Here is a 50895-nt window from a genome sequence, read left to right as displayed (position 1 = left end):
CTACAACTCCCTTGTTTTTCAACCAAACAGGATGGGATTTAGAACATAGGTAGATGTAAGGGACTCCTACAAGAAGGTATGATCATATATATTAAAATATATAAATAGTATAGACAAGATGATATGGTCATAACGCACATGCCTTCAAATGCACTTGGGTGCAATGCTAAAAATTTAATATAATTGGTATCCTTCTGGGAAAACGTTGTAAAAGTCAAAAATGCACAGAGTTTGTCTTATTTAATGAAGCTTACAGGGAATATGGCATCGAAAGGGAGTTGGGGAGCGTTTGGGGAACATCTGTAACGGTTCCCGTTACAATTAGCACTAGTTACATTTTGTCAAAACTCCATTCCGTGATGTGGATATATAATTACGTTATGTCAACTCTTTCTTATGTGATTGAAAAATATCTTTATATTGTGTTAACTCGTTATCATGTTGATTCCAAAAGTTCATTAGCTGATGTTAAAAAACATTTACATTGTCTCAAAGCTGTATATCTAGTACATAATGAATGTTGATGACCGTTTTTAATGACTGGTAAGAAGGGGGGGGGGTCCTGATTGATTAGGACAAATTACAGGCACATAATATCAACCCCCCTCTTTTCCCAGACATAACTTTACTATAGAAAATGTAATGTTCATTGAAACTGTACAGCCCCCACCCCCACTGGTTGGTGAAGTATAATCCACTGAGGGTAATGTAATATATCTGGAAAAATATAGGACTGATCGAAGTTGGACCCCTCTCCCCGAAGTAGGATTTTCAGGCTTGGACTTTTTTTTCTTGGCTTGTCAAGTTTTTTCGGGTAAATGATTTTTTTTTCCTGGCTGACCTCCTCTTTCAAAAAAAGATGCTACGTCACTGGAGTTAGTAATTTTTTTTAATCATTCCAGGGCTAGAATTCTATTACAAAAATCTACCAGTCGCTCATCTAAATCAATTGAATATGCCTTAGTGAGCATGCATGGGCACATATCAGTGGCAGATATGGGAATCTTGAACAAGGAAGGGGGACGGTATATGTTGGAGACCAAGGGCGGAAAGCGGAGAAGCTCTCAGGCTTTATAGTTTTATAGAAAAAAGTTTTCAACTTAATTCAGCTAAGCTTATTGTGAAACTAATGCAATGTCCTTCAAAGTTTAAGACTTTCATTTAAAAAAAGATTCAAAATAAACAGAAAAAAAATGATTGCTGCACGACTCATAATATTTGATTCAAGATTGTCAATCATTTGTCGCTTAAAGTTTTCATTTAAAGATGTCATTCCCAAATCGCTGAGAATCTCTTCTATGACAGTTTTCTCTCCCGCCATTTTTAGTGCTTGCGGAACGTGGCAAATACGTTATGCTCATATAAAGGCCGAGGATACCCGTGTTCGCATAACGTAATAGTGAATCGACATAATGTAGAAGAGTGCGCACAGTATGGCATGAGCTTTTCACATCAGTTAATAAAAACTAAGATCTCATGAAAAGTAAACATAACGAAATGCAAGTTGACGAAATATAATTGTAGGATGTGTTAATGTCATAAAGAGTTGACATAATGTAAAGGAAAGTTAACACGATGCAATAGTAGTGTGGGTTAATGTCACAAAGAGTTGACATAATGTAATGGAAGGTTGACACAATGGAATAGTAGTGTGGGTTAATGTCATAAAGAGTTGACATAATGTAATGGAAGGTTGACACAATGGAATAGTAGTGTGGGTTAATGTCATAAAGAGTTGACATAATGCAATGGAAGGTTGACACATTACTATATACCCTCCCGCTTTTCAAGCGGGGGGTATAACAATAATTATAGGCCAGGTACTTTCATTTCCTTAAAAAAGTTAATTAAATATTTAAAATATGTTTAATCCACCAATCGCTTAGTTATATCATCTCCAGCGTTAAGAAAAGACACTGAAAAATGAAAGAACTACGAACTCTAACTCTTGATTCCCGCCTACATTTTGCACCCATGAAATTCAATATTAATGGCAATTTGGCCATTAAATATTTGTTTAATACAAAGAACAGTTCTATAGTAATTGATAAATCATTTTGATTCCAGCGCTGTAGTAAATTATCATTAATTCCAGCTCTTGAAAAAAGGGGGGTAGACGACATCTTTTAGTGAAATCGAACTTTCAAGAATCACCATATTTTGAAATAGTCTTAAATATGATAAAATGTATCTCATATCTTTTCTTATGTTTTACGCAAATAAATAAAGCATATATAAATTAATAAAATACAATTATTCAGTTGTAAATAGTTTTAAAATTGGTGAAAAAACAGGATTTGTTTTCGTTTTTTGTCTATAAAGATATGTTCCCCCCGTGAAACACAAAAAGCTTTGGCATAAATTTGTAAAATGACAGTCCATATTACCTGTAAAAAAGAATTTTTGTTTCACGGGTGGGGGGGGGGAGATGTTTTTAAAATATTTTCCGTTTTTCGTTTATTTCTATAGTAAAAAACACATGTTTAGCCAAAGTTATAGAGTTATCTCTCTTTGGTGTCCGAAATAAGTAACGTTTTATGAAAATTTATATTAATATCTATAAAATTTTGAAAATTCATTCGAATATGTTAACTTTTGAGAATTGACTTAGAGGTAGGCAGGAGAACAAAACTATCGTTCGTGGTTCTTTTTAAAAAATGTTATAAACAGCAAGTGCAATTTAAAAAAAAATAGAAGTGGGATTCATTGCACTCGTTAGAAGGGATTTTTTTTATTCGAGCTTTGTACAAATATTAAAAAGTAATCTATTCTTTCGGTATTCAAAACTTTAAATATTTTCTATATCTTGGTGTTGACATTCGTTTCTTGAATGTTTTCAACCTCAGAAAACACAAAGAAAAGCACAACAAATAGTTGTATTTTAAAGAATTTTACTTTGCTGTAAAAATGTTTATTATAATTTGACATAATCTAAAACCTGCACAATCTGTCAGGCAATATATGTTAGAATTTATCTAAAGAAAGATTTCTATTCTTTGGAAGGTACTCAACTGTAGAAGAAAACATGCTAGAGGTTTGTTTTTGTCAAAGTTTTCATAAATGTTATCGATATGTCCGCGTAGGTGACTTTATGCTACATGCAGGTAAAATGTGTTATTCATACGCCTTTAAATAGTAATTCTAGTCAGTGCACAAGTCAAAGTATGTAGAAATATTATTTCCGTCCTAGTAAAAACGTGAGATGTAATTCGAGAATTACTCAAAATATGATGACACATTTTGGAAAAGTTAACTTCAGTCGTTACTTTTTTGTGTGTAAAGGTTAACGCACAAGATTATAAAGCTCATTTAATTGTTCCATTTCATTTTATTATACTTTCATGTTAAATACTAAAATCTGATAAGTTTAAACGCAGTTAACAATCCGTTCTATTACCCTCAGCCTTAGCAACACACGTGGCAATGGGTAACACAACGGTAATGCCACATGCGTGGAAATTATGCGCGTACGGTTCACCGCAGAATTCTCAATACGTCAGTTGCACGTTTGAAAGAACTGGAATAAACTTGATGTAAATAAAAGCTTGCGTCTGATGTAGCTTACTTTAAAACAACAAACGACGGACAAAACATGCTTGCGAGTGCTAGATAACAAAACTTTAGATGATAAAGGACTCTTAGAGTATCAAATAAACAATAAAGAGGTTAGTAAATCTTTTTCGAAGTAGCGGGGAGTTTGAAAGCTTTCTATAAACGTGAATATAGACAATCGACGATTTTTTTTACAGGCATCTTTTAATCAAAAATGACATTCAGTATACTAAAATAAATGGTGCTTGTTTTGGAGGGTAACAGTTGAAATTGACACCCCTCGGAAAACCATTGTCAACCTCCGCTGACGCGTCGGTTGACAATGGTTTTCCTGGGGGTGTCAATTTCAACTGTTACCCTCCAAAACAGGCACCATTTATATAGTATTATTTAAGGTTACATTTTCTACGCTAAATACAAGGCATTACGCTATAAAGCAAAATGTATTAAGACAAAATATAATCATTGTTTTGCTGCACAGTACTAGTGTTCAACATCAAACATATTTAACTTCAATTTTAGATTAAATCCGAACTCAACTTATCATTAATATTGAAAAATGAAAAGGGTTTGGTAGGAATTTCATGGGAAAGGAAGGGTAGGAAATGTATTTAATGTACTTCATATAAATTTCTTTCTGTATGTACAGATAAGATGATAAACACTCGAAAATAAACTTATAAAGTGTATCTATCAAGTTGTGTTATAAGTTATCTAGTGACCCAAATGCTGCTGTTTTCGTCCGCCGTCATGCGTTTACATTTGAATATTTTCAGCTTCATCCCTGTATCTTCTGTACCAAATCAATTCATTTTGACGTAGAGCATTAATGTTTTAAGGGGAACAAAAATTGAGAATGTCATGGTCCCTACCCATGGGACGTAGGGATATTATTGTTAAGGTAGTATTGCACTATCAACGGAAGTTTGTACATGACAAGAATACATTTGGATCGTTTGTATCATTTTTTCCTACTGAAAGTAGTAATTTACACGTATGTATGCCATTAAACATAAACGTTATCAGATCAAAAAGGATGTTGTCTTTTCATGTTTTTTTATGAAAATAACTTCATAATATGATCTCTTTATTGACTTAGATGATTTCTTCAAGAGTATTTTAAGACATAATAAAAGAGCAAGTTAAGACAGTTTGTGAAATTTATCTCATTTTCTTTTTTATGTTTAGGTCAGTACAATGCAAATAAATGCTATATTGCACATTGTATTCCATGTGTTGCAACATATCCGAGTTGCATAGGAAAAACCGACGGATATTGGCCGAAGTTTGAATACACTACAACTGGCTATTATATAGAATGTCTACAAGAACGTCGTATTGGAACGGGAGCCCTTATTATATGATTTTATACAATATACATTACCCTGGTTTTCAAATAAAAATTATATTAATATTGTGTTTAAATAAATTATATGTTAAGTTAAAAAGATTTCTTTTTTATTGCATAAATGTTATAACATTTTACTTGGCACTTAAAATGTGAAAACATTTCTGCATCGGTTTTGTTAGACTTCGACAAGCAAATACAAATGTTTAAATAGGAGGAGGGGAGACGTCTAACCAACCAATTACAATGATTTAGTCTTGTTTTAAAAAGAGAGAGTGGGGGGGGGGGCAGCGTTTAAATGAACATGTTCAATGGTAAAAAGTTCTGTTTGAACAAAAAAATGGAAGGCCATTTTGAGCTTTCTACCCCTTTCCAATACAACGTCCTTGAAAAACTCTGGTGGTTTCACTATTTGTACGATCAATGTCAATCAATGTAAAATTAATTTGTTCTTTTTGTGGATTTTTTTAGTTTTAAGTTATTGGCATATTTTGTGTGAAGATGAAGTATTTTTTTAATTTCTAAATAAAAAAAAAAACTTTTGAAGATACAGTGTATAAAACAACTCATAATTATGGTCCCTGGAAAAGTAAAATCATTATTTTTATTATGTAGATGCACTTGTACTTATATTTGATTAAAAGTCTCTTCTTTCAAATTTTTTCTGTTATTTTTTTAAACTAATTTTTGAAAACGGCTATTGCACATATTTAAAATAATCATGCCAGAAAATATCCGGTTTTTTCGCCTCAAACTACTTCTCAGTTTCTAAAGCATCGAGTTACACATTTACACATTGTCACCTTTAAGTCTTTTGAAATGTTCATTTAAAGATAATGCATTTGTACATGATTCGTCTTGTAATCTCACAGACAAAACATTAAAGGAGTGACTCCAACAAATAAAACTTTACAGATTTTCCACTGACTTTCAAACGTCGTTTAAAATGGGGAATATTTCAATTGCATTACTTGGTGTTGCAATTAACGTGATTCTATTAAGTATTTTCACACGTTCACAAGTAATTTACATGACCGAGGAACAGACATATCAGGATCTCAATGCTGAAAATAAAATTGTAGCCCTGGAACATGTTTTGGATATTGCCAACGAAAAACTCAGAGAACTGGAATCGAAAGTTGTGAATTTAAAATACTCGTATTCCGATTTACTTAAATTATTTGGATCACAAGTATCGCCGAACGGTAAGAATTGTTTTAAAAAAATTTAATGTATTTAAAGAAATTTTACTGATTGATTGTCTCAATATAAATTATATATTTGAATGTTTTTCTTTAGATGCTACCATAGACGAAATTTGTCGAATTCACAGAGACCTTGTCGTTCCTCACCCAACAATCTGCCGGCTTTATTACAACTGCTCGGGATCGATTCTCTCTGAATGCAGATATCCATTTCTTTTCTCCAAGGAGTCAAGAGAATGTAAAAATTATACCGAAGTTGATTGTGGAAACCGGACTGTTTCAACCTGGGAATGTATGTACATGTATATGTAGAATTTTGTTATTAAGAACAGAAACATCTAAATCTGGTTTCTTATATGCTTCAACATTTTAATAATCACCGACGACATGAATAATGCCTTAATCAGCTAGAGTATTCGTCTTTCATAATTCAAATACCTTCTTTTATTTTACCCCTGTATGGATAATAAAATGCATGTTCTCGTTACATAAGAATGATTCTCGACTCGTATTTATTTGTACAGGGTACATGTATCTCAGTATCTCCGATAGGTATTTGGTGACGCATAGGTTAACAAAAAATTTTTAAGACTCAAACAAAAACATGTTTATTTAAATTCAGAAACATTGTACCACTACGTGCTATATAAATTGTTTTAACAGGAAAGGAAAGAATGTCTACATTCAAGAAATCATGTCAACATGCAAGATAATTGTGTTTATATTAACATGCAAATTACAAATCATTTTATTTTTTGGAAAACTTTATTTTTTAAAGCTAAATTTCATTATAAATATAAAAGGCTCTTTTGATTTTTTTTTTTGAAACACAATTGATTCACATTTTAGTGTAAGTCTTGGTATGTTATACTTTTCTGATATGTTTTTCCTGTTTATTTTTCTTTGTTAAGTTGCATAGCTTGCCCCTCAATAGGTAAAAAATATTAGCGGTAAAATTCGGTCTTATAGACAAATAGGTATGCTCCATTATGAGTGTTTACACCATTACCAATGGAATTCATGCAACAAACAGATCAGGAAGGTGATGTCTATTTTTAAACCGTCAACTGATTATGACTTACTTTTTTACCTAAATAAACAAATATTTACAGGAATAATTAAAAAGAGGGATCCAAATGAGGTCATCCACTCAAATGTGTTTCGTGTCCTCTGATTGGTCAGTAAAAATGCGAGTACATATTAGATAGATAGCACCACGGATTTATCAGAAATCACTTATACTATCACGTTGTAATGACCTCATTTGACCTTCAGTACTAAGTGTTCGTAACATTTTACTTCTATGAGCATGTGACATGCTGGATAGAACAGTCAAGTAATGTAGAAATGCAAGATTATTCGCAGTGCGTGAGGATATCAAAACTAAAACTCTGCCACGGTGTGTAAAGAAAATATTTTAAAAATCCAGCTAAACCCCTCCCTTCACAAATAGGGGATGTAGTAAAATATTTTTTGGCTTGATTAAAGATAGAAAAATTAAATACTCGGTACGTCTTACTTTCAAAAGTCAAAGCTGCTAACGTTTCTCACATTGTTAAATTTAAAGGGGAATGAAGACACAGTTTAAACTGATTTTTTTTTTACAACTCCTAACACTCCTAATGATAATCAAAAATTTGAACATCATAAGTTGATTTACAAAGGAGAAAAAGAACTAAATTTTTTTTTCATAATGTAAACTAGTGCTAATTGTAACGGGAACCGTTACAGATGTTCCCCAAAAGCTCCCCAACTCCATTTCGGTGCCATGTTCCCTGTAAGCTTCATTAAATAAGACAAACTCTGTGCATTTTTGACTTTTACAACGCTTTCCCAGAAGGATACCAATTATATTCAATTTTTAGCATTGCATCCAAGCGCATGTGAATGCATGTGCGTTATGACCATATCATCTTGTCTACAGTATTTATTTATTCTAATATACTATATATTAAAGCATTCAGTCCAAAAGTAATAAAAATCACTCATTCAAGAGTATTTTTAAATATACTCGTTTAAAATGCACGCAAGTGCGTGCATGATGATCATACTTTCTTGTAGGAGTCCCTTACATCTATCTATGTTCTAAATCCCATCCTGTTTGGTTGAAAAACAAGGGAGTTATAGCCATTTAAAGTTTCAGCTAATCAGATTGCAGCACACGTGCATGCACGTTATTTAATGATTTTTTATATCATTTTGTAGGATATCCTAATGCACTTACTATATTTTAAATTTCAAAAAATTTCGTCAAAAACAAAGGAGAAATAGCAATTTAAAGTTTCAGCCAATCAGATTGCAGCACACGTGCATGCGCGTGATTTCATGATTTTTTTTCTATATCATTTCGTAGGATATCCTAATGCATGACTATATTTTAAATTTCAAAGAATTTCGTCAAAAAACAAAGGAGAAATAGCCATTTAAAGTTTCAGCCAATCAGATTGCAGCACACGTGCATGGGCGTGATTTCATGATTTTTTTCTATATCATTTCGTAGGATATCCTAATGCATGACTATATTTTAAATTTCAAAGAATTTCGTCAAAAACAAAGGAGATATTGCCATTTAAAGTTTCAGCCAATCAGCTTGCAGCAAGCGCACATGCGCATGCTTTCATGAAAATTCTTATATATCCTGCGGTAGATCTTCATAATATAGGACTATGTTCAAAATTTCAAAGGATTATGACAAGAAACAAGAAAGTTATTGAGACTTTAGTTTCAGCCAATCAGAGCGAAGTGCACGTGCATGCGCGTGAGATCTTGCTATTTTGACCATGCTATCTTGTTTATACTACTAATGTATCATTACATTATGAGTTTCAAAAAATTTCATCAAAAAACAGAAAAGTTACGGCAATATCCATTATATTGGTAATTTCACCTATTGCACGTGCGCGCTCTTGCAAGCACGTGCGCGCAAAATGACCTTTGTTTGGCAACTCTACATAACATGCCTACTAACCCTAAAAAGGTTTCACCTAAGTCGGATGTGCAGTTTACAAGATCACTCGTGGACAAAATTTTCCCAGGAAGAAGAAAAATAATAATAATAATAATAATAATAACTAGTGCTAATTGTAACGGGGACCGTTACAGATGTTCCCCAAATGCTCCCCATCTCCCTTTTGGTGCCATATTCCCTGTAAGCTTCATTAAATAAGACAAATTTTATGCATTTGAGACTTTAACAACGTTTACCTAGAAGGGTACCAAGTTCATTCAAATTTAGCACTGCACGCGTGCGCATGTGAATGCATGTGCGTAATGACCATATCATCTTTTCTACACAATCTGTATACTTTAATATACTAAATATTAAAGTATTTAATCCAAAAGTATTAAAGAATACGCTCATTCAAGTGTATTTTTGATTTTATTCATTTCATGTGCACGCACGTGCATACATGAGCATGGTGACATACCTTCTTGTAGAAATCCATTACATCTATCTATGTTCTAAATCCCACTCCGTTTGGTTGAAAACCACGGGAGTTATAGCTGATTAAAGTTTCAGCCAATCAGATTGCAGCGTACGTTCACGCATGTGTATTGATGTGCATGGTGATCATACCTTCTTGTAGAAGTCCATTATATCTATCTATGTTCCAAATCTCATCCTGTTTAATTGAAAACTAAGGGAGTTATAGCTATTTAAAGTTTCGGCCAATCAGATTGCAGCGCACGTACACGCACGTGTATGGATGTGCATGGTGACCATACCTTCTTGTAGAAGTATATTATATCTATCTATGTTCCAAATCACATCCTGTTTGGTTGAAAAGCAAGGGAGTTATAGCTATTTAAAGTTTCAGCCAATCAGATTGCAGCGCATGTGCATGCACGTGTTTTCATGATAATTTTTATATATTATTTTGTAGGATATCCTAATGCATGGCTATGTTCAAAATTTCAAAGGATTTCATCAAAAAACAAGAAAGATTTTGAGACTTTAGTTTCAGCCAATCAGAGCGAAGCGCACGTGCATGCGCGTGAGATCTTGCTATTTTGACCATGTCTCATTGTCTATGCTACTAATATATCCTTATATTATCAGTTTCAAAGCATTTCATCAAAAATGTAAAAAGTTACGCCGATGTCAATTAAGTCGTCATTTTTCGTGTTGCACGTGCGCGCTCTTGCAAGCACGTGCGCGCAAAATGACCTTTGTTTGGCAAATCTACATAACATGTCTACTGACCCTAAAAACATTTTACCTTACTCGGATGTGTAGTTTACAAGATCACTCGAGGACAAAATTTTCCCAGGAATAATAATAATAATAATAATAATAATAATAAGAAACAGAGTAAAAACAATATGTTCCCCAACTTCGTTTGGGGAACATAACTAGGGCTAATTGTAACGGGAACCGTTACAGATGTTCCCCAAACGCTCCCCAACTCCCTTTTGGTGCCTTATTTCCTGTAAGCTTCATTAAATAAGACGAACTCTATGCCTTTTAGACTATGACAATCTTTTACTAATAGTTTATTAAGTATATTCAAATTTATGCATTACACGCATGCGCATTTGAATGCATGTGCGTAATGACCATATCATCATGTCTACACTATTTATATACTAGAAATAACAGCGTTTTATCCAAAAGTATTAAAAAATACGTTTTAATCTAGCGTATTTGTAATTCTACTCATTTCACGTGCACGCACGTGCATGCATGTGCATGTCGACCATATCTTCTTGTAGGAGTCTGTTATGTTTGTCTATGTTCTAAATCCCATCCTGTTTGGTTGAAAAACAAGGAAGTTATAGCCATTTTAAGTTTAAGCCAATCAGATTGCCGCGCACGTGTATGCGCATGTTTTCACGAAAACTGTTATATATCATACTGTAGGACATCCTAATGCATGACTATGTTTAAAATTTTAAAGCATTTCGTCACAAATTAAAAAAAGATATTGCGATTTTTGTTTCAGCCAATCACAGCAAAGCACACGTGCACGCACGTGCATGACGACCATACCTCCTTGTGGGAGTCCATTATGTCTGTCTATGTTCTAAATCCCATACTATTTGGTTGAAAAACAAGGGAGTTATAGCCATTTAAAGTTTAAGCCAATCAGATTGCAGTGCACGTGCATGCGCGTGTTTACATGACAATTGTTATATATCATATTGTAGTACATCCTAAAGTATGCCTATATTTTAAATTTCATAGCATTTCGTCAAAAAACAGAAAAGATATTGAGATTTTTGTTTCAGCCAATCAGAGCGAAGCGCACGTGCATGCGCGTGAGTTCGTGCTAATTTGACAGTGTCACATTATCTACACTATTAATATATCCTTATTAAATGAGTTTTAAAGTATTTAATCAAAACATGTTAAAGTTATGGCTATATAAAGTATATCCGTCATTTCACTCATTTCACGCGCCCGCACGTGCATGCGTATGCGCGCAAAATGACCTTCGTTCCGCACACCTACACTACACACCTAATAACCCTAAAAAGGTTTTAGCCCAGTTGGGTGAACAGTTTCTGAGAACACTCGCGGACAAAAAAAGTACCGGAGAACAAAGAAGAAAAAAAAGAATAATAATAATAAAATAATAACTAGTGCTAATTGTAACGGGGACCGTTACAGATGTTCCCCAAACGCTCCCCAACTTCCTTTTGGTGCCATATTCCCTGTAGTCTCTATTAAATAAGAAATACTTTATGGAATTTAGACTTAATCAAGGTCTTCCCAGAAAAATACAAAATATATTTAAAAATACCCATTGCACGCGTGTTCATGTGCGTAACGACCATATTATCTTGACGACACCATCGAAAATTTTAATATACTTAATATCAAAGCATTTAATCCAAAAGTATTAAAAAATACACTCATTCGAGTGTATTTTTAATTTTAGTCATTTCACGTGCACGCACGTGCAAGCACGTGCATAATGACTACACCTTCTTGTAGCAGTCCCTTATATTTATCTATGTTCTAAATCCCATCCTGTTTGGTGGAAAAACAAGGGAGTTATAGCCATTTGAAGTTTCAGCCAATCAGATTGCAGCACACATGCATGCGCGTGATTTCATAAATTTTTATCTCTATGGCATTGAAGGATATCTAAATGAATGACTATATTTTAAAATTCCAAACATTTCGTCAAGAAACAAAGGAGATATAGCCATATAAAGTTTCAGCCAATCAGATCTCAGCACACGTGCATGCGCGTGATTTTATGAATTTTTTTCTATATCATATTTTAGGATATCCTAATTCAAGTCTATCTTTTAAATTTCAAAGCATTTCGTCAAAAAACAAAGGAGATATAGCCATTTAAAGTTTCAGCCAATCAGATTGCAGCACGCGCGCATGCGCATGCTTTCATGAAAATTTTCATATATCATGCTGTAGATCTTTATAATGTAGGACGATGTGCAAAATTTCAAAAGATTATGACAAGAAACAAGAAAGATATTGAGACTTTAGTTTCAGCCAATCAGAGCGAAGCGCACGTGCATGCGCGTGAGATCTTGCTATTTTGACCATGCCATCTTGTCAATACTACTAATGTATACTTACATTATGAGTTTCAAAAAAATTCATCCAAAAAAGAAAAGTTACAGCAATATCCATTATATTGGTCATTTCATGTGTTGCACGTGCGCGCTCTTGCAAGCACGTGCGCGCAAAATGACCTTCGTTCGGCAAATCTGCATAACATGTCTACTGACCCTAAAAACATTTTACCTTAGTCGGATGTGTACTTTACAAGATCATTCGTGGACAAAATTTTCCCAGGAAGAAGAAAAATAATAATAATAATAATAAGAAACAGAGTAAAAACAATATGTTCCCCAACTTCGTTTGGGGAACATAATAATAAGAAACCGAGTAAAAACAATATGTTCCCAAACTCCGTTTGGGGAACATAATAATAAGAAACAGAGTAAAAACAATATGTTCCCAAACTTCGTTTGGGGAACATAATAAGGCAGCAAAATTCTTGTAGGAGTCTGTTATGTTTGTCTATGTTCTAAATCCCATCCTGTTTGGTTGAAAAACAAGGAAGTTATAGCCATTTTAAGTTTAAGCCAATCAGATTGCCGCGCACGTGTATGCGCATGTTTTCACGAAAACTGTTATATATCATACTGTAGGACATCCTAATGCATGACTATGTTTAAAATTTTAAAGCATTTCGTCACAAATTAAAAAAAGATATTGCGATTTTTGTTTCAGCCAATCACAGCAAAGCACACGTGCACGCACGTGCATGACGACCATACCTCCTTGTGGGAGTCCATTATGTCTGTCTATGTTCTAAATCCCATACTATTTGGTTGAAAAACAAGGGAGTTATAGCCATTTAAAGTTTAAGCCAATCAGATTGCAGTGCACGTGCATGCGCGTGTTTACATGACAATTGTTGTATATCATATTGTAGTACATCCTAAAGTATGCCTATATTTTAAATTTCATAGCATTTCGTCAAAAAACAGAAAAGATATTGAGATTTTTGTTTCAGCCAATCAGAGCGAAGCGCACGTGCATGCGCGTGAGTTCGTGCTAATTTGACAGTGTCACATTATCTACACTATTAATATATCCTTATTAAATGAGTTTTAAAGTATTTAATCAAAACATGTTAAAGTTATGGCTATATAAAGTATATCCGTCATTTCACTCATTTCACGCGCCCGCACGTGCATGCGTATGCTCGCAAAATGACCTTCGTTCCGCACACCTACACTACACACCTAATAACCCTAAAAAGGTTTTAGCCCAGTTGGGTGAACAGTTTCTGAGAACACTCGCGGACAAAAAAAGTACCGGAGAACAAAGAAGAAAAAAAAGAATAATAATAATAAAATAATAATAATAAGAAACCGAGTAAAAACAATATGTTCCCAAACTCCGTTTGGGGAACATAATAATAAGAAACAGAGTAAAAACAATATGTTCCCAAACTTCGTTTGGGGAACATAATAAGGCAGCAAAATTCAAATTCTCATTTCTCTACTAAGATTTTTACATCGGGTTCGGAGTTGGTTTTCTTCAGAAAGACAGGACTGGGTTCAAGGCGACTAGGGGTACCACACCGGTAATTGACCAATCAAAATGAACTTAGTCAATTGTAGGTCCATACATTAAGCCGATTTTCCTTTCTTTTGAGAGTTTTTTTAATTTCCTTCCAGGCCAGTTTGACAACTCTGGTACCTGTGCCTAGGAAATTTTATCTACTCTGTAAATAAATAAAGTTTTTTGACAGGAACTATTTCTCCAGGGCATAGGAGGCTACTTCCTGGGGTGCTTTTGTGATGTTTATAAAGACATGGAAAACACGTGGATTTGAGGGTAGCCCTGTTTGCATATGCAAATAAATCAGAAAATGTCGTGTACGTACCCTGGTTTTTTGGTGTCAGCTAATGTGACAGGTATTGTTTAACACCCCCTTATCAATATTTTTTCATGAATTCAAACACGTGAGGTTTTACTGGAAAGAAACGTGTATTGCTTTTTAATATACCGAAACTCGCTATTTCTGGGGATTGTGTAATTCTAAAAAAAATTCAGATAAATTTCAATGGTGAAATAAAAGAAGAATGCTTGGTATTAAAATATTAATTCATATCAGTAGAATTGAATGCTATTAACGACATCTGGAGAAATAGGCTTTAAAAGGTTTATATCATATCTTTGTTCGTCTGCACTTAAATTTCAAACACGACAGAATTTGTCATTTTTGCCGTAAAAATTCATAATTTCTATATACTTTAGAGACTTACCGTAAAACTTTCAGGAAACTTTCTATGAAGTCTTTTCTGCACCTTAAGTGAAATTTTATGTCGATCCCAGGTGTTGATCGAGTTTCAGAGAAATTTTCTACGTTGTTATTGATTTTTCTTTTTTTAAGGAGAAGGGGGGGGGGTTAACTTTTTTATTCTAAGCATTTGTTAAAGTGAGTTTGTAAATACATCTACGAACTTGAGCTGGATTGTGACCTTTGGGTCAAGGGGTCAAAGGTCAAGGTCAAAGGTCAAGGTCATCAAAGCATTTCATAAAGAAATATAAAAGTAACGGCCATATCAAGTATACAAGTCATTTGATCATTGCACGCGCGCGAAGGTGCAATGCATGAAAGCTATATCATCGTGACTACACTTTTAATGTGTTTCTATTCTTTGAATTTTGAAACGTTTCATAAAAAAAATTACGACCATATCAAGTAAATCGGTCATTTAACGCATTGCGCGCGCACACGTGCATGCAAGTCCTTGCATTCAAGTTTGATAGAAGCATAATGTAAGAATCCGTCATATCTATTCATATTCTAAATTTCATCCTGTTTTGTTGAGAATCAAAAAAGTTATAGGCATTTAAAGTTTAAGCCAATCAGATCGCAGCACACGTGCATGGGCGTGGTTTCTTGAAAACTTTTATATATCATAGTTTAGGACGTATTAAGGTATGATTATGTTTTAAAATTCAAAGTATTTTGTCAAAAAACAAGTAAGATATTGAGATTTTTGTTTCAGCTAATCGGAGCAAAGCGCACGTGCATGCGCGTGCATGCATGTGCATGATGACCATAACTTCTTATAGGAGTCTATTGTGTCTGTCTATGTTCTAAATCTTATCGTGGTTGGTTGAAAAACAAGGGAGTTACAGCCATTTGAAGTTTAAGCCAATCAGATTGCAGCGCACGTGCATGCGCATGCTTTCATGACAAATGTTATACATCATGTTGTAGGACATCTTAAAGTATGCTTATATTTTAAATTTCATACCATTTCGTCAAAAAACGGAAAAGATATTGAGATTTTTGTTTCAGCCAATCAGAGCGAAGCGCACGTAAATGCGCGTGAGTTCTTGCTAATTTGACAGTGTCACATTATCTACACTATTAATATATCCTTATATAATGAGTTTCAAAGCATTTCATCGGAAAATGTTAAAGTTATGGCTATATTAAATATATTAGTCATTTCAGTCATTTCACGCGCCCGCACGTGCAGGCGTATGCGCGCAAAATGACCTTCGTTCCGCACACCTACACAACACACCTATTAACCCTAAAAAGGTTTTAGCTCAGTTGGGTGAACAGTTTCTGAGAACACTCGCGGACAAAAAAGTACCGGAGAAGAAATAAGAAGAAAAAAGAATAATAACTAGGGCTAATTGTAACGGGGACCGTTACAGATGTTCCCCAAACGCTCCCCAACTCCCTTTTGGTGCCATATTTCCTTAAACTCTATCAAATAAGACATACTTTGTGCAATTTAGACTTAAACAATGTTTTCCCAGAAGACTACGAAATATATTTAAATTTTAGCATTACATGCGAGCTCATGTGAATGCATGTGGGTAATGATCATATCATCTTTTCTACACTATGTATATATATTCAAATAGACTTAATATCAAAGCATTAAATCCAGAAGTATTAAAAAATACACTTATTCAAGCATATTTTTAATTTACTCATTAGTTACAAGCATGTGCATGATGACTATACCTTCTTGTAGGGGTCCATTATGTCTATCAATATTCTAAATACCATCCTATTTCGTTGAAAACCAAGGGAGTTATAACCATTTAAAGTTTAAGCCAATCAGATTTCAGCGCACGTGCATGCGTGTGATTTAATGACAATTGTTATATATCATATTGTAGGACATCCTATTGTATGCTTATGTTTTAAATTTCGTAGCATTTCGTCAAAGAACGGAAAAGATATTGAGATTTTTGTTTCAGCCAATCAGAGTGAAGAACACGTGCACGCACGTGCATGACGACCATACCATCTTGTTGGAGTCTATTATGACTGTCTATGTTCTAAATCCCATCCTGTTTGGTTGAAAAACAAAGGAGTTATAGCCATTTAAAGTTTAAGCCAATCAGATTGCAGTGCACGTGCATGCGCGTGCTTACATGACAATTGTTATATATCATATTGTAGTACATCCTAAAGTATGCCTATGTTTTAAATTTCATAGCATTTCGTCAAAAAACAGAAAAGATATTGAGGTTTTTGTTTCAGCCAATCAGAGCGAAGCGCACGTGCATGCGCGTGAGTTCGTGCTAATTTGACAGTGTCACATTATCAATAGTATTGATATATCTTTATATAATGAGTTTCAAATCATTTCATCAAAAAATGTAAATGTAATAGCTATATTAAGTATATCAGTCAATTCACTCATTTCACGCGCACGCACGTGCATGCGTATGCGCGCAAAATAACCTTCGTGTTGCACACCTACACTACACACCTAATAACCCTAAAAAGGTTTTAGCCCAGTTGGGTGAACAGTTTCTGAGAACACTCGCGGACAAAAAAAGTACCGGAGAACAAAGAAGAAAAAAAAGAATAATAATAATAAAATAATAATAATAAGAAACCGAGTAAAAACAATATGTTCCCAAACTCCGTTTGGGGAACATAATAATAAGAAACAGAGTAAAAACAATATGTTCCCAAACTTCGTTTGGGGAACATAATAAGGCAGCAAAATTCTTGTAGGAGTCTGTTATGTTTGTCTATGTTCTAAATCCCATCCTGTTTGGTTGAAAAACAAGGAAGTTATAGCCATTTTAAGTTTAAGCCAATCAGATTGCCGCGCACGTGTATGCGCATGTTTTCACGAAAACTGTTATATATCATACTGTAGGACATCCTAATGCATGACTATGTTTAAAATTTTAAAGCATTTCGTCACAAATTAAAAAAAGATATTGCGATTTTTGTTTCAGCCAATCACAGCAAAGCACACGTGCACGCACGTGCATGACGACCATACCTCCTTGTGGGAGTCCATTATGTCTGTCTATGTTCTAAATCCCATACTATTTGGTTGAAAAACAAGGGAGTTATAGCCATTTAAAGTTTAAGCCAATCAGATTGCAGTGCACGTGCATGCGCGTGTTTACATGACAATTGTTGTATATCATATTGTAGTACATCCTAAAGTATGCCTATATTTTAAATTTCATAGCATTTCGTCAAAAAACAGAAAAGATATTGAGATTTTTGTTTCAGCCAATCAGAGCGAAGCGCACGTGCATGCGCGTGAGTTCGTGCTAATTTGACAGTGTCACATTATCTACACTATTAATATATCCTTATTAAATGAGTTTTAAAGTATTTAATCAAAACATGTTAAAGTTATGGCTATATAAAGTATATCCGTCATTTCACTCATTTCACGCGCCCGCACGTGCATGCGTATGCGCGCAAAATGACCTTCGTTCCGCACACCTACACTACACACCTAATAACCCTAAAAAGGTTTTAGCCCAGTTGGGTGAACAGTTTCTGAGAACACTCGCGGACAAAAAAAGTACCGGAGAACAAAGAAGAAAAAAAAGAATAATAATAATAAGAAACCGAGTAAAAACAATATGTTCCCAAACTCCGTTTGGGGAACATAATAATAAGAAACAGAGTAAAAACAATATGTTCCCAAACTTCGTTTGGGGAACATAATAAGGCAGCAAAATTCAAATTCTCATTTCTCTACTAAGATTTTTACATCGGGCGCGGAGTTGGTTTTCTTCAGAAAGACAGGACTGGGTTCAAGGCGACTAGGGGTACCACACCGGTAATTGACCAATCAAAATGAACTTAGTCAATTGTAGGTCCATACATTAAGCCGATTTTCCTTTCTTTTGAGAGTTTTTTTAATTTCCTTCCAGGCCAGTTTGACAACTCTGGTACCTGTGCCTAGGAAATTTTATCTACTCTGTAAATAAATAAAGTTTTTTGACAGGAACTATTTCTCCAGGGCATAGGAGGCTACTTCCTGGGGTGCTTTTGTGATGTTTATAAAGACATGGAAAACACGTGGATTTGAGGGTAGCCCTGTTTGCATATGCAAATAAATCAGAAAATGTCGTGTACGTACCCTGGTTTTTTGGTGTCAGCTAATGTGACAGGTATTGTTTAACACCCCCTTATCAATATTTTTTCATGAATTCAAACACGTGAGGTTTTACTGGAAAGAAACGTGTATTGCTTTTTAATATACCGAAACTCGCTATTTCTGGGGATTGTGTAATTCTAAAAAAAATTCAGATAAATTTCAATGGTGAAATAAAAGAAGAATGCTTGGTATTAAAATATTAATTCATATCAGTAGAATTGAATGCTATTAACGACATCTGGAGAAATAGGCTTTAAAAGGTTTATATCATATCTTTGTTCGTCTGCACTTAAATTTCAAACACGACAGAATTTGTCATTTTTGCCGTAAAAATTCATAATTTCTATATACTTTAGAGACTTACCGTAAAACTTTCAGGAAACTTTCTATGAAGTCTTTTCTGCACCTTAAGTGAAATTTTATGTCGATCCCAGGTGTTGATCGAGTTTCAGAGAAATTTTCTACGTTGTTATTGATTTTTTTTTTTTAAGGAGAAGGGGGGGGGGTTAACTTTTTTATTCTAAGCATTTGTTAAAGTGAGTTTGTAAATACATCTACGAACTTGAGCTGGATTGTGACCTTTGGGTCAAGGGGTCAAAGGTCAAGGTCAAAGGTCAAGGTCATCAAAGCATTTCATAAAGAAATATAAAAGTAACGGCCATATCAAGTATACAAGTCATTTGATCATTGCACGCGCGCGAAGGTGCAATGCATGAAAGCTATATCATCGTGACTACACTTTTAATGTGTTTCTATTCTTTGAATTTTGAAACGTTTCATAAAAAAAATTACGACTATATCAAGTAAATCGGTCATTTAACGCATTGCGCGCGCACACGTGCATGCAAGTCCTTGCATTCAAGTTTGATAGTAGCATAATGTAAGAATCCGTCATATCTATTCATATTCTAAATTTCATCCTGTTTTGTTGAGAATCAAAAAAGTTATAGGCATTTAAAGTTTAAGCCAATCAGATCGCAGCACACGTGCATGGGCGTGGTTTCTTGAAAACTTTTATATATCATAGTTTAGGACGTATTAAGGTATGATTATGTTTTAAAATTCAAAGTATTTTGTCAAAAAACAAGTAAGATATTGAGATTTTTGTTTCAGCTAATCGGAGCAAAGCGCACGTGCATGCGCGTGCATGCATGTGCATGATGACCGTAACTTCTTATAGGAGTCTATTGTGTCTGTCTATGTTCTAAATCTTATCGTGGTTGGTTGAAAAACAAGGGAGTTACAGCCATTTGAAGTTTAAGCCAATCAGATTGCAGCGCACGTGCATGCGCATGCTTTCATGACAAATGTTATACATCATGTTGTAGGACATCTTAAAGTATGCTTATATTTTAAATTTCATACCATTTCGTCAAAAAACGGAAAAGATATTGAGATTTTTGTTTCAGCCAATCAGAGCGAAGCGCACGTAAATGCGCGTGAGTTCTTGCTAATTTGACAGTGTCACATTATCTACACTATTAATATATCCTTATATAATGAGTTTCAAAGCATTTCATCGGAAAATGTTAAAGTTATGGCTATATTAAATATATTAGTCATTTCAGTCATTTCACGCGCCCGCACGTGCAGGCGTATGCGCGCAAAATGACCTTCGTTCCGCACACCTACACAACACACCTATTAACCCTAAAAAGGTTTTAGCTCAGTTGGGTGAACAGTTTCTGAGAACACTCGCGGACAAAAAAGTACCGGAGAAGAAATAAGAAGAAAAAAGAATAATAACTAGGGCTAATTGTAACGGGGACCGTTACAGATGTTCCCCAAACGCTCCCCAACTCCCTTTTGGTGCCATATTTCCTTAAACTCTATCAAATAAGACATACTTTGTGCAATTTAGACTTAAACAATGTTTTCCCAGAAGACTACGAAATATATTTAAATTTTAGCATTACATGCGAGCTCATGTGAATGCATGTGGGTAATGATCATATCATCTTTTCTACACTATGTATATATATTCAAATAGACTTAATATCAAAGCATTAAATCCAGAAGTATTAAAAAATACACTTATTCAAGCATATTTTTAATTTACTCATTAGTTACAAGCATGTGCATGATGACTATACCTTCTTGTAGGGGTCCATTATGTCTATCAATATTCTAAATACCATCCTATTTCGTTGAAAACCAAGGGAGTTATAACCATTTAAAGTTTAAGCCAATCAGATTTCAGCGCACGTGCATGCGTGTGATTTAATGACAATTGTTGTATATCATATTGTAGGACATCCTATTGTATGCTTATGTTTTAAATTTCGTAGCATTTCGTCAAAGAACGGAAAAGATATTGAGATTTTTGTTTCAGCCAATCAGAGTGAAGAACACGTGCACGCACGTGCATGACGACCATACCATCTTGTTGGAGTCTATTATGACTGTCTATGTTCTAAATCCCATCCTGTTTGGTTGAAAAACAAAGGAGTTATAGCCATTTAAAGTTTAAGCCAATCAGATTGCAGTGTACGTGCATGCGCGTGCTTACATGACAATTGTTATATATCATATTGTAGTACATCCTAAAGTATGCCTATGTTTTAAATTTCATAGCATTTCGTCAAAAAACAGAAAAGATATTGAGGTTTTTGTTTCAGCCAATCAGAGCGAAGCGCACGTGCATGCGCGTGAGTTCGTGCTAATTTGACAGTGTCACATTATCAATAGTATTGATATATCTTTATATAATGAGTTTCAAATCATTTCATCAAAAAATGTAAATGTAATAGCTATATTAAGTATATCAGTCAATTCACTCATTTCACGCGCACGCACGTGCATGCGTATGCGCGCAAAATAACCTTCGTGTTGCACACCTACACTACACACCTATTAACCCTAAAAAGGTTTTAGCTCAATTGGGTGAACAGTTTCTGAGAACACTCGTGGACAAAAAAGTACCGGAGAACAAAGAAGAAAAAAAAGAATAATAATAATAATAATAATAATAAGAAGAAGAAACCGAGTAAAAACAATATGTTCCCAAACTCCGTTTGGGGAACATAATAATAACTAGATCTTTTTGTCGTTCAACAAAAACGGAGGGCTTTTCGACCCCTTAAAAATTTAGAGCTTAAAAAACTTACATGATATAAAACTCATCAGGTTCAATTTCAAAGAGGTTCTTTTGAGATCAATACTGAATTGGAAACAGTGACTCTCTATGTCCATTAGCATCTACTCAAAGAGACATAACTCTTTCATAATTATTTAAAACATACGAAAAATACAGTTTTTCAATCAGCTAAAACTCCTATAAGCGGTCAAAAAATGACCCCACGGCCCAAAATTTTTACATTGTACTCTTAAAGCTGTACCCAAAACAGAAAACAATTAAAAAATTGGTTGAGAAATAAAAAAGTTACAGGGAAAAGTATGTTTTCAGGTTTGGCCCCTTAAAATCCCTTAATTTCAAGAATTTTACCTTAAATACCTTATGAGTTTGAAACAAGGTCATAGTTATTCTATACCTCGAATTTCACAAGAATACCTTTGTAACCTTTAGAGAAAAGGTGAAATGCGTGATTTTAAATTTAACATAGAAACTCCCATAGACAATTTTCAAACACTTACATAACCGGAAGTAATTACTCTGTGTGTATCAGAATTGAAACCTTATGCATGTACATACCAACAGTCATGCAAAGGGAGATAACTTGTACTAATGTACTTTATGTGTTTTTCAGCTAATTCAAATTTCATAATTTCAGTCCTCTGAAACTCCTATAAGGGGTCAAAAAGTGACCCACGGCCCATAATTTTTACATTGTACTCTTTAAGCTGAACCCAAAACCGAAAACAATTTAAAAATCGGTTGAGAAATAAAAAAGTTACAGGAAAAAGTATGTTTTCAGGTTTGGCCCCTTAAATTCCCTTAATTTCAAGAATTTTACTTTAGATACCTAATGAGGTCGAAAGAAGGTCACAGTCATTTTATACCTCGAATTTCACAAGAATATCATGATTAATTTTAGAAAAAACATGAAATGGGTGATTTCAGATTTAACATAGAAAGTCCCATAGACATTTTTGAAGACTCATAAAACCGAAAGTACTGCTTTGATTAACATGAAACTTACAAAGTGACTTGTATTAATCACTCTTAAGAATATTCTATGATCATTTTGCCTTTCCGATCATTCTTACTCATTTTTGAATTTTCATCCCCCCTTTTTCAATGTTTGAAGTCTTATATCTCGAAAAGTATCAGTGGTCAAAAATCACCTACGCGCACTTTTTTATAAAACTATGTCTCTAAAATTTATATATTGAATTTGGGAGTCTAGACTTTTGAAATAAAAGAGACTTCAGATTCTTTAGAAATTTCAGTTTTCCTTTCGTAGAAACCGGAAGTGACCTAACCCCAAGTTTCTTTTGTTTCATATGAGACACATTAACACAAGCTATTTACTGGTTATAAAATAAAATACCTATTCTTAAAGGTTCTCCTTAAACGCTGAGCAAAAGAATTGCTAAGAATAATAATAATAACTAGATCTATTTTTGTCGTTCAACAAAAACGGAGGGCTTTTCGACCCCAGAAAAACCAAGAGCTTTAGGAACAATCAAATTTAGATGATAGAAAATTCATTAGATACAAAATCACAAAAGTTCTTTTGAGATCAATACTGAGTTGGGAGGATAACGAGTCTCTATGTCAATCAGTTGCTACTCAAAGAGACATAACTCTTCCATGATTATCAAAAAAACATACAAAAATGAAATGCTCTTTTTTAATCAAATAGAACTCCTAAAAGGGATCAAAAAGTGACCCCATGGACAATTATTCTTAAATTACACTCTTTATGATTGATGCAAAACCAAAATTAGTTTGAAGATTGCTTGAAAAATAAAAAAGTTACAAAGAAAAAACAGTTCTCTGTACTGACCCCTAAAATCCCTTGAATTGAAGGGATTCATATTTCCATGACCCTACTACCTAAAGACAATGCCAGAGTCATCATTAATGTGAAATATCACAAGAATTGCTCTCTTCCCTCTTAAGATAATGGAACTAGCGTTATTTCAAATTTAACATTGAAATCTCCATAGGCAATTTTAAAGGATTCATAAAATCGGAAATACTCCACATGTACATACCAATTTTGAAACGTAGAGAGCATATTGGATTCCAAGGAGATATGCAATGGGAGATTACTCTTACACGATTATTCTTCAAATTACTTAGAAATACGATATTTCAGTTCTTAAAAACTCCTATAAGGGGTCAAAAAGTGACCCGACGGACAATAATATTTAAATTGTCCTTCTTAAGCTTAACTCAAAGCCGAAAGCATTTTAAAGATTGATGCACAATAAAAAAGCTACAGGCAAAAGAACTATTTTCTGTTCTGACCCCTAAAATCCCTTTTATTTGAGGGAACTTTGTTTTCATGATATAATCTCCTAAGAACAATGGAACAGTTATTTTCCATGTGGAATTTAACAAGAATTGCTTGCTTACTTTTTGAGATAGTGGAACTAGCATAATTTCTACTTTAACATTGAAATCTCCATAGGCTGTTTTAACAGACACATAAAACCGGAAGTACTCTTCAGATGAATACCAAAATTGAAACATAGACAGCATATAATGATCCAAACAGGTGGGCAAAAGGAGATAACTCTTGCCTAAATACTTTTTAAAAGACTTAAAAATGCAATATTTCAGGTCTCTAAAACTCCTATAAGGGGTCAAAAAGTGACCCCACGGACCATAATTTTTAGACTGTCCTCTATGTGCTAAACTCAAATCTGAAAACTGTTTGAAAATCCATTGAGAAATAAAAAAGTTACGGAAAAAAGTCTGTTTTGAATGTTGGCCCCTAGAAATCCCTTAACTTTTTGTATTTCATTTTTATAATTTAATCAGTTTGGGACAATATCAGAGTCATTTTACCCTTTCAATTTCATAAAAATATCTTGACCATTTTAAGAGAAAACGTGTGATGCCTGATTTCAATTTAACATAGGAACTCCCGTAGACATATTTCAAAAACCCATAAAACCGGAAGTTCTGCTCTGATTGATATAAAACTTGTAGTATTAGTTCTACTAATTAGTCCTAACATGTTTCTATGCTCAAAATAATTTTTGTAATGTTATTGTGACTTTTAAAAATTTTATCCCCCCTTCTTGAATGTTTGAAGTCTTATATCTCAAAAAGTATCTGTGGTCAAAAATCGTGTACGCGAACTTTTTTATAGTATTGGTTCTTTAGAATTTATATGTTGAATTTGAAAGATTACACACTAAAAATAAAAACGATATAAGGTATTGTAGAAATTTTAGTTTTTCTTCAGTATAAACCGGAAGTGACTTAACCAGAAGTTTATCTTGTTTTAGACGGGAGACATTTACATTTGCTATTTAGTGGTTATAAAATAAAAAGGTATTCTTAAAGACAATCCCTAAACCCTGAGCAAAAAAAGTGCTAAGTATAATAATAATAATAATAAAAAAGACGAAAACAATAGGTCTTTTCGACAAAAGTCGAAAAGCCCTAACTAGATCTTTTTGTAGTTCAACAAAAACGGAGGGCTTTTCGACCTCTTAAAATAATGAATCTTACAAGAAAAATCAATATCTTATAATAAAAAAAATCTTATAATACAATATTGCAAAAGTTCTTTTGAGATCAATATTTAATTGGAAACATAACAATTCTATTTGTACATCAGTGTCTACACAAAGAGACATAACGTGGTTCGTGGTTATTAAACAAAAGCGAAAATGTGCTGTTTTTCAATCTACTAAAACTCCTATAAGGGGTCAGAAAGGACCCCACGGCCCATTATCTTTAAACTGTACACCTTATGCTTGACCTCATACCAAAATTAGTTTAAAGATTGGTTGAGAATTAAAAATGTTACAGAGGAAAAGCCGTTTTCTGTACTGACCCCTAAAATCCTTTCTATTTCAGGGATTTTTATTTTCATGACCTTCCTCCTGGAGACAATGCTGGAGTCAATATTCATATGAAATTTCACGAGAATTGTTTGCCTACCTTTTGAGATAATGGAACAATCATGATTTCGAATTTAACATAGAAATCTCCATAGGCAATTTTAAGGCACTCATAAAACCGGAAGTACTCTTTATGTGCATACCAAAATTAAATCGTAGAGAGCATGTTAGACTCTAAACAGGTCAACAAAGAGAGATAACTCTTACAGCATCATTTTTGAAAAGACTTAAAAATACATTATTTCAGGTCTCTAAAACCCCTATAAGGGGTGAAAAAGTGACCCCACGGATCATATTTTTTAGATTGTTCTCTTTATGCTGAACTCAATTCCGAAAACTGTTTGAAAATTCATTGAGAAATAAAAAAGTTACATGCAAAGGTGTGTTTTCAATGTTGGCCCCTAGAAATCCCTTATTTTCCCAAAGTTTGATTTCATAATCTTATGAAGTCAGAACAGTATCAGAGTCATTCTGTATACATAATATTACAAGAAAATCTTAATTACTTTTAGAGATACTGTTACATAACTGATTTCATTTTAACATAAAAATTAAAAGACCCATAAAACCGGAAGTTCAGGTCTGATTGATATGATACTTACAGGATATGTCCTACTAATTAGTTTAAACATATTTACATCCTCAAAATAATTTTTGTAACGTTATTTTGACTTTCAAAAATTTCCTCCCCCCTTCTTCAATGTTTGAAGTCTTATATCTCGAAAAGTATTTGTGGTCAAAAATCACATACGCGCACTTTTTTATAGGATTAGGTCTCTAGAATTCATATCTTAAATTTGGGAGTCTAGACACTGAAATTAAAAATGTTTTTGGCTTCTTTAGAGATTTCAGTTTTCCCTTTGTAGAAACCGGAAGTGACAAGACCGGAAGTATAAAACATTACAGACAGGACATTTTTATATATGCTATCTAATAGTTATAAAATAAAATACCTACTTTTAAAGGTACTCCTGAAAATCTGAGCAAAAGAATTGCTAAGTATAATAATAATAATAATAATAATAATAATAAACAAGACGAAAACAATAGGTCTTTTCGACAAAAGTCGAAAAGCCCTAATAATAAGAAACAGAGTAAAAACAATATGTTCCCAAACTTCGTTTGGGGAACATAATAATAAGAAACAGAGTAAAAACAATATGTTCCCCAACTTCGTTTGGGGAACATAATAAGGGTCTTGCCTTGTTTTTGTTTACATATAGAATTAATAGCAAAAAAGGTCCAGCAAACCACTAGAAAGAGATTAATTAGAATTTTAATTAATTTTGTCACCAAAAAAATTTGCTTTGATCTAATCTATATTTATTCCCCATATTTAACTTTGTAAATTAAAGCACATACTTTGTTTACATAACAAAGGTAAAGAGTTCTAAATTTGTCTTGTGTCTCCAAAACTGAAATTCAAATTTTTAATGATTTATAAAAATACCGATAACAAGCATCAACGACAGCTGGAAAAGTGATGAAGATATAACCAAAGGACTACGAGAAAACAAATCATTTGAGAGTATTTCATAAGCAATACATATCCCATACCGTGATCCCCATTTCTCATTATAAAATCTTGTATATAAAAAAGTGCCCCCAAAATGGAATTACTTCGGTAATTACAAGCTCATAAATAATTTCTTGGAATTAAGTCGAACTTCCTCAAAAGAAAGACGTGTTTGAATGCCATTAATAAACCATGCATGCTATGATCAGAACATCTCATTTGAATGGTTAAAAAAAAAACAATTTAAAAACAAACTTAGTCTATGGTTTGTCACGTAGTTCGAATAATCTAACAAAACCTGTCTACCAACAATTTCAGTTCATTTTCTTTGCAAAGGTTGCTTAAACTGAAATGAAATTTGGTATACAGATTTATCATAAGAATATTCAGTTAAGTTCTGTTTTGGGTACGAACGAGCAATTCTTGACAGAGTTTTGTCCCTTTGACTTAGAAAAATTCAATGTTTAAGGGGGGGGGGGGGAGGATATCATTCGGCAAACCACACCTGTTAATGATCCATGTAGTTCAAGTTTTGATTTAAAAAAAAAATTGAATCGGACCATCTGTCAAAATGATATAGAGGAAATAAAAAAAAATCCTGACCTTTGTTTGAAAAAAGTCTGTTTAAATTTCTTCTTTCTCCTGCAGGTCAGTATGGCGCATTCAGTTGCCGTCGCCATTGTATTCCATGTTACATTTTATATCCCAGCTGTGTAGGTAAAAAGGACGGATATTGGCCAAATATTGAAGGCTCTACAACTCCCTATTACATTGAATGTCTAAATGAACGTCGTATTGCAACGCAGCAGTGTCAAAAAGACTCTTTATGGGACAGCGCATCTTACTTTTACAATGGAACCTGTCGACCCACATATGCTGTTCCAGAAAGCGAAGGGGGCCTGTTGCCATCCTGTTACAATACACCAAATGGTAATTATAGATATCCTGAAGGCAGATGTGATGCTTACTACAGGTGTGAAGGGGGGGAACTCACTCGCTGTCAAATGTCCAGACACCTATATATTTGATGTCGCTTCTGGTATATGTAAACTGAACGGTATTTGTACATAGTAAAATGTAACTTTGTCGACTTCTGAAACCTTCTTTAGATTAAAGAAAAAAGCCTGTGTGCCCTTTTGAGGTTATTTTTACACAATTGTCTTGAATTTCAAAATATTTTATCGTTTTGTTTTAAAAATGTTTCAACGCTTTTTGATTTTCTTTCATCTTTTACGAATGATACCACGTATCATATTTTACTTGCTTTCTTCCTATAAATACACCACTAAACAAATATTCTGTGATATACATATATAGGAGATATAATGATTCTATATTGTGTGATTTGATATTTGCTTTATCCAACGAGTTGAAATGGAATACACTAGACAAAATTGCTAACGCACCACCAAATAAAAGTACTATTTTACTTTTCAGAACTTGTTACAGATGCAGTTGATATATTATAATTATGATACCTTAGCAAAAAATAAAGCAATTAAATGTCAAAATTGATTAAAAACTACTAGTATAATGTTAATTAATTGAAGCTTGACCATTTCATAGACAAAAATGAAAATCATGTCCATGCTTTTTAGAGGAATAAATTTTTATTTTTTCTTCGCTTTTATGTTCTTTTTGCTACTACTAATATTAAAAATCAGAAAAAAGTACACTGTATGCGGCATTTGAATCTAGAAGAGCTTGCTAACTGCAGGGGGTTATTTTAGAATGATTTGTAAAAAATGAAAACCTTGAGAAAAATGCTCATTCTTGTATTCCCATATTGAAAAATAGTTGCAATTAGATAAGTAAACATAATCAAAGTACTCAGAAGTACAGAGAGTCGGGCTCATTTACAGAGTAGAATGAATTTCTTACATGAATCATACGTTTATATTGTGTTAACAGATCAATAACAAGAATATCAGATTAAAAATTCTGTTGAAAAAATTATTTTAAAACTATCAACATAAATGATAAGACACTGACAGTAAGTTTTTCGATCCTAAAACCACGGTCCGATTTTGTCAGAATCAGAATTAATCTGGTACCGCAGCTGAATGTAAACAAACGAGTCAGTCTGGTTCCCTTTCCTGCTTTAGAAAACTATGATAACACTGCTTATCAAAAATCCTTACGCTAATGAACTTGTTTACTATAGATAGCCAATCCATTAAGTAAACACCACACCACAATTTCAATGTTGTTCTACAAAATTGGAGCAACCGGAAGTTGGGTGGACTGGGTATGGACACCAAGGCACAGGATGACTAGCAGTCGATAAAACAGCCAATCGCTGCATATTATTTGATTTTTAACTGAGAAACTGCTTCTCGTGTAACCCCAGGGTCCACCATCGGTAATAAGCAACTGCATATATCCGGGCAAAAAGGGACGCAATGCATGTCGGGAAATTGGTTTTCGGGCAAGAAGGTCATTTTTGGGTTTTGTCATGACACCAAGACATTTATCAATCCCATTGTGTTGCAAAAGATGGTGTTTTATGTATACTGATACTGATGAGACAAATGTTCAATTCACAAAAAAGAATAATGAGTGGTGCGTTAGCAATTTTGTCTAGTGTATATTTGCGAGGCTGGCCGAAACTTTTTTCTGCATGGCCAAACATTAACGAACTTTTATAATTTTTCATTGTCATTCATTTTCTAAGGCTAGAATTTTCGAAAATCAAAGTTTCGATTAAATTTTAGTCCTGAAGAGAATGATTGTGTCAAAGCCGTAAGTGCAATACGCAAGTTTCGAGATTGTAACTCTCCTACGATGGAGGTGCAAAAAGTATCCATTTCAGCATGCAGATAGGACTGGTTGTTTCTGTATACAAACGTGCATAATTAAATGAACGATATTTATGACTTTTAAAATTTATTAAATGTAAAAATGCATTAATTCTAGTGTGTTTGGCCACACACCCCAGGCCCCAGGTGGGCAGGGTCCATGAAATTCACAATTTTTGTTTCCCTTTACCCATAAATGCTTTTTGCCAAAAATTGGTTGAAATTGGTCGAGTGGTTGCAGAGAAGAATCTGAAAATGTTCAAATGTAAACGCACAACGGAAAGCAGTAGGTCACCTGCGTTTACTCACGTGACCTAAAAACACAAGGAAAGAAAAAAAGTGACATCAACCACACTTTCAAAATCGGCTCCATACTGTAAAGAAAAGCTGAGGTTTTTAAGAGTGCATATACATGTATTATATTGTATTTCATTCGTATATTCACATTTTCCTACGAATAGGGTCCTTTTCTAAGTCCAAAATAATCAATGATTATAGTTCTACGGGATATATTGATCATCTTTTTATGAGCTTATTTGGGTAAGTTCATTTATTTTTGAAGCATGAAATTTTTCAACTGATCAGATTAATGAATGTTTTTAATTTCTTAATTGTGTTTATTAGCTTTTTTAGATATATGTATTTATTTTTTCTGTAATTTTGTGTAAACATGAAACACAACGTTTTAGAACTTAATTTGTCGGACTGCTGACAAAGCATTTAAAGGCTTTCATTTTAGTGTAGAGACAATCGTGATTTGTCCTTGAGAAAAGATCCAAAAAATGCCTTTGATGTTGTAATAATGTATGCTTATAATTAAAGCTTAAAAGTCAACAGGTACATTTTGAACAAAAACTGTGATTTGGAGATCTATTAACAAAGGTCTTGTGAGCTTATCTTTAAAAGCGTATTTTAAAGATGGAAAGATAATGATTGAATAAAAAATGTACTTTACAAGGATAGAACAAAGTTTTTGACAAACATGTTGTATAAGATGCTATCTAAAAAAATAATGCAAAAAGATCATATGGTTATGATGTAAACTCTTGTAAGAACGCATTTAATGGCAAATTGATTAGTGTATAATAAAGCAATATTTTAAGAAAAGTTATATAATATTGATGAAATATTTATATATATCCTGATCACAGAACAAATAGGTTAATAAAGAATCAACAATTGTTTTGATATATTAGTCTGCAACACATTCGAAAAAAAATTAATTCATGTGAGGCAGTTACATGTATTGTTTTAATAATATTATAAACATGTAATAAAAATATCATTCAAATACCTGTTCCCTTTCAAATCGATTTTTTTTCAATTTTACACTGTAGATATGATTCTATAATAAAATATCATATTGAGAATCACTAAAATTGCGGCATACATATGCATGTAATAAATGCATTATTATCATTGAGGATTTCTGAATTCATAATAAAGCAGGTTCTTTAGATGAATCTTTAACACAAGTAAGAACGAATGATGACGTAAATGACAATAAAAAAAATCATAATTAAAATAAAACCGTAACTTCGCCTTAATCAAAATATTTATCTACAAATATATACATTTTTGTTATCTCTCTATTATATAAACATGCAGAGAACAAAATTAATATCTTCATATCTGTATGAAGTTATTCAGAGGTCATAGGTCAATACGGAACCTAATCACACGGCGCAATAATATCTACCGGTACACAAATATTCTAATTACTTGCTCTACTTGCTTTTCATGTATAAAAAATGAACACAATAAGCTAGTAAAATAATAATTGTTTTATTTACAATGTAAACAAGTAATTCATAAAATTAATGTTTTCGCGATCGATTTATCCTAACCTGTCTACATCCGATAGAAACTCTTGTCAGCTGCACAGTCTCTAACGTTTATCCTTAATTTTAGGTAGACCTTATGTTTTAAAAATCTTCATGATAAAATAGCCTATAAATTTTTCCTTAAATTTTACTCACGATAAATGTGTAAATTTGTTGGAAAATATCAAAGCATTGCAATCACTCCACAAACAACTGACAAACACCTCGATCGGCGCTGTCATAGTTCAATGTGAGCTGTCGCCAGTGTCTACGTGATTGAATGTTTTTAACCAAATTAAATATTTGATTGCAAATAAATTGCTCGGACAAGTGTCTCCATCCATCCCTTTCCAGCGACCGAAATTCCTCCAACTTTCTATCATCATTCTTTTGGCATGTTTCTTGTGTCTTTTCAGCGATAATTTTCATTTTCAAGAATGAAAATTTTCTAACCAACAATCTGTTCACTCTTACTGATCACAAGTAGCCTTTAACAAAATATTCCGATCGAAATAGAATCCTTAGCCTGATGAATTCGAAGCGCAACCGCCTTTCAAACCGATTTACACCGTGCGTACGTTTGTCGGAAATCTACGGTCACCGGTTAGTGTAATATTTATATCCGTATTTATTTAATTGTCCATCTCAAATGTATATTATATAAGTAATAAATAACAAGTTTATAAACTTCAATGGGAATTGAAGTGAGTCGGTACGTGATCAAATCTTCTGAGAAGGCCTTCGGACTTCACAAGAATCGCTTGACCGACCCACTTCAATTCCCATTGAAGTTTAAAAAATCGTTATTTCTTTATTATTATTAAAATAAAATATATAGAGAGAAGGGATAGTATTCAAACTCAAAGGTTAAACAATTAAACATTAAACAATTCCAGTTTGGAGACATGGATCGTCCAGGATTCGAACCCGGGACATCTCAAATGTGAAGCGAGAGACATACCATTATACCACGGATCCGCTAGAAATTAGTGAACATAATATGCGAAAATGAAGCCACATACATGTATATATATATACGTTCGATATTGTCAAAATGTGACACAATGCATGGTGTCTATTTAAACCTTTATTAAACAGTTCTAATAGATGTAATAAGAATATAAAGTCCACTGAAAACCTGTTATATACGTAATAACTCTCTCATGCCCCTGTGCTAAAAATAACGACATGTAATACAATAAATACTAATAAAATAAACGGGGTGGGACACTTTGTGAGGGGTGAGAGGGGTCCTAGGGAGTTTTGGTATAAAATTACATTGTAAAAGCTCAAAATCTTCTTGAAATATCGCCCGGAAAGGATAGTGTTACACACAGACAGAATGTATACATTTTCGACCTTGAACTTTGACCTTTTGACCTCAAAATAAATAGGTGTCTTCCTTGGGCCACAGGGAGTTATGTAAAATTTCATTGCAAAAGCTCGAAGGGTTCTCGAGATATCGCGCGGAAACGAAAGTGTTTTAACAGAGAGATTTTGCGAATTTACGACCTTGACCTTTGACCTTTTGATCTAAAAAGCAATAGGGTTCTTTGTTAGTCCATATGGAGTTGCTATGCAAAATTTCATTGCAAAAGCTCAAAGGGTTCTGGAGATATCGTGTAGAAACAAAAGCATTACAGACAGACAGAGAGACGGACGGACGGACGGACAGACCCAAATTAATATCCCTCACTTTTAAAGCGGGGGACAATAAGGTACATTGTATATAATAAGTATGCCCGACGCAACAAGTTGCGTGAGGTATAATGTTTTTGAACCGTCGGTCAGGCAGTCAGTGTGTCAGTCAGTCAGTCCTGATTTTTTGTCAGTGCAACTCCTCATAAACTGCTACACAGAATTCTGACAAACTTTGTAGACATTTAGGACACAATTTTAGATAAGCATAATACCATGAAATTCCGATTCATTTATTTTTTCCGGGAATTTCCGCCCTTTTCAACTTAGATTTTCGGCTATATCTTGAATATAGAGATGAACAGTTTTTCAGCGTAACTCCTTATAAACCCCTGCACAGAATTTCGTCAAACATTGCAGATATTTAGTACATAATGTGTAGAAGTGCATATTACCATTGAAATCTGATTCCTTTATTTTTTTGGAATTTTGGAACTTTTCAAGCAAGATTTTTGGTCATATCTTGAACATAGAGATGAACAGTTGTCAGCACAACTCCTCAGAAACCACTGAACAGAATTTGGTCAAACTTTCCAGATATTGAGGACACAATGTGTAGATGTGCATATTACCGGGAAATTCCGATTCCCTCTTTCCCGGGAATTTTAGCACTTCAAGTTTTGGGGGAGCGTGGGGCATGTGAGCTCACTCACTTTTTCTTTCATTGACTCTAACTTTACTCCGTCTATTATAACCAATTTGTTTTAGAATAAAATATGAAAGATATCGAGATAACGAACAGTATTTAAGCTCAAAAGTCCATAAACAATACAAAATCTTATGGGAGCTGAGCAAACATGGACCCCTGAAACATCAGAGGTTGGATCAGTACCATGGAGTAGTCAGCATCCCCTGCCAACCAGTCACAACCGCCTTGTCTTGATCGGGAAACAACGGAAAAAATTGTCTACAATTCAGTGCGTTATAAATGGCCAAGCAATAAGTGTGATAAACGTCAGTCAGCATTTAGTGATAAATTGTTTTTGCTGCCAAGGTCAATGTTTCGACCATAAAACTTACGAAATGGTGACTTTCAACGAGACTACTGATATTCTAGATTCATGATCTTGTTTGTCAATATCTTATCTCGTTTACGAAATTGTTCATACGTAGAGCATACTATTGCGTATCGAATCAACTGAGAAATACTAGTATAAGTCCCATATACAGATGATAAATGTACATGTTTATTGTTGAATAATTAAGGGAAGGCGACAAGTAAAAGTCATCATGTTTATTATAAAACTGGGTTCTTAGATAACCAAAATATCGTCTTTTTCAAGTAAAATATCAAAATATGAAATTTTTGTCAGACTTTGTGGTTTATTTTATTTCGAATTCACCGGGATATATTGTATCGATTTTAACATGGAAATAACAATAGTTAATTGACAACACGTCGTTGATATATGTAAATGTCGAGTTGAAGCAGGCCACAGCAAAATTTTTATTATTTTCATGGCGGTTGACAGTGGTTTGCTTTCGGGTGTCAATGTCCTATATTACCCTCAAGAACACATTTTTATAAACTGTGACATGGGACGTCCGATCACATTCCCTTACCGAAAGACAGATGACTCTCACTTCTAGTCCAACGGGTTTGGCGAAGGAACAGTCGCTACCTATTTTTAACGCTTTTAGCATCGAGAACGTGAAGAGAATTCCTCATGTAGACGATCTCGGCAAGAGAATGCAACAACTAGGCTACCACGGCCTCATTTAAAATCGTCTGAATATTTTATTGATTATCTACATTGGCTTAGATTTAGAAATGTATTGCGACATATTCCAAATAACTGTATAGGTAAATCTCATCTTTTATACAATTATTATTTTACTTAAAATCTAATGATTTGAGTTAAGCACCGTGAACTATTGAAAAAAATACTTTTGTTAATACATGTATCTTCAATGGATGGTCAGTTATCCAAAGGAGAATATAACAAGAACACGTTATTACTTGTGCATATATGTGAGTATAATTTTCATAATTGAGAAATGATTTGTGTTGAATATCGTCTGCAGTAATATTATTTGAAAAAATAACTGTTCCTTTATTTTGTTCAATTATATTGTTTTAGACATTAGTAGACCTGTACACATGTTGATGAAAAAAATTGTTAAGAATCAATGTTAATCAAAGTTATCTGAGATCTTTTATATCAATTAAATTAAACTAGTCTCTTTATTATAAATAACCATTCAACTCAACCCAAAACTAAAAACCAAGTCTGTAATATTTATGTTTTACTGATTACAGACGATAATGGCAACTAATACATGGAAATGTTTGATAAATGGGATGACTTCAGCTTTTTATTCTTTTTTTTAGCTTTCATGCCCCCGTCATCGAGAGTTTGGGGGTATATAGTTTTCCTTGACCGTCCTTCTGTATGTCTGTATTTTTCCCTGTTTATTTGTTTCATCTGTAAATGGTTTTAACCTTTTGACCTTGTTTGTCACTTTTAGTTTGACCCAAACCCAACAGTTTGTACCAGGGCCTTCATTTTCCACAGGTGTATCCCAGGCGACAAGTCCATCTTTTAAACCAACAATTTTTACCTTGAACTTGTAGTTTATCTACTTTTGACCTTTGAACTTTAACCTTAATTTTAACTTTTAAACAGTTTGAGCAATGTCTTGAATAATTCAAATATATATTTCTGATGTCAAGACCTCTCTATTGTTCCCTATACTTTTTCCCTTTGACTTTGGACTAGGAGTATGACCCACATTTAAAACACTTGAACCTCATCCATAAATTCAAATGGTTATTATTTGGGCTTGTATAATATTGCAGGTATACATGTTTTCATTGAGAACATTTCCATTCTTTGGGTAACAACATTTTTATCCCTTGACCTTTAAGCATCACTTGCCATTTTATATACTTCGCCAAAAGCGTTCCCCCTCACATCTAATTCTTGTTTATCTAATAATTTGCGAATGCATATGCTAGTCTTTAAGCCTCTTAATTGATTCGATATGCAAAAAGAAAAACTTAATAGGAGTACGATCAGTTTTTGAATCAAGGCATCACCAATGATCTTACAAGGGTATCAAAAAGTCAGTATTATCGAATATATCGATAATTTGAATGATCGATCGCATTTGTCAAATACAGCTATCGTTGGGTTTTAATGTGTTAGACCTTTCTTAAGTCATTTGTCGGCTCATTGCTTTTTCTTGTCTACGGATTACTCTGTTTTGGTTATTAAATAGGTCTATATGAATTTTTCAGGTCAACATTTACTCCTTCTATAGACGCCCGTTCTTAATTCTCTGGTGTTCCTGTGGGTCAATATTTGCATCTTGTTCGCAATTAGTGTTTCTAATAGAATTTTTTATGGAATACGGTTCCTTTACTTCATATAATTGACAATTTTGGATTCACATCTTTAACGATCAGCGGCACTTACTGGTCCTTTGCACGTCGTAACTCCATGTGGACTAAATCAGATTTATATCAAGAAAGGTACATTTTATTTAACAATGTCATTTTTGTATAGCTTGTATACTGAATTTGACTTGTTTTAAAGGGATGCGCTAGAATCGACGGATTGTCAAGGGAAAAGTATATAACTACATTTTTTTTAAAATTACTTATAAGGAAAAACATGAATATAATGTGGGTATTTAGCTAGTGGCCTATGTAACAAGGAGGATAACTCTATGAGCACTTTTATATCAAGATTTGATTTTTTATAAAATACTTTTCCTACAAACAGATTCTATATTGCTATTCTCTTATCTACAGTTCACCTGAATTCTTTTTTTTTTCTATTCTTCCAGTTATAATCCTATTTATCCAATATTTTAATAAAAGAAATACAATGTACTCATATTAACATTAAGTGATGACTTTTTATTACAAAAGATATAAATCTGTAATTTGAAATACATTGTCGGAAATTTCCGTCCTTCACAAATTCAAATATACACAATAGAATTTAAAATAATCATTTATTGATAAATAAAAGAAATTATTTCTAAACAAAAATAAATAATTTTATTACACCATGGTTCACCAGTTAGGATTGAGACCAGGCCCACTGATAATCCATCCGACCTGAAAAGACATTAAAACTTATGTTACATGATTTAGAAATTTCAGGGAAATATTCATTCAGAAATTTTATAAAGGTCTGAATGAAGAAGCCGTTTTTTTTTAATCCCAGTGTGCTTTCTTTGAATTCAGAATTAAAGTATATTAACTTGCATTTGTACTGGATTATTTTTTTTTTACCTTAAATGTACCAAAAATGTTAATTATGTATATAATTGTATAATTAGTTCAATATATCTACAAAGATTTATAACAAATGGTGTAAAATCAGCAAATCAAATGAAAAGTTTATTTTGAAATAATATTCAATATAATTTGAGATGCTGATTTTATAAAATTTGTTGTATACTCTTGTAGATATATTGAAATCATTAGACAATAATGTTTACCATAAACAGCTTTGGTACAATAAAGATTAAAAAAATAAAATAAAACTTTATTTGAGAAAAGTGTCGCCCGACCTAAGGACAGATGATAAGATGTTTGTTATGTCAAAAAAATAAAAATAACAACTTAAATGACTTAAGTTGTATATAATATAATATAAATAAATTGAACAACTTTTACCAGGGACTTTTCTCTTAATTTTTTTATTCAAAGTTTTACACGTATTGGGTTTAAAGTAAAGAAAAATTGTATAGACTAATAAGGACGAATCCAGAAAGATAGAATTTTAACATCATATAACATTTTCAATTTCTTAATATTTTAGAAATCTATTATTTGTATCAAAAATAGAACTCAAAATATATATATACCAATCCAGGCATCAGTTTTTTGTTTGCATCATCTGACCTTAAGTGAATCTTTACAGCATGTAGGGTTAAATTTCGCAACTAAGAATATTTTTAATAATAAAATTATGAAGTGGTTATTTTACCAGCAACGTTTGCTCTGAGAAATAGTATTCGATCGATATCCCTGCTGCCAGCCGTTATCTTCCACTGTAAATAATTTCATTAAAATTTTAGATAACAATAAAAAAGAATTCTTTCTTTTAAAGCACTTACATGTTTTACATTATTACTAATTCTACACTAGTTTTACAGATGAATGAAATATGGAGTTAACCACACATTAAGAACATTCTTCAAATTGTACATTAATTACATATTAAAAGCAAGACAACTACTCAATATTTGCAGTGGATTTGCCAAAAAAATGAAATGTGCCAAGTATCTGAGCATGATATTTTTAAAACTTAAATACAATAAATAAACTACTTATCCTAAAATCTGGAAAATATAGTAATTGGTATAATATCGCTTTTCTGTTTTCTGTCGATTAAAAAAACCTTTGCAGTACAATTGGCATACTATTAGCTGAATGCTTGGTTATATAGAGTAAGAGCAACGTATTTATAACACAAGTTCCCCTTTACTTGTTCATGATCTTGTTTTAGACTTCATTAGCGACAATTTATTTTAGAAAAATATTTTTCCACATTTATCTACCCAAACGTATACATTTGCAATTAATAAAATAAGATAATTTCCAAATTCGGCAAAAACTATAAAGGGGACGTCATTCGAGTAAAATCTTGTCCTTTTTATATTGGTATATTCAAATAAAACTATTTCAATGTAATATCGAAAATCAAATTGTCTTAATATGTTTTTTTAGAAAATATCTTTATTATTTCTTTAAATTTCAACAGAAAAAAGTTTCTTCATGCTTTCTACAACCTATTACATGTATATTGATAAATGGAATATTAGAAAATAGGTCCATGCAATTTAGGTAGTTTTTTTCATCGATAAAACTGTTTCTCAAATTTAATTGCTTATTTTATGCATATGTATATTTAATGTGTTGCATTTTTGTACAATTATCTATATCCATTTTTGTGGGGATATAAATTTTTCATTGTTTTGACTTAATTTTAGTTATTATCGCAAGAAGGAAAAAGATGTTTATGGTGTTACGGGTAATACACAATATGCAAAAAAAATAAATAAATAAGTAAATAAGGACATAAGCTGAAAGTCCTTTAATTTACATTATAATTTGCATACATGTAGTTCATTGAGTAAACTTTTAAACACCTGTTTGCAAGTAATTTAACCTAAATTTTAAAGCAATGACGAGCGATCAAAATTTAAATTATCTTTTTTTCCCTTTTATTCATAATTACATTCATATAACTTTATTTAAAAGATTCAATTGAACAATATTTTTAGAAGCACATAAAATAAATAATTCAATGCAATAACCTTAAAAAGCCAATATTGAATTATGTTCACGATAAGCCCCTTTTTGTTATATCTTCAAAATTGCGAATGTTTTGAGAATGTTTAGAAAAACAAACAGAATGAACTAGAATAGTGCTTGACTTACAAACTAGTCATATTCACTCCATGTCCAATTTTTCGAAGAGATGAGGCTAATAGGCGGGTTCTTATGATTTCCCCTATAACGCTCCTTCGGCCCCTGATAAGAAAAAATGTAACCTTAATTTTAAAAAATTAACAAAATTAACAAATTTAAACAAAAATCATACTTTTTGTAGGTTGTAAACAAATATACGATCAATACATTTACATATTAATAATGATACTTATGCATGTTTTTACCTTTGAAATGCTGAAAGCTCTGTTGTCGAGACATGATGCTGATCTGTGAAAGTTACAAGGAACACCGCCAACATAAGGAGGAACAAACCTTTTCCAAAGATGAACATAATAAATTCTTACTGAAATAAAAATTGATAAATTCATTTTTAAAACTTATATCATTAAGAAATAAATAAATGAATAAATAAAATAAAATTAATCTAACAGCGTAACAGAAACTTGTCAAAAAATATTTTCAACAGCATAACTTACTTCGTATCGACAAATTTAGTCTTCCAAAGGAGATAAGATGTTTTACATCTCTTCTAGTTTATGATTTAAATAATAATGCACAAAATTTATGAGTCTTTCTTCCCGCCCGCAAATTTTACAGTTCTTTGTCATTGGTCATTACAACACGTGGGAAAGTGGTGATGGTAGTTTGATCTTTTACGCTCAAGTAGTTTGCAAAAGAAACTGAAAATCTATAATTTAAAATCTTTATTTTCCTTGTTTTCGTCCCACTTTTGCAAAATGGCATTAAATAAAGGATATAACATAAAGCAACGCGTTATTTTCTTATACATATATGTAACAAAAATATCTTAAAAGTGTAAAATAAATTATCCATGTACATTTTAAAGCAGACCATGTGAAAAATTGTATCATAATTAAAATAACGTAATATGTATAAGACATGCCTAAGACATCGCTTGGTTTTTTTTTAAGGAAAAGTAATGTTAAATTTCTCTCTAACGCATAACATTGATATCAGTTTTTGCATATATCTACTTACTCTTGTGATTCAATACTTATCCAAATTTTACCTTTTGCCTCCCTTACATAAACAATTATAATAGCAAAGAAATGCATCTGAAAAAAAGAATATGTTAGCTTTTGTCGACTTAAAATACTAGGACGTAAAAGGAAATCTATTCAGGGCTAGAAGAACATTGACGTTTTATACAAAAACATTAATTTTTTAATCAGAGAAGCATGTGGTTGATCTTAGTAAAATTTCAATATTCTTGCAGCCTTGTATGAGCTTGATGTATACGGTGATTTCGATCCTTAAATGTCAATAAGTAAAAGTCTTGCATGCTAGCCGACATTATGTGCATATACCAACGAAGGAGTTTAAGAATCTGTTATTAGAATTTTCTCGTTCAATCGCTAACACGAGTATTAAGGACTGAAGTCCCGCTAAAGTACTCATGCAGTAATTGATGAAAAAGAGCTCATTCATATAAAAGACTTTACTTGCTTTGAAAGAATTCTTGAATTACAAGACATAGTGATTTTCGACAGAAATAGTTATAGTCTGTTGTCTTAATTTCAGAACCCTTTCATTCACAAAATTTACATTGTATAGGAACAACTTTATTGCATGTCTCTGCAAATTCAAAATTGTCACAAGTGCTCAACAGATATTTTAAACTTGTAACAAGAGGACAGACGTCGACAATAAACACTTTAAAACTATCGACTATGACGACAGTGACGTGAAGTCATATTCACAACAGATATTTTTCAGGAGACACACAGAGTTTGCTTAAGTTTTCATCAATTAAATTTAATGATTTTTGTCTTTGTCTGCTTCATTTTTAATCTTGATGATTTTAATTTTAAACTTGTTTCTTTTTCGGAAATCAGCACATAAGATTCATCATTATTGACACGGGAAATTTAGCATAATTATGATTAATGTTAGTGGGTAACGTTGATTCTTTAAAAAAATATATTTCAAGCTGATAAAAGGTAGAATCATGAAAAAAGAATCACTGATTTCATTTCAAACAAATCAAATCAATAGTGTTTCAACTTTTTAAATTCAATTTATTTCGCAATGGAAGTTGTTGTCTGAAAGGTAGTCCCAAACATTTCTTTTTTTTTTTTTTGGTAATAAAAATATTCTGACTTTTTTTCTTACAAATACCGGTAATAAAACAATATGACAACGAGGGTTGTCCGTAAAGTTCGTGGACATCATTGACGATTACTGATAAACATTGATAAAATATCATAAACTATTATTTTCATTAACTTCATTTTTCATTTTATAAATCTGCAAGTTTTAATCACAAACGAAGCACAACAAGTTATATTTTTATCAAATACAAAAGAAGATACACACTCATACATTGTACCTAGACAACTTAAACCTAAATCCTTGACATAATCCGACATCAAGTGTAGTTTAGCTATTAGATTAATATTGATTTTGAAAGTATTGAAATTGCAATAGTGGAATCTCCTATATAATATAATAAAAATAATGTGCACGTATAGTAATATAATATGTACAATATATACGTATAATAATGTATAGTATTCTTTTTTAAAATCCAAATTTCCAAGAAAAAATTAAATACTCAATAAGTAAAAAACTTTTATTTTAAAAAGATTTATTTGCTTTTTAATATATTATATACTGCAATGCCTGAGGGTTTTCAGGTAAATTTTAGGTGATATTTTGTTGGATGGAGGCATTTTCTTTTCAAAAATACTATTAATATGGAAATGCAAAAATAAAAAAAAAAATTGGAGAATTGGCCCTTGGATCTAAATTTCGTCTTACAGCAAAAGACATTTTAAATTATAAAGTGTTGAACCTCTGTTACTAAAGCCTTCAGTTTACTTTTATTCAGTTCAAATAAATTATACATATATGACTTTTTACAATTTCTTATTCGAACAAGGCCAAATTCTCCTAAATCTCTGTCGGAAGAACATAAACGGATAATGGTGACGTTTTTGGAAGTTCAATTATATTATAACTAGTTAGGATTTAAATTGGATTTCTTAACCATGTTTCTAATAAACTATTGTGAAAAATTAAAACGTAGAAACATTTCTTTTCTGGTAATGCAAAGTCATGGTTATTAGCCTTATTAGAAGAAATGATCCTTCGAGGTTATAAATTTCAGTTGAACGATATATGTTTAGTTAATCTTTACCCCTATATTCACCTATGATTAAGTCTCTTATTAACGTCACCAACTTCATAATTATAGCATATTCGTACTGTTATAAACTTTTTTACGAAGAAAATTAAATAAATGTAGAGTTCATTATTGTTTAATTTATCAATTGAGTTTAGGAATACTTCTAACTTAACCAATGCCCTTAATAAATGATTTTCATAAAAAGAGAAAAAAAATAAAGTCATGGTCTACGTCAACGTATGGTAATTGGCTATAATATATATGTAACAGATACTACCAATCTAAGCATACAAAAAGCATACACAGCTGTATATATTTATACAATTATGTTTATTTTTATGCACTCTTTTGTTTTTCTCTTAACGTTTTGCTCTTTATTTTCTTTATATATTGTATTTCAATTTTGTGTTTAAAGTGGCATAAACATATATATATATATTTTTTTGAAACTTTCTTTTTGTTAAAAAGGTGTGCAAATTTGCACAACACCCTTCGCAGGTGGAGGGCTTTGAAATACATACCTGTACTAGACATGTACACTGGCGGTCATTTAGCATTGAAGGATCTTTATGTGACAACAGCTACGTAATTCGACACTGGAAAAAACACCATTTTCTTCATGATCCTACCCTTTAGTATGTATTTTTTCTGCAATTTTGTCCATTTCGCCAAAACCCAGAGGAGTATTGTAATTGAGCAAAGAATTTTAAAACAAAGTACTCATCTTGAAGAGAAAAATGTAAAACTTTCAACTAAATGGATTCAAAGAAAATATTAAAGACATAAATCCTAGCTTCGTGTGTTTCAGATTGTAGACAAGGGTCAGAGACCAGAAGAGCTTATGCGATGGAAATGTGTCCGTCGTCCGTCAGTCTGTCTGTTTGTAAAGATTGTTTTCAAAATACTACTCCTCTTACATTTTGGTTGATTTCAGTATAACTTGGCTCACAAGTAGACTACACGAAAGATATATAATTTTTTATATAGGATTTAGATTTTGATGAATGGTGTTGCTGTAGTTACTAAAACTAGAATTTTCTGTGAAATACTTTCAAAATGCTTCTCCTCTTCAACGGCATGACCAATGTCAAAAAGTAAAACGAATCGATACCCACTTAACGATATTTTACTTAGGCTACCTATATTTACTTTACAATCTAAAATATACCTAACACTACATACGAAATTGTGCATAAGTTAAAGTAAAGATTAAAATCTATTCATAATTTACAAAGTAGCTCCATATCTTTAATCGTGCAAACCTGGCACCAACTCCTCAAAATGACCAAAATTATACTTTTGGCTTTCCAATAGAAAAACATATAGGAAAAAACTGTTTCCCCTCATCTCAATTTCAGAGGTACACAAATTACCGACTTATAGTCATCAACTGCTGCCTTTGACGTTATTTTTTTAAATTATATAATAATTCAGACATAATAGAAATTTGCCAACAAAAAATATATTTTGCAAATTCATGTATAAAGGCTTTGTAGTTCATCAAATGACTTATTCCGATTCTATTCTGATGAATAAAACCTAACGTCCAATTTATGAAATAAACCTTTTCCTTTCAGAATAGGATTAAAAGCAACCAATTTTACAAAGTCTTCATTAGGCCTGGGGAAAATCTAAAATTACAGGACAGTTACTTTTCGGAAAAAGCTAATGTCATTCAAAATTATCCGTTTATTGTCAATTTAACTTTTTAAAATAATTTTTTCTCACGGCATGTCCGTATAGCTTTATGAATACCAAACGCGTGAGAGACTTTAATGCCTGACTTCTTACAAGGAAAATATACTAATTAAATTGACCATTAGAACAAAACCATGCCCTATCATCAATTGCTTTTATCTCAAGTTTTCTGTACCTTGGAAAATTCATCTGTGTGCCGTTAATAGTTTTAGTCAGGACCTTTAAAAGAAATGGTACCCTTAGAGTCTTGTGATTGCCAATCGGTGTATACAATTAAAATGAATATGTAAATTTTCATCCCAGAAAATACGAATATAACTTTGATAGGTATTAAATGTAGGTAAGTACTTTATTTTTTACAGTGGCATATGTACACGATTAAATCATTTACAGACTGTATGAAATAGCAATCGACACCCGACCCATCGGGCCTATATGCCACTTTAAACACAAAATTGAAACACAATATATAAAGAAAATAAAGAGAATACCATAAAGAGTAAAGCAAAAATAGTGCATAAAAAATAGAACTTAATTGTCATATACTATATATAATATCCATCGTTAAGTGTAGAAAAAAAGACAACAACACCATCAAGAAAGCATGTTGTCAAACTTTAGTCAAGCAAATGAATACCTTTGGAATATTGTTATTGTGACAACGTCATTAGAGTTAGAAGATATATATATAAACAATTTTTCCCAAACAAATGATTGTTATAACCAACAATAAGTTAAACTTTTATCTTTATACCTTGCAATTATTTTTTTATTACATGTCGATAAGAAGATTATATAAAGAAACAAAGTTACTGCTTAGGAAAAGCGGTTAACTAGAAAGTAATTGAACAGAATCTAATTCCTTGTCCATGATCACGGATGAAACACAAAAGGTATCATTTGACGGCCCACAGATAAAACTATGTACAACAAAAGGAGAAAATCTTGCAAACTGATGAATATAAACGATCGTTTTAAAGTCTCGAGACTTTTGATACTATTAATACAGTTTTTATTCTTTTTGCATCAACTTGTTTTTTTTTTTAAATAACTCAACTTGTTTAAGAAAGTCCAGTTAAATTTTTACCTTATTCTGGAAGTTCTATGAAATTTTATCGTAAATTTTACATGGAATATCCAAACAAATATTGCCTTGAAAATGACGTCAAAATGGGGGGTCCTTTTCCAATATTCTATAATGTTTTGCCCCTAGAAAAACTGGTATACCCTAGGAAATGTTTAAACGGGCTACGGAGAAATAATATGCATCCAGATTACTTGTTTTTAATGCCAAAATAGATTCAGAGAGAAAAGGAATGCACAGTTAATGTCGATTTGTCGTCAAGGTGTGAAAAATCAATAACGTCAAAAAAGGACGTTGATCATGTGTTGTAGATATTGAACTCCAAAAAGCAAGATATGCTGGCACAATCAAGCGAGATCTCTGCCATTGTATAAATCTTATTTTTAATAGTATATGCATTGAAAGCCGCTGTTCATGACATTGTAAAGTCAAATAAACAAGACTGATTGAAGTCCTTCCTCAGCTCTAAGAAATCTCATCAAAATAAGTGTATGAGGTAGAAAAAGCAGACATTGAAAATCAATGACGTTGTCAGACGTCATAAAACTAAACGGCGACGGCGCCGGGTGTTGATATAATGTTTTTATTTCATAATAATTTTAGAAATAATGAACGTATCAAGCTAGAGTTTTCATCTTTTCTTTATTTTTTGCTGTTTTATGTTACTTCAAAATTTATTAAGCTCAGACTACATAGTACTAAATTTTATAGCCTCAGTCCACGAACTTTTTGATAACCCCTCATAATTGTTAATTTGTACTATGATCATTTTTTTTATGTTGCCCACAGTATAAAATCTAATTGAGACTCATGTTTCTCATGGTGCAAATTTTCGTGCCTGTTTTCTTGATTGGGTAAATGGCATTACCTGTAGACAACAAGGTCAAGGTCATGGGGTCAAAAATCATGGTATATTTAGAAATGTCTTGTCACAGGTAATATACACGTGTAATATGAAAGCCCTATCTTTTCTTTTTCAAAAGATATGATCAAGAATAAAGTTCTTGTGGCGGACGGAAAGACTGACAGACGGCCGGACGCATGAGATTTAATGTCCCCTCGCTTTCGCGAAAGCGGGGTACAAACGGACAGACGAATGAGATTTAATGTCCCTTCGCTTTCGCGAAAGCTTGGAAAAACATCAATATTGAATTATCATTTGTATTTAATACCGCAATTAACATTGTAATAGCGTCTGCATGCACAAAGTTCATTTTATCAACCAAAGATTTTGCTTCAAAGCAATTTGTTACTGTCTACTTGTTTTTGTTTTTTGATAAAACAATCATTGATATAAAAAATTAACTATCGACATGTTTTATTTCTTGCACTTTAAAGTAATTAGATGAGTATGTTCTAAAGCTTGATACATGAAGATAAGGTATCATTGTCAAAAGAAAAATGTTTACTTAATGCTTCTATCGGTACAATCTATTAACATCATAATTGTCAATTATTGATCATAATATTTATTTAACGTTCAATGCTCTCTACCCCACACATACTGTTTTTAGTAATTTGAATACGTTTTGTAATGTAACTTTGTTTTATTGGCGCTTGAGGTAAGTCATTTGCATCTAAAATGTTATTCAACCTTGTCTTTTTTAAAATTGGAGTTCATTCGCGATAATCACAGCAGAAAGATGTAAAATTAAGGAGAGAATGTTTGCAAATATGTATGTCTCAACACAAAATATGTGCATTTACAATTATGTTCAAGAAAAAAACTATAAAATGTAATAGTTAAAGTATGATACAAGTAGTCCCCGTTGAAATTCCCCATTGAGCATCTTATAAAAACACCTAAATATTATATTGTATATTAGAATATTAATTATCTTTATTTTTTTCGTCGATTTCTTCCGTTACTTGATTAAGCTTTAAATACGTTTACTTAACAAATATGGTTAAGGGATACATCACTTCCAATGTTTATTACCTTCAGTGCCTGTTGTGACATTTCATGATTTTTTAGAGGTAATTACAACACGAAAATTCACTTCCCTCAAACTCATACATTTCAATTGCTATTTGATTCAGCGCATGGTCTATAAAACTCATTTGAATGCATTTACTTCAATTATCTACAAATTATGAACAAAGATATCCTTCCTTTTCTTTGTTTTATTATCTTTCCGTGTTTAGTTTAGTATGAAGTTGCAATTCAGTGCTTAAATGTCGAGAGTTTGGAACATATTTGATTGATTATCAATCTGTGTATCGTTGAAATGGACAATCAAGTTTAAAAGACTGAACATTTCTTGGAAGCAGATTCTAAATAATTCAGCAGAAAAAAAACATTTGAAACGGGAGTTAAAGTACAACTGTGCGCCATGCAATTCCTTTAATAGAGCACTGAGTTACATGTAATATGAAATTTGAAGATTACAATGTTCTTCGAAAATCTCGATGAAGATCACATACATCTCTCACTTTTCATGCGGATATATAATGATACTAGGGAGGGGGAATTGAAGACTTAACATACTTGAAACTTTTAAATTGCATCCCACAAGCCCAAAGTATTTTGCGGGCCACATTTCTCTTGGTCAGTAAATATAACTTGCAAATGAAAATATTGTTTTTTCATATAATTTTATATTTCATTTATGCAATAATTTATTGCAGAGTGGGGTTTAGGAAAATACTGTATAGATATTTAACTCATGGCTTCGATTCCCAGATGAATGATGACTTACAAAAAAGGAAAAAAACAATTACAAGGCAGTTTAACTGTAATTCCATATGTTTTGAAGCCCTCTTTAGCTACCGACAACCGGTGCTTCTTAATATGGAGGGGATCTATAAATGAATGAAATAAGTATTTGAAGCAGGCAAATTGGTGTGTTTATCTTGCATATAACGAATTGATACTTGTCATTTGAAGTTTTACTTTTTCAGTCTATGTAATATATTCTTTTCATAATACTTAAATTTTAATTTTGATTTAGCTTTACAAAGTTTGGGTTATTATACGGCAATTGCCGAAAGAATGCAAATATACCGAGTTTCTAGAAAAGTTTAAGGAGGAAAAACAACAAAAAATAAAATCAGTATGACGTCAATGTCTCTTGTCTGCATTTAAAGTTTGATGACAATTTTACTGCATCCTCATTTTCTTAATGAAGAAATCAAAACTAGAAAGTGAGGGAAGTCTGAGAAGATTATACATTATTTTTCCTTTATAAACTTTGAACACTGTTACATAATTTTATATTGAGAATAAAAAAATATGTAAAAGTACTCATTTTATTGCATCATGATTTCGAGATAATTGTCATTTGTTTGCCATTATTAGAAGCATTATGATCCTGTTGTCTTTGTATATTTGTTTTAGTTTTTGCATCTGACGGAAGATCTTGTACTTGGTCGCTCTCAGAGTTGATCTTTCATTCTTTTCATGTTTCTCCAGATCTGAACATATACTCATAAATTTCTCTAATACATGTAGGTCTATGAACCATATATCCGATCTTTATATTTTATACACTTTTGTTTTTCACAGCAATAAAAAAGGAATATAATTATACCCAGATACCATAATGATGAAAACATTTGAAAAATATAACCATTTGATGTCAATAAATTACGGAAAATAAAATGTTATCATATGTGTTTTTATAAAATTACGAAAATACATGTACGAATACTTTTTTGTAACATTGGCTAAATAACAGAAATGTTAAAAATTAAAATTTGATTGTTATAAACTGAAAATACTGATTGATAAAACGATATAAAGGCAAATTTAAACAACAACAAATAAAACCAGACAAACATGTTTTAGCTTTCTGAATTGGTTAGAGATTTGCTTTCTAAAACGAGGTAGGTTTTTGACAAACAATTTCATAAAAACAAGAATATCAACATTTTCGTCTAAAGTGATCATATTGTAAGTTCCTTCGTTGATACAATGACATTGCCAGCAAATATAATTTTTATTAAACCAATTAGAATGCTGACTGATTTTTTCTTAATACACTAGTTAGGCCATTATCAAGACAATGAATTGTTGACGGATTTGTCCGTTATTGGCCGATCATGACAAGGTTTGTGTTTACCCTATTCCAGATTTGCATTGTTTGAGTGCATGGACATTTAAGCATGAATACTGTTTGTTTACTCCATATGTTTTATGTAGGTTTAATTTGAAAAACGTTACGTTTGGAAGAGGAGAGAGAATCAAGGATTGACATATGAGGTTAGGTATGACAAGGAGCACACGGATGATATGACCTTTAGGCAGGGAATGCTCACTTTTCCATAGCACCTGATCCAATTTTTGACGATTTAAAGGTCACCTTTATACAAATGCCTAGTTTCACATTGTCAAACCTCAGCATTTCCATTTTCTGTTATTTGATTTGTATAATTATGCCATGTCCAAAACCAGTTTCAAACTTTCTGTATACAAATCAAATCTTTTACAAACCGTCTCAAAATGTAAGACATTGAAAACTGAATAATTTTTAATAAAGCCTCATATTTGATAACAGATCAGTTCAGTTGCACTGAATATCAAAATAAGGTTAAGGAGATAAATATATGACTTTACGGAAGATCTTATCGAACAGAAAATGGCCCGACAAAAGCTTTTAGTGATAGCGATTTTTCTTAGCGTTTATGGTAAGTCTACATAACAAACACATTTATACTGTATTTCAAAAATATGTTTATATAAGAGTGAGCGCAATATTTACAAATTTTAATACCAAGATAAGCCTTTGCA

At 32.4% G+C, this 50895-nt stretch overlaps 1 protein-coding gene across 1 annotated transcript; it reads left to right on the top strand.

Moving 5' to 3' along the window:
* The first annotated feature begins 5625 nt into the window (after positions 1-5625).
* LOC134234803 (uncharacterized) lies at positions 5626-28629 on the top strand. Its single transcript, XM_062716844.1, has 3 exons — positions 5626-6105; positions 6200-6397; positions 28151-28629. Exons 1-3 carry the CDS (start codon positions 5847-5849, stop codon positions 28528-28530), a joined length of 837 nt encoding a protein of 278 aa, XP_062572828.1. The 5' UTR covers positions 5626-5846; the 3' UTR covers positions 28531-28629.
* Positions 28630-50895: the final 22266 nt, after the last annotated feature.

This window comes from Saccostrea cucullata, unplaced genomic scaffold (assembly GCF_032062105.1).
Source record: "Saccostrea cucullata isolate Sc308-1 unplaced genomic scaffold, CSIRO_AGI_Scuc_v1 ctg3828, whole genome shotgun sequence".
Classification (NCBI taxonomy): Eukaryota; Metazoa; Mollusca; class Bivalvia; order Ostreida; family Ostreidae; genus Saccostrea; species Saccostrea cuccullata.
This window is presented reverse-complemented; position numbering and strand designations above follow the sequence as displayed.

Bases quoted from the DNA above. Each gene is read 5' to 3' on its own strand.
- LOC134234803 (XM_062716844.1), top strand. From the start codon at position 5,847: ATGGGGAATATTTCAATTGCATTACTTGGTGTTGCAATTAACGTGATT. The intron at 6,106-6,199 runs GTAAGAATTGTT...GTTTTTCTTTAG, and splicing joins ATCACAAGTATCGCCGAACG to ATGCTACCATAGACGAAATT. The intron at 6,398-28,150 runs GTATGTACATGT...TTTCTCCTGCAG, and splicing joins GACTGTTTCAACCTGGGAAT to GTCAGTATGGCGCATTCAGT.